Genomic DNA, 68,190 nt, shown 5'->3' with positions numbered 1-68,190 from the left:
ATATATATGTAACCCTAATACGCTACATATTTTTGGTGGAGAATATTTCGAGCACATTCTAAACTCTGTTTTGTGAGCAACTTTGTCAATTTTATGTGTATATTATTTGTGTTAACTGTTGTCTTGTATGCGCGCTTCAGTGAGACAAGTCGCAATCGCGAACTCACGTATCTGTAACTGAAAAGCCCAAAGCTCATTTCAGTTAGTCCTATGTTAACGGCGTCTATTTTGGTCAAACATTTTGGTCACTGTTAATTGTTAAAAAGAAACTGCAGTTCATAATATTAAAACTGTCTCTGTAAAGGGAAAGAAACTTCTTTTGCAGAACATTTTAATATTATTAGTGCTGTCAGTTAAACGCGTTATTAACGACGTTAACGCAAACCTATTTTAACGGCGTCAATTTTTTTATCGCGAGATTAACGTTCTTTTTGGTCTAACAAACTTTGTAGTTTTTTCACATGCTGTTGCAGCAACTAGTAACGTTAGAAAAACTACAACACCACTCCGGATGTAGCTAGACCGGAAACAAAACATCAGGCACGCTGCGGCTGCCCACACTTGTTTGGGCCATTAAAAGAGTAGACGTGGATGGCAAGCGTGAGACGCCGAAATGAGAAACGTATTATGCCATGGTTTAACTCAGGGGTCTTCAACTAAAAGTGCTTGTCTTGAGCGCTGCTTTCTGCTCTGATGGTGCATTCACACCGGACGCGAATGAAGCGTTTTGCGCGAGTGATTTAAGTCAACGCAAAGACGCAAATAGACATTCTGCGGCGCGAATTAAGCGGCGTGCATGTCGCGTCATTCGCGTCCGGTGTGCATGCTTGACCGCGCGTCTGGGTCTGAACGCAACAGTGAGCATTGCAACGTTAACTGTTTCATTAGCCTACGTCAAAAGGCTTCGCGGTCCGGATTTGGACCGGAGTCCGCTAGTTGGCGACCCCTGGTTTAACTGCACTATAGGCGGAGTCCTAGTTTACCTTGCATGTGCACTTTGTAATTTTATTTTGTATCACCCTGTTTTGATCCCTTAGAAAGGGCTGTTGAAGGGGCTGTTTGTGCAACAAAGTATTTTTTTTCACCCTTTTATTGATGGACAGTGTTACATTGTGTGAGCGATTATTTGCTCCAAGTGTGAATGACTGCTTCAAGTGAGAATGTTGGTGTGAAATCGAACACTACAGTATGCCAATGTTGTTTTCAATAAAACAAACATTTGAACAAAGCAAGCCGATCCACTTTTCTATGTTGATAAGAGCATTAAAATAAGAAAAAATAATGGGACAAAAAGAAATCAAGGGACATTTAGAATAAATAAAAATGTGCGATTAATTGTGATTAATTGTGAGTTAACTATGGCATTAATGCGATTAATCGCGATTAAATATTTTAATCGTTTGACAGCACTAAATATTATCAATGCCACCTGTTAGAACGAAGAAATCTTCTTTCAGCGTGATGCCACCTGTTAGAACGAAGAAGTCTTCTTTCAGCGTGATGCCACCTGTGCGTGATGCCACCTGTTAGAACGAAGAAATCTTCTTTCAGCGTGATGCCACCTGTTAGAACGAAGAAATCTTCTTTCAGCGTGATGCCACCTGTTAGAACGAAGAAGTCTTCTTTCAGCGTGATGCCACCTGTGCGTGATGCCACCTGTTAGAACGAAGAAATCTTCTTTCAGCGTGATGCCACCTGTTAGAACGAAGAAGTCTTCTTTCAGCGTGATGCCACCTGTGCGTGATGCCACCTGTTAGAACGAAGAAATCTTCTTTCAGCGTGATGATATAACGATTTGAGCGTATTCCTCTTTTTCGTTTTGTAAAAGGCCTTATCAATCGCTAGCGATCTCACCCCCTTAGGTGGAGTTTTGGCATAGCTAACCAGAACGCACACCTTGCACAAATCAACCAGAAAAAAACTGCTGGCCAGTATCTGCTTGATGTGTGAATGGGAGTATTTTATTTTAACCTTGATCACGTTAAAAATTTGTTGCAGAGAAAATGCTCTGTTCTACACTTGTGTGTATATGCGGTAAATAAGTCCGTCCACACACTCTGTGCTTCAAAATTGGCACAAAGGAAATTTGAAAACAAATTCTCTTCACACTTGTGATTGCAGTTAAATTGCTGCGTTAGGAAGCTGGACCCTCCCCATTGTCGGACGCTCAAGCTTCATAATCACCTAATTTTGGGTAGTGTAATACCTCCGAGTAACACAAGGGGGCAGCCCGCTAGGTGTGCTGCACCTCTCAAATTACCCACGCCTGACTCCACTACGCCATCTTGTGGACGTCTGCAGATGTTTGCCTTATTAAACTCTCTCAAGCGAACTCTCGTTATTTTATTTGTTTACTATTATAATTATTTTCATTTATTTCCTGTTATTGCTATTGTTTGGTATCATTCAATCTTTCGGGTTCAATGACACTTATTTAAATTTGGTTTAAACAAAGTTTGAATTTGAATTTAAATTAAGTTCTCCTTTCAGCCAGTGATGCTACCTAAGGGGAATAGGCCCCTTTTTGTGACATCTCCTGCTAAGTCAGTTTCCCTTTCTTTCTCATTGTTTCAATGTGAGTTATTTTTGCTTGTCTGTTCAGTTCTTTTCTTTCCTTTTTATTTTTTTTAATTTGTTTATCAATTGGTTTCTTCCATTTCATACCAGTCTGATACCCTGCACTTATTTAAATTTTGGTTTAAACAAGTTTGAACCTGAATTTAAATTAAGCCTTCTCTTTTCAGCCTGCGACAGCCACTTATCAGTAGCACGCCCCCTGCTGGGCACTCTCATAAGTTGGCTCTCCCCTCTCTCTTCTCCTTTGGCTCCATTTCCGAATAGATTAATTTAATTAATTCCATTTCTCCCTTTTTCAAGGTTGTTCTGATAATTACCAACATTATCATCATTTTATGTTTTAGTACTATTTATTGAATAGTCTTTTACCTCACTCACTTTACAGAATTATTTGAATTTGGTTAAAACAAGTTTAAGCTTAAGCTGATGTCACGTTTTCCTTGTTAGCCATTTATATATTCACAGGTAGTACCTCCCCTAGTGCTTGTGGTGAATTTCCGGTTGTCTTCTGGCTGGGTTCCGGTGAGTGGAGTCACCTGGCCTGCGTAACTGACACCGGTCGTGGGTGAATCGCAGACACCTCTGTCTCCGTACCATTGGCAGCGGCACGCAGCAGACTAAGCATTTCGGGCACTCCAGGGAGAAGTCAACGAGTCCAACTGAACCGCTCAAGGGCATTTTGGTTAATTACTCTGATCCTCCGTTTGGACTCCAAAGGGATTTCAGAGGAAACCCAACTTCAACCCTTCAGTCTGGCCGTTGACCAAACTTACCTGAGTGCTGTCCAGTTATGCTAAAAGTCACACGCTGTTTGAGTGGGCGCACCGTGGTACCAAGGGACGAGGATCTGGGAACACCGCGGTCGAGTGTCCAGGGACCGCTGGCGAGATTGACCTCACCATCGGTTCTCACCTGAAGCGACCCCGATTCACCCCAGGCATAGTAAGTAAAGTAAGCCCATTCACTTATTGCAAGCCCTAGAATATACATATTCCCGGTCATTTAAGTGTTTGGCCACACCTTTCTCCCTTTTTAAGCCATACCTTTCCCCTAGGCTTTATAGCTCAACAGCGCCCCCTCACTCGTTGGCCCTGTCATAAACCCTAGCATTGGTATTAAGCTTAGAGCCTTTCCATATCTATCTCTTCTCATGTTCTCATTTTGTTTTATTTCGTGCCGTCTTAGTATTCTTGGAAATTTCGCCCTTTTCTTTTCTACTCTACTGTTCTGTTGTTTAGTTTCTTCCAGTTCACCTAAAGACAGAACCCATGAAAGCAGAGATCCTGAGGATTCTGAAAGAACTTCTCGCAAGGGAGACAAGAAGGACAGGCCAGACACCTTACGACTGTGACCAAGACCGGCACCCAACGTCCTTCCTGACTGCTCTCCAACTGAACCAAGCACTGCACAAACCACAGTCCAAAGATCCAGAGACTTCATCACCAAGTGACAGCGTCGCTCAACCCCCTTAGCTGACAGCTGCACTTCCTGAACAATCGAACTCTGAAATCCAAAAATGTGAGTTAAATGTGCAGTCATACAGCCAAAATGAGATCCAACTTGAACAGATAGCTCCCATCCAGCTAACGATGGGCCTAATGAGTCTGGTACACCCAGTGTACATCCAACCAATGGACACGTACCCCTTTCTCTTTGGCAAAGATCTGCTAAATCGTTTTGAGCCCCTACTAGACTTCAAACAGCTAAAGATTTGGGCTCGAGTACGAGAACATCTGCCTCTCCAGCCACTCAGATCACCTGAGCCAGACTGTTAGGTCACAGAGGTCACGAGAAATCTTGCAACCAGCCGCAAGAACACTGTCTCAGCACCAGAGCAAAGTTCAAGCTCGCTACTCTGCACTTTTCAACTCACCAGAGACTCTGACTTTCACTGCCCCAAGGTCATGACCGACCTCCAGCTGCATGATGGAACAACTACAGACATCATACTCTCACTTTGGGCAGACAACTCAGCCATCAGTCTAGCACTGTTCAAAGCCCTCATGAAAGATACATCCAACCTTCCATCTGTAAGCAAGTGCACCCACTGCCCGTTGGACTCCTGCCTAACAACCATGGTAACTGTCAAGGGCACCTGCACTTTGAACTTGAAATGGGACGATCAGTGCCTCACACACTACATCCTGGTCCTTCCGGATCCACTGCATAACGTCTACATAGAAGCAGACCCCTTCATTCGCCTCAAGGCTCATGTGGACTTTACAAATGAGGTAATGTGAGCCCCACTGACATCACAGCCCCCTGTGGTTCCTGCCAAGCTTGAAAACCTCCTGCCAGGCCAGACCATTCCAAGAGTCTGTACTTTAATCAACGAACAGGATACTGCAGCACCAGCTGTCTTTCACCTTCTGCAACCGACAGCGTACTTTCACAAGGTGCCCAATCGGCTATGCCAACTCACCAGCCGAGTTTAACGTCTTCCGAAACGAAGCATGCCCAACACCTGTTCGACGCATGTGATGACATCACAAGAACACACGACATGACTGTACACCGGGAAAAGGTGACAGGACACTCAAGGCAACCCGGCCTTGACAAAGACTTGAATGACCAAACTGATTCCCTGGCCAAGACTGGCACATTTCACGGTAATCCATGGTCACCTCCCACCCACGCAACCACCCGTGATGGCGCTGCGATAACCCGCAGCAAACTGACTATTCCTGCGACGATTCCAACATCACAGCCGCTTACGCTGGCTCTACAATTTCCATAAATGACACAGCTGACATGCAAGCCTCTGACACTGCCATAAAAGCTATGAGTAACCACCTCTCAGACCCCTCCAACCACCCTGTCACAATGTCTGACTTCACCGCTACCACAGGCCTCAGACGACCGCATGACGGCAAACACATGCTGCGTGAGAAAACAAACATTCTGGGGTATGCCTCTGACGCCCTCACAGCGCTAAAGCTTGTGATGCCACAGTGTCAAAAGGGGGGTAATGCTAAATGTATGCCCACATCGCACCATGTGCCGGACACCACGGTACCAGAGCCACAAGACACAGAAGCAAGTGGAATATTGGCCTGGCATGCAGCAAGTCGTGTCAGAGTATGTCAGAGAAGTGTCTGGTTTGCTGACACTTCTAACCGGCAAACCCAAACCCCAGAGCCTCTGCAACGCAGAAGAGTCACAGTCCCGTGGTCATACCTCCAAATAGACTGGGCGGGATCCCTTCCCAGATCGACGAGGGACCACAAGTACTTCCTCACAGTTGTATGCCAGTTCTCCAAGTGTGTAGAATGTCTTTGAGCACCCAACGACACCAAGTTGAACGAACCAATTGAGCTGGGGCCAGCATGCTGAGAAAGTATGTGTCTGCCAACCAGAAAGACTGGGATGTGAAACGTCCATTGGTGCTCATGACCATCAGAGCCACCCCGCATGAATCAACTCATGTGTCTACTTTTGAACTTGTGACTGGGTGTCAGACGACCCTGCTGCATCAAACAAGAGACTCTAGTTTTGTCAGAACTTACACTGCTCACCAGCACATTGACAAACTACACCTGAAGTGGCTCAGACAGCTGTTGAACCATGAGAGCAGCTGGACAGATCAAACACATGCAGAACTGTCACTATAGCAAATGCCAAGTACCAGGCAAGCCACTGGGCGGAGCCACGGAAGACAGCGCGTCCACCCTGCGCACACCACAGGATGTCCCACAGCCGTCGACAAAAACGCCCTCTGCCAAACCCTTCACGCAGGTGTCAAGCAGAGGCGGCACAAGGACAGCTGGACACTACTATCTCAGGGTCACAGGAGCTGCTGACACCAGCAAAATAGCCCCTGAACAGGACTCACCAGATGAGGACTGCAAAGGACAAGCTTCCAACTCTTTGCCACACACAGCTCAGGCAAGCTCACAACAGCACTGCCACAAGAAGCAGAGCAGAACTCCGATCCTTCGGACTTCTCGTGACTGAGAGGCGAACAACTACCTGCTTCCCTCCTGTCACCAGCACTAGGTCAGTCTGAAACCCTCTTCAGGCCACACAGACCCCTTACCACTTCCTGAGACCACAAGCAGAAACCTGCGCCACACAGACGGACTTCAGGATGACAGGTGACGCACCGTCATGGCACCTGCTGCCTCGACACCTGTTGCACAAGGTCAGAGACCTGAACTTGGCTACTGCCTGCCTTATCTGCCGTGGAGTGACCATCACTCCAGGGGACACAAACGACCAGAGTGTGTGATTCACGTACCAAACGTCACTCGGACCTCGGACCTCATGTCACTCGGACCTCGTCACATGACAAAGGGGGACTGTAGTGTCTGGAGCGTCTCCCAGCTAGGATCAAAGTGATCAGAGATGCTTTCCTCCAAACAGCTCTGCATATAAATTACATTTCTGGCCCACTGGCTCCGGCGCGTCTGAGCCAAATTGCGCCTCCAACTGTTTAATGGCCAGCTAGAAGATGACCAGGAGAGACCTGATGGCCCTTTCTGAACTTCAATCAGATGTTAATCAGCCAGAACAATCAGTCTGGAGGGGCCATGGGTCGTGTGACTCTAATACACACACACACACACACACACACACACACACACACACACACACACACAAGCATTCCCCTCTATTTAGCCTTTAATTAAACTATCCCAGAAATTACATATATGATGAGTTCTTAAGTGTATGCATGCTCCCTATATTTCTTATGCTTGCGTGATGTAAGAGCCATCTTAAACGCTCCAAATTGCTCTGTATAGAAGATGCACTGCCTTCATGTCTGTAAACCAAGGCATGTCTGATGTCTAAATGTTCCTTTTTCTGTGTCTTAGTCAATGGTACAAAGTATATGATTATGAGATGTACCGCTAATATGTGAGTCCTTTTGGGAGTGAAACTTTTCTAGTTCTGGCTTCCAGCAACAACATTCCATTGAGTAATAAAGTCCGAACAAAGAAACTCTCTCCCGCCTGAAATTCACACCAACGATTGGTGGCCACAGGGAAAGTGGGCGTAGTTAATGGACGTTAAAGGACAGAAACACCTACACATTGGGGCTCAGTCATCTTGCAAGAACCCCGGACGAGACAAATTCCCTTTTCCTCCCATCTCATCAGAGCGGCTCGCGGGTTTTCGACCTGCGAGCCGGCGCGGTCCAGCCAAGCTGATGTTTCCTTGAAGATCGACGCGCTCCGCGACGGACTTAGCTGGACGAGATGAACTTTCCCTTCCAAGACGACACCTTTAAAAGTCCCGCGGACCAACAAAGCTCTGGAAGAACCAAACGGAGAGAACGCTTCAGCGCGCAAACTCTCTGAGAAACGCCAACGCACGCATCTTGCTTTACACAACACCAAGAAACCATGCAAGTATCAATTCTACCGAAATTTAGATGCGTTTTAAAGATTGTACCCCTGTTTAAGGTGACATTTCTTGCTGGCTCCAATGGTTTTGTCTGGGAAGGTGTCGGATCGGACACGATCTTACCCTCCTTCCTTTCCTTTCCCTTCCCCACATCCTCCTCTTTACTTTCCACTATTCTGTAAATACATGTATTCTTTATGTAGTCATATGTAATCGTAGTATTAATCTTTATTAAAACCATGATATTCACGTTTTGATTGTCATTGTTTGCTCACAGAACACGAGTCCCTTTAATGTCAGATCTAAGCTACAAGCTCTTATAAGCATCAATGAATGCTTTAATTAATACCATAACTCGGAAAGTTTGTCCTTTGTGGCCAGAGGGATAAACTTCCCGAAAATTGGGTAGGAAGAATAGACCTGGTGAGTGGATAAGGAATCTCCGCTCGTCCTTTAAACGGAACGGAGAGGAATTTTGAATCAACTCCCTTGAGGTTATTCTGTGATTATTTAATATAGATATATCTGTAGTTAATTACAATAAATTGTTGTTAACCATATATATATATATATTATATTGCATAAATACCGAGGTGAGGTATTCCCATTTTGGGTGATTTTGGAGATTGGTGATTAGATTATAACCCGTTATGATTAATCATAAATCCCTAAATATTAATACCCACAATTCCCTATTGAGCTAATTTTTAATTTAAATATATATAGCCGCGTTTCCACCGAAATTACCCGGAACTATTTGTACCAGGAACTTTTTTCCCAGGAACTTTTTCTCCCCCAGACCTGCTACAATCTGCGTTTCCACCGCGGTCTAAAGTACCGGGGAGATTAGGCAAATTAGTCCGGTGACGTGGGAATGCGCGCGACTGCTTCTCCCAGTTACCGACGGACAGTAATCACTTTTGCGCGATACTGTCTGCAACAATAACAAGTGTAGGAGATGCAAGCAGCGCTGCTTTTGCTGATTATGTACACACATTACCAACACTGTTTATTTAAACGTGCACTTTCACCTGGTTTGACCATTTTAATGCAAAATGGGATGATGGGCAATCCAAAATCTGAATGTGTTGTAATAGCTCAATTCCAAAACAAAACATTTTCTATAAAAGGATAAGGAGGTTTCAGTCATGACAGATGTGTGAAAAGTTAATTGAATGAAAACAATAGACTGAATTAAGCAGTTGAAAGATTAGGTACTAGACTGCAAGTATTTTATTTTTTATCACAATAACATCTCTTAACATTCACAAAAAAAAAAATTCACATGACTAGTATTACAATATGCTTCATTAAATGCATAATTTTAGAGACTTCTTCCTCAAATTTGAAATGAAGCAGGACCACACTTATGGCTTCACTTAAGTTGTGGTTATAAGTTATTATACTACATTCACATAGTTATACATTTAAAAATATAATATTTGGGTTTTCTAGATATGTTTATGTGCATATTCAGAAAGACTTGCGAGCAGCAGCCCTTTTATTTGCTTCCTACACTATATGAATACAATTAGAATGTGGTTATATAGTTAGAATGTGGAAATTAAAGACACAGTGACATTTTACACATTTTACTTTATTTTAGACAGATTAGTTCTTACAAAATTAAAATAAGTGTGCAAAGACAAATAAATTACTAGAACAATAAAATGAAAATATAAAATGTGAAAACAACAATATAAAAAAAGTGTATTTTTCAGTAACCTGTCCAAGAGCTGTGCCAACAACGTACAATATATAAAGTACAAATGTGGTAGAGCAAATGCTTCATTCAAGCGGCTGGTCATTGTGGCTACTTCTTGAACGACTGGACAAACTGTCCAAGAACAGACAGAAACCCGGTCTGAAAGTCCCTCTGCTGCCGTCAGCTTTCTTCCGCTTCTGACTGGTGGAATGCCAGCTCTTGCCTCCTCATCTCTCCTCGGCCTGGCTATCCAGTAACAGCTGAATATATTGGTCAGGCTGTTCTTGTCCATGCTGCAGGACGGCCCGGCCCATGTCCCTCAGTGCATCAAAAAAGTCACAGTCCTTTTTCCTTTTCCCTAAGTAGAAAACTTGCACAGAAACACATGGAAATTAATACACAAGGCAACCATGAAACAATAGAAACCATCAATTAATTATTTAAAGTGTTTTCACTACAAATAATGAACAATTGTTTGGCCAGCTTGAACAATGCCCAGTGTGCAAATTTTATCATGGGCAATTTAAGTTTACAATTAAAAACAACAAAACCATTAAGGATTACACATCAGTTTTTAAATATATACACATTTTTGTCAGCTTTATAACGTACTAGTGACCGCGGGGGGAAACACGCTGGTCTCCGTTGCCTGCGATTCATCAGGGCCACTCGTTACACATGGAAAAGCACGTTGAAAAAAGTTACTGCAACGTGTTTAAACACTGCAACGAGTTTAATAGATGATACCAAGATGATATATTTACCTTCAACCCACTCGGATTCATGGATGGTTTCCAACAACGCACTAGCCGAGTCTTTCGTTACCGCTGCCCTAGAAAAGGACGGTCTGTGTCCCAGCAACGCGTCCAGGCGGTCATACCACTTGTTGATACGCCGGTCGGAACCGCTCCGGTTGTTATGATCCTTTAATTTCTTGTAATCTTGTCTTAATTTCTTCAACTTCTCTCTGCACTGTTTTCCAGTGTGACTGGAACCGAGTCGATATCTTCAGGTATACCTTTTCATGACGGGTCGCCGTTTCCAGTTCGCGCTGGATGTCCTCCTCCGCATATATGCTCAATAAAGCCTGAACCTCGTCGTCGGTCCATCGGTCGAATTTATTGTTGAACTCCATTGTTGCAAAAAAAAAAATTTACTGAACGCAAAACCCACAGAACTCACCTCGCAAAAGACTCGTAAATATGGCGGTGGAAAAAAAAATAGCTGCGAGAGCTCAACCAATCAGCATGTTCAGCGCCCAAGTCCCACCCCCGAAAGTTCGGGAACTTTTCAAAAGTCCCACCTCGCAAGCAGGGCCGTTTGGAGGGGGAAATATTTACCCGGAACTTCATTTAGACCCTGGTTCCTGCGGTCGAAACACACCGAGTTCCCCCCCAAAGTTCCTGGTTCCGGGGTAAAGTTCCTGCGGTGGAAACGCGGCTTATGTAACCCTAATACGCTACAACACAGTTGCATCGCAACAGAACGTTCAACCTGGGGGACCCCAGTGTACCCTTTGGCCGCGGCCCCATCAAGGATGGAGAAGGCGGAGGAGACTGCAGACCGGTCACGGGAAGACAACGGGGACTTCCAGGACCGGGCAATCTCCTCATGCAGCTCGGGAAAGAAAGGTATTGAGGGCGGGGACTGACGTGAGTCAACGCGGGCCCCCAAAAACCAATCATCGAGCCGCGAGCGTTCGGGACAGGGCGGAGGGTTCCACTCCATCCCTAGACTCGCGGCTGCCCGAGACAGCATGGCTGTCAGCTCTGGGTCCGACTCGGGCAATGCTGGCGCCCCCGAAGGCGGTAGCACAGCCGAGTCATTATCCTCAGAGGACTCGAGCCCACCTTGTGATGCGGTGACCAACATCGCATCATCCTCTGGAGCGCCAAACGGAATGCGCGGGGGAGCCGGAGCTTGCCCCGCGATTTCAGCCTGAACGCTCACGGGTTGCGGAACGCTAGAGGGAGGTGTGGCCCGAGGCATGAGCGTCGGGGCTTTGTTCCACACCGTAACCCTCAGGTCACCCTGACCACCAGCCGAAGTACCGGCCACGGGGGGCACGGTAGATCGGGGTGTGTGATTGAGGGGACTCTCACTTCATTACGAAGATCCTTGAGTCTTGACCGCAGGACCGCGATGGTCATGTTCCCGCAGTGGGAACATGACTCATCCACGAACGCTGCTTGAGCATGCTGAACGCCCAAGCATACCAAGCAGAGATCGTGCCCATCAGAAGAAGATAGCGACCGGCCACACCCAGAAGTACACGGGCGAGACATCCTGAAAAGGACGAGCCACGTGTAAGCTCTTTTATGAGAGGAAAGCTTCGCAGAGACGCCGAAGCGCCCAGGGACCACACACCAGCTGTCAGACGGACCACTGCGCAGATCAGCAGGCAGGCAGTATGCGATCACTGGAACGCGCCGTTGATCCAACGCCTCTGGAAAGCTGCTCGTCTCGAAGGCTTGACAAAGACTCAGTTGTAGGCTTGAAGGAGTGAAGAGGTTCTCTTGGCTCCAAAGCAGAAACATAATGCGATGTTGTCAGCGTACTTCCTTATATACCCACGCGGTGGGGCGGAGTTACGCATGCAAATTCCGCATGCCCATGGCATTGGCACACCATTGGGCGCTGTTAAACACCTCGAAGGTAATTGGCTTCTAGGCGAAACCCCCATTCGTTAGTCACTAACGTACGTCGTAGTGACTGAACGAAAGGGAACACTTCATAACCGGATAGGATTTGTTTCCTGTTTATTTGTGTTCATGCGACGAACAACCGTATTAGTCCAAAAAAAACAAAAATTGAGATAACCATGTGACTTGAATGTATGTGTGCCACTTTGTATACAGAATCACTCTGGGGGGTGTTCGCGCGACCAAAACTCTGTATTTTAAAATTTAAAATAGTCTCACGCGGAAAAACCGTTTATGTCCACTAACGAAAAATGGAGACGCCGGCTGCTTTCATGTCCGCTGCGGACATTAATAGGCAAAACCTCGGCAAAAAAAGGAGAGCGAACGTGAATGAATGGAAGGACAGAGCAAGGAAGTATTTGAGGAATGCTGGGAAACCCTATGTGAACCGGAGAGGAGAGCAAAAACAAGGAAAAAGTCCACCAAAAGAGGTGAGTGAAAACCCGTATACAAAGTATCTAACGTTACCTAAAGTTAGCGGTTACAGGCAGAGGGGCGTGTAGGCTCTGTCTACTACAATTCATATAGCTCACTCTGTTTAAAGGATCATTTCATGAATGGGTCAAAATGAAAGCTGAGAAAATTAGGATTCAGGGGACGTTTTAAACATGTCTGTACTCCTTATAACCACGGAGAAATGAATCGAAACGCTTTTGGTGCGTCTCTAACACCAGCTCAGCTGCGTCATTCATAGATTGTGTTATACGTAACGTTACTGCTGGCAGAATTGTATACATAAACAAACATAATATGTAAATATTATTATGTAAATTCATCCCCAATCTTTAAGATGTTTAGAGTAGAATTTGATTGCTTTATGTCTTCACTGAAATTGAAAAAAAAAAAAAAAAAAAAGTCATTGACGTGTTTAAAATATTTTGATATAGGCTAATTTTTGTATCCCGTTAACGTTACCATTTAATGCAACACGTTGTTTTGTAATATTGTATGCTATGTTATGTTTGTTACTTGTTATTTAATAAATAATAAAAATAAATTAAAAAAAGGTAATAAAAAAAAAAAATGCATTGATTGTGTAAGCTGATATTCTAGCAAGTAACCTTAATAGCTGCTAATAGCTCTAGTTTTTATAGCTAAAAAAAAAAAAAAAAAAACGCTAATGTGACTTTGTTTCTGTTAAGGGCAAGGTGTGCAAGGAGACGTGTCCCAGGCAGTGTTCAAGCCTAACAGATGAACGAAAACTCCAGCTCTTCACAGAGTTTTATGCTGTCTCTTATGAGAGGCAGCAGGCTATCATTCTCTCTGGTTTGGAGCAGGTAGGCTAACTTAAGCAATTCATGACCATATCATGTCAACAGTATGCAATGCATTACAATGTAGGCCCATGAAATAACCAGTGAATTGAATACTACTGTATGCCTTCAATTCACTAAGACTGCACATGTGCTTGATCACTGTAAATGTTACATTTTGTGAGGATGGATGAAGGATGACCAGCATCAAGTAGGCCACCAAGTGCATTAAAGACCACAGCACTTTGATGCCCTAAAAGGCACACACATGGCTTATTCATTCTCCTAACCAAAGCCTACTCACATACTTAATGACCTTAACTTGACAGCATACGACGGCTAGCCTGCTACGCTATGGTAAATGTATTTTTTTTTCTTTTTACTTCTAGCACAAGGTGAGTCGCAGACGACCACGTGGGCCTGACACTGAGAATACTAAGAGGACGTACACCTTCAAGTACAATGTGCAACAAGGAGGCCAAAGACTTGCTGTTTGTAAGCTTACATTTATGTCCGTCTTTCAACTGACCAACAGTCGCCTACAGGCAAGTTTTCTATAGCCTAGCGTTTTCCGTTTAACTTTTCATTACATGCATGATTTTAATTAGATACATTGTCCATAACATATTTATTTAAAGTTACATATCTTTGAAAAGGTTATTCAAGAAAAGTTAGGCAGTCAGTCTGAGGGAACAGAGCAGGTAGCTAAAGTCAGGTCTCCATTAGAGGACTTCAGAGGAAAACATAAGAACAGGTAAGTAAAAAAAAACAAAAAAAACTTCACCTCAGGAAAGATTAATGTGTATTTAAAATGGGTCATTTATGTAGTAGAAATGTACAATTATTTTTTAATTTGGAGCCTTCTAGACTGAGAAAAGTCAGAAAATTAATTTTTGATTTATGGGGATGAAAGACAACAACTCCCAGAATGCACTGGGACACAGAGACGCACTGGTCTCGTAGGCTATCTCTCACGGAGGAGAATGCACATCAACTGATCACTTGGTTAGCGTTCATGTAAACACTACATTCAGATTCACAAATCGTAATAAATTCAGTTAGATTTGAACAAAAGATGTGCATGTAAACAATGACGATTTTTGCGTCATCGCAGGATTTTTTCCAGACAAAAAATACATAAATCTCTCGTCTCAGGGGGACATGAGGGAGGAAAGCACGGTAATTCGAAAATACTACAGGTTTTCTACTGATACAAAGCTTAATGCTAAATCCTGAAGTATCCCTTTAATGACTGTATGTGAAAAAAAATCCTATAATTTAATGTCAAAGAAACAATGCAATTTTGCAAAACAGACCAGCATAGTTTATTATATTTCCCGTGTTCATGAGTTGTGTTGTTTATTTTTTAGGCCTCATAGCATTCATCCTGCAGTGAGAGAGGGGATAAGAGAGCATATCCTGAGCTTCCCACGCCAACCGAACCACTACTCACGGTTGAAGGGAGATGTGGAGAGGGAGTACCTGAGCCCTGATTTAAACCTGCTCCGCATGTTCCGCCTGTACAAGGAAAACAATCCAGCATCCACTGCAAAGTTCTGGCTCTATAGGGACATCTTCAAGCAGCAGAACCTCAGTTTTGGGCAGCCAAGAAGTGACACTTGTGCGAAATGTGACGCCCTGTTCTCAAAATTAACAGCTGCTACAACAGATGGAGAAAGGTTGAAGATCGCAGCCGAGAGTGAGCTTCACCACCGGAAAGCTGAAAAAGCGTACACCCAGTTGCAGGTTGACACAGATTGGGCCAAAGCCAATGATGACTGCCATGTCATTTGTATCGACATGCAGGGGGTAGTGTTCACGCCAAACCTGACACACTCCAACGTGTACTATCAACGGCAGCTGGCCAACTACAACCTCTGTATCCAGGAGATGGGCACTGACGATCCTCCTACAATGTGCCTCTGGCATGAGGGCATCGCTCACAGAGGTTCCATCGAGGTGGCAAGCTGTCTTTTGAAGTGGGCAGAAACATCTTTCGCTCCCCTAGTCCAGGCAAAGGAACGGAAGCTCATCATCTATAGTGACCGATGCTGTGGGCAGAACAACAACTGGCGAGTCCTAAACCTCTTGGCCCTGCTCGTATCTAGAAGGTACTTCAGTCAGATAGAGCAGAAGTTCATGGTGTCTGGTCACTCCTTCCTTCCCTGTGACCGTTCATTTGCCACGCTGGACAAGAGGCGTAAGGTGTCCACACTCCACACCCCCAGCGATGTTGCCGAGATGATCCGTGGAGCCAGGCAGCAGCATCCATTTAAAGTAACTGAGATGAAATGTGCGGACTTCAGGCAGCTTCCTGATGCAACATTAAAGCGTCCACCTGGCCTCCTAATCACATCCATGATGTGGTTGAAAGTGACAGGTAAAAAACCGAAGAACTAAACTAAAACTAAACTGGTTTTCTGAGATTAACAGTGTTAGGGATATGTGCGTGAAGGAAGAATCTTTATTGAATTTCTTGTTGAGTCATGATTTCAGCTGCTGATCCATGGTGTGTCCACACAAAAGGGAGCCACAGCCTTTACGAGGGATGGAAGACCTGGCTGATCACCAAACAGAGGAAGAATCAACCACCTCCAGCTCCCTTGTTCTCCACCACGTATGCTCGTGCTTACGAGGACCCTCTGCCCGTCAAGAAGGAGAAGCACCGTGACCTTATGAAAATGCTAGCCTACATGCCAGCGGAGGCCCAAGCATTTTATGGGACATTAGAATGTGAAGAGTAGCCTGGTAGGTCATGTGCAGGGTAAGGTGGGGTATATTGTGTATATTGTGTAAAAGTAATCATAAATGTAGTTGTAGCTTATCTTGTATGCCTTATCTTATGTTGTATAATAGGAATATATAGGTATTTATTTATTTAGTAAATGAATGAATGGGGTGATTATTTATGAAATGTATTATAAAAGTTAAAGGAACAAAAAAGGAAGATGTATATGTAAACTAGCATATGGAACTATAGCATGGAATGATGATGATGTATGTATTGTAAATATGTATTGTTTACTGTTATTACTGTTGTTTATTGTTTGTATGTATTGTTTATTGTATGTACGGTTTATTGTTTGTACTGATGTTTATTTTTTGTACTATAAGTAGGCCTATGTATTGTTCATTGTTCGTACCGTATTGTCCGTGTTTTTGTTCTGTGATTTACGTTGGCAAAAAAATAAAAGAAATTGAAAGAAAGAAATGCTTAATATTTTCTTTAAGGTTCTGTTACTGTATTAAAACTAAGATAAAGCAATCAAATCTCCAGTGGCTTAAAATGATAGGATGAATTGGACTTATACTGTTATTCCACATTAACTGGACATATACTGTTCTTCCACACTCCAGAAATGTAAATTACTCTAACTTTTTATTTTTAATATTGATACTAAAAAATATTATCTCATTAGAATTGGGAAGCTTTTGTTGTCTATCTTCAAGTAAAAAAAAAAAAAAAAATACATATAATATTCAGAATCCAAATAAAAAAAATTTATTATTCAAAATTTGCAAATATGGACTTATATGGTTCTTCGTCTCAAGCCCTCATTTAAAGTATGCTTTATGTCAGCTGGTCAGAGAATCAGTCAATGTTTTTTGAGCGCATTTCACACCCAGCGGTAATTAAAGGAAGACGTCTGATAGCGCCACGTCTGATAGCGCAACGTGCAACATGGATTCGGTCTTCCGACCTTTTGATTTTGATTAACGTAAAATGTGAAACATTAGAAAGCTAAGAATGCTTCTTTGTTAATTCCATTACATTTCTTTGTTTATTTCATTACATATTCAGATTTTTTGGTGAACGTATATGTTCAGACAGGGTTTTTATTTTGTACTGTTTTTATAAAAAAATATTTGATTAAGAGACTCTTTTCATGCAGTGGTTTTAAGGCCCTGACACACCATTCTGATGGTTTGGCCCAGACCCAGGCAACATGAACCAACCCCACAGTCGGCTTTAGTCATTGCTAGTTCAGTTTAGTGTTTCAGGGCCTTAAAGGGTAACTAAACCCTAAACCAACTTTTTTTAGTTAATGATCTGTAATACTGGGGCTTTATTAATGCTGTTCATTGATTCGAGTAAATGTTTTGACATTTGAGTATAAAGTGTTTTAATTCTATAAAATATGGTGTAAAACCGCCAAAGTGCTGCCCTCCTAAGGTTGAACGGTGGCTACTGCAGTTGAATTTTCCTATTGGACGTTGTGGTACATCGTGACGTAGGATGGTACCTCCAACGGCTCACTATCCGCGCCCCTGGCACGAGCTCACCACGCCCTCAGAAATGTTTCCCCCAATCACATGATGAGAACGGCTTCACTCCAGTATGAACTGTCATATTACATGAAGTGGAAACATTATGAATGAAACTCACTTGACACATGCTTTAACATTGTATTGAAGAAAATACGGTTAAATAATGAAGTTGTAAGTACACGTCAGGCTTTTCTTGCGATTTTATTGCCGCCCGTCATGTGTACAGATCATTTTCATACATGAGACGCGCTTTCAAACCCTGACACGCAAGTGGTTGCCGCGGACGCAGATAGATTAGGTCGGTTCTCTTGCGCGGCTGCTTCACTAGCATCGTCGGCATCGGGAGTTAACGCAGTTTGAGCAGCGGCTCGCATTGATAAGGCTCCGGGTTTATGTCTACAGACAATCCACCCTCCTCCACTTCAGGTGAAGGTGGGAGAAATGACCGCTCTGTTGCAAAGCTGGCGTCACTCCAGTCATTCTCCATCTTTGCGACTCGCGAGTCTGACAGCTGTCAATCAATCCGTCCCTGCGGGTCTCAGGTGCACGCCCTCCGCTCAGCCCCGCCCTCGGTTCGTCCCCTCTGTGTCCGCCGGGCTCTGCCCACTTTTCCAGCATTTTTTGAAAATTGCCAGTGGGTGGAGTTAAGCTCTGAGCAGGGGTTTAGTTACCCTTTAAGAATTCTTTTTTCTGTTCAAAAAGCTTGTTTGCTTTAGCCTACAGTAGACCAGAGATAATTCTCAATCCTGAAGTGCTCCCCTGCCCCCCCTCCTTCTGAGAACAGCCAGCACAAGTGTCAGTCATTAACATATGAAAGGTCTTCTTCACACCTAACAGTCTTCAGTCCTAGCTCACCCAGCAGTGTTTCAGCTGTATATGTCCGTAAAATTTCACGGATTCCTGTATACGTCCGCATACGTGAGGTTTCCGGGTTTTTCTGGAAATATACTGTTCCGTGTTACTCTGATCCGCTTTTTCCCACATACATCCGGTAAACATCAAATTACACAGGAGTATACTATGCCCGGATAGTGCCGGATTTCAGTGTTTTCATGCAGTGGCTGCTTTTGCTGATTATGTATACACATTACCAACACTGCTTATTTAAACGTGCACTTTCACCTGGTTTGACCATTTTAATGCAAAATGGGATGATGGGCAATCCAAAATCTGAATGTGCTCAATTCCAAAACAAAAGATTTTCTATAAAAGGATAATGAGGTTAAAGTCATTCATGACAGATGTGTGAAAAGTTAATTGAATGAAAACAATAGACTGAATTAAGCGGTTGAAAGATTAGGTACTAGACTGCAAGTATTTATTATTTATCACAATAACATCTCTTAGCCTTCACAAAAAAAACAAAAAAAAATTCACATGACTAGTATTACAATACGCTTCATTAAATGCATAATTTAGAGATTTCTTCCTCAAATTTGAAATGAAGCAGGACCACACTTATGGCTTCACTTAAGTTGTGGTTATAAGTTATTATACTACATTCACATAGTTATACATTTAAAAATATAATATTTGGGTTTTCTAGATATGTTTATGTGCATATTCAGAAAGACTTGCGAGCAGCAGCCCTTTTATTTGCTTCCAACACTATATGAATACAATTAGAAAGTGGTTATATAGTTAGAATGTGGAAATTAAAAAAGACATTTTACACATTTGACTTCATTTTAGACAGATTAGTTCTTACAAAATTAAAATAAAAGTGTGCAAAGACAAATAAATTACTAGAACAATAAAATGAAAATATAAAATGTGGAAACAACAATATTAAAAAAAAGTGTATTTTTCAGTAACCTGTCCAAGAGCTGTGCCAACACGTACAATATATAAAGTACAAATGTGGTAGTGCAAATGCTTCATTCAAGCAGCTGGTCATTGTGGCTACTTCTTGAACGACTGGACAAACTGTCCAAGAACAGACAGAAACCCGGTCTGAAAGTCCCTCTGCTGCCGTCAGCTTTCTTCCGCTTCTGACTGGTGGAATGCCAACTCTTGCCTCCTCATCTCTCCCCGGCCTGGCTCTCAAGTAACAGCTGCATATATTGGTCACGCTGTTCTTGTCCATGCTGCAGGACGGCCTGGTTAGCGTCCGATCCATGTCCCTCAGTGCATCAAGAAAAGTCACAGTCCCTTTTCCTTTTCTCTGAGTAAAAAAATTGCACAGAAACACATGGAAATTAATACACAAGGCAACCATGAAACAATAGAAACCATCAATTAATTATTTAGTGTTTTCACTACAAATAATTAACAATTGTTTGCCCAGCTTGAACAATGCCCAGTGTGCAATTTTTATCATGGGCAATTTAAGTTTACAATTAAAAACAACAAAACTACTCAAAACCATTAAGGATTACACATCAGTTTTTAAATATATACACATTTTTGTCAGCTTTATACCTCGGCGTGTGTGCGGTTCGGCAGGAGACACGGGACGTGGGCCACGTTACGTCTGGAAAAGCACGTTGAAAAAAGTTAATGCAACGTGTTTAAACACTGCAACGAGTTTAATAGATGATACCAAGATGAGATATTTACCTTCAACCCACTCGGATTCCTGGATGGTTTCCAACAACGCACTAGCCGAGTCTTTTGTTACCGCTGCCCCAGAAAAGGACGGTCTGTGTTCCAACAACGCGTCCAGGCGGTCATACCACTTGTTGATACGCCGGTCGGAACCGCTCCGGTTGTTATCCTTTAATTTCTTGTAATCTTGTCTTAATTTCTTTAACTTCTCTCTGCACTGTTTTCCAGTGTGACTGGAACCGAGTCGATATATTCAGGTAACGTTATACCTTTTCATTGCGGGTCGCCGTTTCCAGTTCACGCTGGGTGTCCTCCTCCGCATATATGCTCAAAGCCTGAACCTCGTCGTCGGTCCATCGGTCGAATTTTTTGTTGAACTCCATTGTTGCAAAGAAAATATTTACTGAACGCAGAACCCACCTCGCAAAAGACTTGTAAAAATGGCGGTGGAAAAAAAAATGCTGCAAGAGCTCAACCAATCAGCATGTTCAGCGCCCAAGTCCCACCCCCGAAAGTTCCCGAACTTTTGAAAAGTACTACCTCGCAAGCAGGGCCGTTTGGAGGGGGAAATATTTACCCGGAACTTCATTTAGACCCTGGTTCCTGCGGTCGAAACACACCGAGTTCCCCCCCAAAGTTCCTAGTTCCGGGGGAAAGTTCCTGCGGTGGAAACACCGCTTATGAGTATCTCGTCATGCCGTATGGATTGGTAAACGCCCCCTCCGTATTCCAGGATTTCATCCATGAGGTGCTCCGGGAGTTTCTCCATCGATTCGTCCTAGTCTGCATCGACGACATTCTCATATACTCCCGGAGCCAGGCCAAACATCGCCAACACGTTGCGGAGGTCCTCAAGCGTCTACGTCAATTCCACCTGTTCCTCAAGGCAGAAAAGTGTTCATTCCACCAAACATCAGTTTCCTTCCTGGGTTATCACAAAGACCACTGTGGCATCCGGATGGACGAGAGGAAGGTGGAATCCATTACAAACTGGCCAGAACCCACAACCATCAAAGAACTCCAAAGCTTCCTCGGATTCTCCAACTTCTACAGACGTTTCATTAAAGGTTACAGTTCGATCACTCATCCACTCACCAGTATGCTACGCAATAAGCCCAAGTCTCTGTCCTGGAGCCCGGCAGCCACCAACGCCTTTGAACAACTTAAGAAAGCCTTCACCACCGCTCCCTTACTCGTCCATCCAGATCCAGAAAAGCCTTTCATCGTGGAAGTGGATGCCTCCACAACTGGAGTGGGAGCGGTGTTGTCCCAGCAGCAGGGGACGCCTAATAGACTCCATCCATGCGCCTTCTTCTCCCGCAAGCTCAGCCCGGCGGAAGTCAACTACTCCATCGGTGACAGGGAACTCCTTGCTGTTAAGCTTGCCTTGGAAGAGTGGAGGCATTGGCTGGAGGGAGCCAAACATGCGTTCCTGGTGCTAACGGATCACAAGAACTTAGAATATCTTCGATCAGCCAAAAGACTAAACCCAAGACAAGCCTGTTGGGCTATGTTTTTCTCCCGCTTCAATTATACCATCTCTTATCGCCCAGGTACAAAAAATATTAAAGGGTAACTAAACCCTAAACCAACTTTTTTTAGTTAATGATCTGTCATACTGGGGCTTTATTAATGCTGTTCATTGATTCGAGTAAATGTTTTGACATTTGAGTATAAAGTGTTTTAATTCTATAAAATATGGTGTAAAACCGCCAAAGTGCTGCCCTCTTAAGGTTGAACAGTGGCTACTGCAGTTGAATTTTCCTATTGGACGTTGTGGTACATCGTGACGTAGGATGGTACCTCCAACGGCTCACTATCCGCGCCCCTGGCACGAGCTCACCACGCCCTCAGAAATGTTTCCCCCAATCACACGATGAGAACGGCTTCACTCCAGTATGAACTGTCATGTTACATGAAGTAAACATTATGAATGAAACTCACTTGACACTTGCTTTAACACTGTATTGAAGAAAATACGGTTAAATAATGCAGTTGTCAGTACACGTCAGGTTTTTCTTGCGATATTATTGCCGCCCGTCATGTGTACAGATAATTTTCATACATGAGACGCGCTTTCAAACCCTGACACGCAAGTGGTTGCCATGGACGCAGATAGATTAGGTCAGTTCTCTTGCGCGGCTGCTTCACTAGCATCGTCGGCATCGGGAGTTAACGCAGTTTGAGCAGTGGCTCGCATTGATAAGGCTCCGGGTTTGTGTCTGTTACAGACAATTCAGCCTACTCCACTTCAGGTGAAGGTAGGAGAAATGACCGCTCTGTTTCAAAGCTGGCGTCACTCCAGTCATTCTCCATCTTTGCGACTCGCGAGTCAGACAGCTGTCAATCAATCCGTCACTGCGGGTCTCAGGTGCACGCCCTCCGCTCAGCCCCGCCTTCGGTTCGTCCCCTCTGTGTCCGCCGGGCTCTGCCCACTTTTCCAGCATTTTTTGAAAATTGCCAGTGGGTGGAGTTAAGCTCTGAGCAGGGGTTTAGTTACCCTTTAAGGCTGATGCTCTCTCCCGTCTTCATGCTCCTGATGAACAAACCGAAGAACCAGAACCCATTATTCCAAGTTCCCTCATCATAAGTCCTATTACCTGGTCTGAAGAAACTATCCCCTCCTCCAATGCCTCCACGAACCCTCCGCCGGGCTGTCCACCAGGCTTGTTGTACATCCCACAGACACGACGCACTCCCACTATTCACTCGGCTCACACGTCACTTGGTACTGGTCACCCGGGGGTCAATGAAACCCTCTCGTTGCTGAAAGAACGCTTCTGGTGGCCAGGGATGGCTTCGGATGTCAGAAGGTACGTGCAGGGCTGTAGGGAGTGTGCCATTTCCAAATCTCCTCGTCATCTGCCAGCTGGGAAACTCCTTCCTCTGCCCGTTCCAGAACGCCCATGGTCACACCTAGGAGTGGACTTCATCACTGACCTTCCGGCCTCAGACGGTAATACCACCATCCTAGTAGTTGTTGATCGTTTTTCTAAATCCTGCCGTCTGATCCCACTTTCAGGATTGCCTACTGCCATGGAGACAGCCGAAACATTCTTCAACCAAGTTTTCAGATACTTCGGAGTACCAGAAGACATTGTCTCAGACCGAGGTCCCCAGTTCATATCCAGAGTATGGAAATCGTTCTTCTCCCTCCTAGGTGTGGCTGTTAGCCTGACGTCGGGATATCATCCACAATCGAACGGGCAGCCGGAAAGGAAGGTACAGGAAATTGGCCGCTTCCTACGTACCTTCTGTCATGACCACCAGGACTCTTGGAACCAGTTCCTGGGTTGGGCCGAGTACGCCCAAAACTCGCTGAAACAGTCAACCACAGGACTCACCCCGTTCCAGTGCGTACTCTGCTTCCAACCTCCACTGTTCTCCTGGGATGGGGAACCCTCCAACGTTCCAGCAGTGGACTACTGGTTCCGAGAGAGCGAGAGGGTCTGGGACTCAGCCCACCATCAATTGCAACGGGCCCTGCGCAGACGCAGGATGGTAGCCGACCTCCGACGGTCTGACACTCCTGTCTTCCAGCCTGGGCAGATGGTTTGGCTATCAACCAGAGACATCAGAATGCGTCTGCCTTGCAAAAAGCTGAGTCCCAGGTTCATTGGCCCATTCCCCATCATCAAGCAGGTCAATCCAGTCACCTACCACCTCCGTCTTCCACAAGGGTATCGTATACACCCCACTTTCCATGTGTCACTTCTTAAAGTCCTCCTAAATTACCATATATTCTTAAGGACTCACATAAATTATCCAATAAGGCTGAGATGCTTGGCTGTTTTAGTGAGCATTTTATTGCCTCTGGTTCATTATTTGATTCCCTCAACACTTCACATCAGAATCATCCTAAAGGTAATTCTCATGGTCATTCTGGAGTCAGTAATTCTTTTAGTTTTAAGCCATTTTCAGTTTCAGAAGTGCATAAAGCCCGCACACTTTTAGACATTAGAAAATCGGCTGGTCCTGATAACTTGGAGCCTTATTTTCTACAGTTAGCATCTGATTTTAATTGTACCGCCTTTGACTTATCTTTTTAATCTTTATCTGGACACGAATGAAATTCCACTTATATGGAAATCCGCATTTGTTCTTCCTCTGTTAAAAGGAGGCGACCCGACTGATTAAAAAAATTACAGACCCATCTCGAAACTGTCTGTCCTGGCCAAAGTTATGGAAACTCTGGTGAACGAACAATTGAAAGAGTTTCTAACTATCAACAATATTTTGTCTAATTTTCAATCAGGTTTTCGTCAAAAACACAGCACAACTACAGCAGCCCTAAAAGTAGTAAATGATTTTATTGACTGTTTAGATAAAAAACAACATTGTGCAGCTCTCTTCATTGACCTATCGAAGGCTTTTGATACTGTGGATCATGCAATATTAAAAGAAAGACTCCTCAGTGTTGGGTTGTCAGAACAAACAGTTTGCTGGTTTGAAAACTATCTATCAGGTAGATCCCAGTGTGTACAGGTAGATGGTCTAACCTCTAGCCCTCTTAGTATATCCAAGGGTGTGCCCCAGGGGTCAGTGCTGGGACCACTTCTATTTATTTTATGTATCAACAATCTTGATCAAAATGTCTCCAACGCAAATTTTCATGCCGATGATACTGTGATATACTGCTCTGCATCAACTCCAAACCAACTCTTTGTCAGCTTCAACTTGCTTTTGATACTGTACAACGTACCTTGTTCGATTTAAAACTTGTTTTGAATGACGATAAAACAAAACTTATGTTGTTCTCAAATGCAAAATCAAAGTCACGGAACCTTCTACCCATCACTACTTCTCAGGGCTCCGAGATTGAGTCTGTCTCTAAATTCAAGTATCTTGGTATTCTAATTGATGATTCACTCTCTTTTAAACCTCACATTCAACAGTTGGTAAAAAAAACTAAAGCTGAAATTGGGTTTTTATTTTAGAAACAAGTCATGTTTTTCCTTTGAGGCAAAAAGGAGGCTTGTTGCTGCGACTTTCTTGTCAGTGCTGGACTATGGCGATGTTATATACATGAATGCTTCCATCACAAGCTTAAAACTGTTGGATACTGTTTATCATGGAGCTCTTAGGTTTAACCTAGGTTAATTTAATCCAACCTCAACTCCACATGAATAAATGCTGATTTACACTATTACAGTTGCATTTATTCATGTGGAGTTGAGGTTGGATTAAATTGGCATGTCGCTAATTTGTCCTTGCTCTTTTGTATGTTGCAGTTTCACCTTTTCTCTGTAACGCCAATAAACCTGTAGAACTAAGAATTAATCTTCAGAGTCTTGGTGTGGGGAAAAAGTTTAGCTGGCCGTCAAGATATTAAGTAGACATATCGAGGATGGCATAGTGAAACGACGATGCTAAGCCAGACACAAGGAGTCGACAGATACGATGAAATGCAATGGATTAACAGCCTTTAACAAACCGCTGAAAACGCGCATGAAGTGCGTGAGTGTTTACTTCCCCAAACTACGGGTCGCATAATAGGACATTTAGAACCATGCGCTCTTAAAGTGAACATGACCTAAATAGACACACATAGGAATGCATACTACTGGAACACATTAACACAATGCTGACTAAATGTAAATCATGTTTATCTTCTCCAACTTTAAACTTAATGCTCATTTACATTTTCTTACTCATAACAAAACCTACATGATAAAGTGAGAAGTAATAGTAAATAGTGTATAGTCATTTAAATAAACAAACAGTATACAGCAAATAAAATAAAGAAAAGTATAATTATATAATATCAAAAATACAATAATATAATATATTGATAATAGCAAAGTTTGTATAATACTATAATAATAGCAATAGCATATGAAATATCAATGACAGAATAGAGACAATAATAAAACAGTTAAATAGTGACTAGTGAATAGTACAATAATTTACCAGCATAACTATAATAGATTGATAATCGCAAGTGGTATAATATAATAACGATAATAATAATAATAATAATAATAGCAAATACAATATAATATCAATTGCAGAATAATATAGACAACTAGAATGTACATTTCCTGAAGAAAATGTAAGTGGTGCTTGCCGTGGCAAAACTCGCCACCCGGATAATGCAAAAAACGCAAGAAACATGTCTGTAGGATGTTCTGGGGCTGAGATATGGCTTATTCATGTGTTTGTACGGTTGCTAGGGTACTGTAAATGGTTGCTAGGGTGTGGCTATACAGTTTGAATATCACTATTATTAGCTGCTTGATATATCAACCCCCATATATCAACCCCCATATATCAACCCCCATATCTCTAAGATGTTCTGCGGCAGAGATATAGGTCTTGCTAAACGGTTGCTAGGGTACTCTGTTTGGTTGCTATGGAGTGGTGTGGCAGCATCCAATGATGATACTGCAAAGGCTGCTTTTCAGTGTGAATGATATAAACCAACCCCCATTTCTCTATGATGTTCTGATGCAGAGATATAGGTATTGGTAAACGGTTGCTAGGGTACTCTGTTTGGTTGCTATGGAGTGGCTTGGCAGCATCCAATGATGATACTGCTTGTCAGTATGAATGATATAAACCCACCCCCATGTCTCTATGATGTTCTGATGCAGAGATATAGGTCTTGGTAAACGGTTGCTAGGGTACTCTGTTTGGTTGCTATGGAGTGGCTTGGCAGCATCCAATGATGATACCGCTTGTCAGTATGAATGATATAAACCAAACCCCATGTCTCTATGATGTTCTGAGGCAGAGATATAGGTCTTGGTAAACGGTTGCTAAGGTATTCTGGGTGGTTGCTAGGGTGTTGCTAGGCGGTTGCTAGGGTGTTCTGGGTGGTTGCTAGGTGGTTGCTCTTGTGTTCTGGGTGATTGCTAGGTGGTTGCTAAGGTATTCTTGGTGGTTGCTAGGGCGTTGCTAGGCGTTTTTTAAGGTATTCGGAGTGGTTGCTAGGGTGTTGCTAGGTGGTTGCTAAGGTATTCTGGGTGGTTGCAAGGGTGTTCTGGGTGGTTGCTAGGGTGTTGCTAGGTGGTTGCTAGGGTGTTCTGGGTGGTTGTCAGGGTGTTGCTAGGCAGTTGCTAAGGTATTCAGAGTGGTTGCTAGGGTGTTGCTAGGTGGTTGCTAAGGTATTCTGGGTGGTTTCTAGGATGTTGCTAGGCGGTTGCTAGGGTGTTCTGGGTGGTTGCTAGGGTGTTGCTAGGCGGTTGCTAAGGTATTCATAGTGGATGCTAGGGTGTTGCTAGGTGGTTGCTAAGGTTTTCTGGGTGGTTGCTATGCGGTTGCTAAGGTAATCTGAGTGGTTGCTAGGGTTTTGCTAGGCAGTTGCTAAGGTATTTTTGGTGGTTGCTAGGCGGTTGCTATGGTGTTCTGGGCGGTTGCAAGGGTGTTGCTATGTGGTTGGTAAGGTATTTTGGGCGGTTGCTAGGGCATTGCTAAGCATTGCTATGGTATTGTGGGTGGTTGCTATGTTGTTGCTAGGCAGTTGGCAATTGCAACAGATGGTTACTATGGAGTTTTTATAGAGTTGTTAGCATGTTCTCAGCCTGATTTATCTGTTAGCTAATCACTAATCACTATTAGCATGTAGCTATTCACTGCTAGCTTGTGTAGCATGTTGAAAGTCAAGTTTGCTAGCATGAGCCAAAAGACCCAACCGCTGTGTCTCTATGATGTTCTGATGCAGAGATATAGGTCTTACTAAACGGTTGCTAGGGTACTCTGTTTGGTTGCTATGGAGTGACTTGGCAGCATGCAATGGTGATACTGCTTGTCAGTATGAATGATATAAACCAACCCCCATGTCTCTATAATGTTCTGATGCAGATATATAGGTCTTGGTAAACGGTTGCTAGGGTACTCTGTTTGGTTGCTATGGAGTGGCTTGGCAGCATCCAATGATGATACTGCTTGTCAGTATGAATGATATAAACCAACCCCCATGTCTATATGATGTTCTGAGGCAGAGATATAGGTCTTGGTAAACGGTTGCTAAGGTATTCTGGGTGGTTGCTAGGGTGTTGCTAGGCGGTTGCTAAGGTATTCTTGGTGATTGCTAGGGCGTTGCTAGGCGTTTGCTAAGGTGTTCTGGATGGTTGTTAGGGTGTTACTAGGCAGTTGCTAAGGTATTCGGAGTTGTTGCTAGGGTTTTGGTAGGTGGTTGCTAAGGTATTCTGGGTGGTTGCTATGGTGTTGCTAGGCAGTTGCTAGGGTGTTCTGGGTGGTTGCTAGGGTGTTGCTAGGCGGTTGCTAGGGTGTTTTGGCTGGTTGTTAGGGTGTTGCTAGGCAGTTGCTAAGGTATTCGGTGTGGTTGCTAGCGTGTTGCAATGTGGTTGCTAAGGTATTCTGGGTGGTTGCTATGGTGTTGCTAGGAGGTTGCTAGGGTATTCTGGGTGGTTGCTAGGGTGTTGCTAGGCGGTTGCTAAGTTATTCGGAGTGGTTGTTAGGGTGTTGCTAGGTGGTTGCTAAGGTATTCTGGGTGGTTGCTATGGTGTTGCTAGGCGGTTTCTAGGGTGTTCTGGGTGGTTGCTAGGGCGTTGCTAGGCGGTTGCTAAGGTATTCGGAGTGGTTGCTAGGGTGTTGCTAGGTGGTTGCTAAGGTATTCTGGGTGGTTGCTAGGGCGTTGCTAGGCGGTTGCTAAGGTGTTCTGGGTGGTTGCTAGGCGGTTGCTATGGTATTCTGGGTGGTTGCTAGGGCGTTGCTAGGTGGTTGCTAAGGTATTCTGGGTGGTTGCTAGGCGGTTGCTAGGCGGTTGCTAGGGTGTTCTGGGTGGTTGCCACGGTGTTGCTAGATGGTTGCTAAGGTATTCGGAGTGGTTGCTAGGGTGTTGCTAGGTGGTTGCTAAGGTATTCTGGGTGATTGCTATGGTGTTGCTTGGCGGTTGCTAAGGTATTCTGGGTGGTTGCTAGGGCGTTGCTAGGTGGTTGCTAAGGTGTTCTGGGAGGTTGCAAGGGCGTTGCTAGGCGGTTGCTAAGGTGTTCTGGGCAGTTGCTAGGCGGTTGCTAAGGTATTCTGGGTGGTTGCTAGGGCATTGCTAGGCGGTTGCTAAGATGTTCTGGGTGGTTTCTAGGCATTGCTAAGGTATTGTGGGTGGTTGCTATGTTTTTGTTAGGCAGTTGGCAATTGTCACATATGGTTACTATTGAGTTTTTATAGAGTTGTTAGCATGTTTTCAACGTGATTTAGCTGTTAGCTAATCATTATTAGCATGTAGCTATTTACTGCTAGCATTTGTAGCATGTTGAAAGTCCAGTTTGCAAGCATTAGCCAAAAGACCCAACCCCCATGTCTTTATGATGTTCTGATGCAGAGATATAGGTTTTGCTAAACGGTTGCTAGGGTACTCTTTTTGGTTGCTATGGAGTGGCTTGGCAGCATCCAATGATGATACTGCTTGTCAGTATGAATGATATAAACCAACCCCCATGTCTCTATGATGTTCTGAGGCAGAGATATAGGTTTTGCTAAACGGTTGCTAGGGTACTCTGTTTGGTTGCTATGGAGGGGCTTGGCAGCATCCAATGACAATACTCCAAAGGCTGCTTGTCAGTATGAACGATATAAACCAACCCCCATGCCTCTATGATGTTCTGAGACAGAGATATAGGTCTTGGTAAACGGTTGCTAGGCTGCTTGATAATGGTTGCTATGGCATGGCTAGGAACTGTTGAAGGTGATTTGTGATTGGCTGTTGATGCCCCGAGTCAAACAAACCACCCTCGTGTTTCTATGAAACTTCTATCCAAAGATATCCCTTTGATCTCTTTCAATGGAAGTCTATGGGATCAGTTGCTAGGAAGCTCTAAAGGGTTGCTAGGGCGTGGCTTCATAGGTTGACAATCATCCTGAGATAGTGATTGGCTGTCTGAGTAAATTGAGCCCACCCCCTTGTCTCTGAGACACTGTGAGCCAGAGCTGTGGTCAATACAAAATCCCTATGCAATTTCCCATAGTAAGAGAAACACATGCGTTTAATGGGACGTCCCTCCCCATTATAAGTCAATGGGAAAATTTGAGGAAATTTGGGGAAATTTTGGGGAAATTTTTTTCTAGCACCCCAGGGGTACAACTCACACCCCATTGCGATGTGTCATCTTACAGGGCCTGTCAGCCTCTTCAAATGTGGAGACACACGAGTTTCTACGAAATCCTCGCTCTGAGCTATGACTTGTCAAAGTTTGTCGCAATGTTAAGCGCATGGGATTTTTTGGGCTACTTTTTGGCCCCTGGGGTGAACACCGTACCCCCGATCCCTTATAAAAGTCATAGTACACCATTCCCGAATAAGCCGGTCGATTTGACGCCTCATTCATGGGTCTGTGACAAACGGTGTGGGAGGAGTAGCGTGCCGAAATTTCTACGGAAGAATAAGATACTATATAAATATAACTAGAATGTACATTTCCTGAAGAAAATGTGAGTGGTGCTTGCCGTGGCAAAACTCGCCACCCGGATGCTATTGGGATGCAAAAAAGCCAAGCAACATGTCTGTAGGATGTTCTGGGGCTGAGATGTGGCTTATTCATGTGTTTTTACGGTTGCTAGGGTACTGTAAATGGTTGCTAGGGTGTGGCTATACAGTTTGAAGTTCACTACTTATTAGCTGCTTGATATAAACCAACCCCCATATCTCTAAGATGTTCTGAGGCAGAGATGTAGGTCTTGCTAAACGGTTGCTAGGGTACTCTGTTTGGTTGCTATGGAGTGGCGTGGCAGCATCCAATGATGATACTGCAAAGGCTGCTTGTCAGTATGAATGATATAAACCAACCCCCATTTCTCTATGATATTCTGATGCAGAGATATAGGTCTTGGTAAACGGTTGCTAGGGTACTCTGTTTGGTTGCTATGGAGTGGCTTGGAAGCATCCAATGATGATACTGCTTGTCAGTATGAATGATATAAACCAACCCCCATGTCTCTCTGGTGTTCTGAGGCAGAGATACAGGTCTTGGTAAACGGTTGCTAGGGTACTCTGTTTGGTTGCTATGGAGTGGCTTGGCAGCATCCAATGATGATACTGCTTATGAGTATGAATGATATAAACCAACCCCCATGTTTCTATGATGTTCTGAGGCAGAGATATATGTCTTGGTAAACGGTTGCTACGGTATTTTGTGTGGTTGCTAGGGTGTTGCTATGCGGTTGCTAGGGTGTTCCGGGTGGTTGCTAGGGTGTTGCTAGGTGGTTGCTATTGTTTTCTGGGTGATTGCTAGGTGGTTGCTAGGGCGTTGTTAGGCGGTTGCTAAGGTGTTCTGGGTGGTTGTTAGGGTGTTGCTAGGCAGTTGCTAAGGTATTCGGAGTGGTTGCTAGGGTGTTGCTTGGCGGTTGCAAAGGTATTCTGGGTGGTTGCTAGGATGTTGCTAGGCGGTTGCTAGGGTGTTCTGGGTGGTTACTAGGGCGTTGCTAGGCGGTTGCTATGGTGTTCTGGGTGATTGCTCGACTAACGCCTCATCTCTCCATAACGAGACTTCTTGGAGCTTGGACCCACACTTCAGTCTGAGGTCCAGGATGGGAACCTGAGCCCGAGTCATCCTGGCCACTTGCACCTGGAAAATTAATTTGAATTTGAATTCCCATTCAAGATTCTATGGAGCCCCGCACATGACATGCAGTAAAAAATTAGTAGGCTAAATCATGCGCACAATTTACTATTTTGTTCCTTCGATTTATAAATCGTGCTCATGTTTTACTAATTCATTCCCTTGATTTGCTAAATCATGTGCACGATTTATAAAGTCGATATTCAATTATGCTTTTAAATTCACTCACTTTCTCAATGTTTCCCCGCAGACTCAGGTACCCAGGGCTTGTGACGATTTGCTCTTCTTCCCCAGTGACACATAGGGAAGGAGGACAGAGGACCTCCTTTGCAGCTCTCTCTGCCTCGTCAGTTATGGCCAATGGTGAGGTCTTGAATTTCCGGCTTAAATGGTTTACAGAAATACACTGCCGGCCATATCTCTTCGAGAGGGTGAAATTTTTTACAACATACGACCCACCCTCTTCAAATTCTGGGTCACTTCCATTTTTTACTGCTGTGTAACTTGTCTGTCCATCTGATAGGACTGATAGGGTTGTAATCTTATATGCTCCAACATCAATTATATTGTTGTTGGAGACAAACGTTAAAGCCTTTTGGCTCCTGCGGTTACCGACACACTTCAATTTGAGTGGTGTTTGCTGACTGTAGGGGGTTGCCATCCTAAGAATAATAAATAATAAAAAAGGTATGGTTATAACTTTCATAATGTTTTCAATGACTTTTTAAAACATGAAAATATCATGACAAATGACTTGTGTGTGTATATATACTTATAACATTATTAATATTGATATATTTTTCTTTCTATGTACTGTATGATATTATATTTTGTTTTCTTTATAATGTTATTTTTCATTTCTATGTATGCCTGCACTTTCTGTCTGTACTTTTCCTTCTGCACTGGAAGATCCTTGTCAGGAAAGCCAAATAAGAATGATTCTGAAAAGCTATTGTATACTAATTGGCATGACAATTTCTGACAGGATAGTGCTTTTGTTAAAGACTTGTGACTACATTGTTTCCACATAATGGGAGTTCATAAATGGACACTGATTTATATACATCAGTGACTTGACATCAAATTGTACTAATAACTGTTAAAAGGTTATGAAGATGGCATGGCAGTAATAACCGTTTAAGTTACTCCATGACAGGATAGCACTGCTTTGAGGCACTTTTCAACTCCACAAGAAATGAATGAATGACCATCATAAAATTTGATGTCAACCTTTTCAAAATCACTGATATAATTCCTTCTTAGTTAAACTAAAGTGTCTAATAAGACACTATGTTGTCAGAAAAAAATATCCTGTCAGGGAGTAATTCTGTTAACTTTTCAAATCCTGACAGAATTTTTTAGGAAATTTTAATCAACAACTTTCAATTTATAAATCAATTACATGAAATACATTTCTTGTGTAGTAAAATTTTACCTCAGAAAACGAACTTTCCTGTCAGGAAGTGGAAAACCTCTGACTTTTTCTTGGATTGTCTTAATATTTCAAATTAATTTAATATAATGTAAAACGTTTCTACACAGTGTTTCAAATACATCAATAATACATGTATATCTTATGTCTCACCTTTAAAATACAGCAGGGGAACAATAGCGCCTTCTCTGGCTGTCTGGGAGCGGTGGAAGATTGCTGCGCACTGACGTGGACTGGCTGTGCGCGGTCTTTTAAAGACTCCTGCAGTGCGCGGGTTTTTAACTGACAATGAATTTAACTGAATTTTATTTGTGCATGTTATAATATGGTGATTTTAACTTATAATTAATTGTGTTATGATGTATTTTTTTAAACTTGTAATTAATGTTATAAGTATTGACAATGAAATTGTGCTGTCATACTTATGTAGTGTTTTGTATTAAATTTCGTATTTTTTTCTGGTGAATAAATTAATTGTGATTATTTACTCTTTGTTATTATTTTATTATGGGGTATTATGTGTTAGTATATCAACAAAACAAAAAAATATATTTATATCTGCTGGCCAATGAGAAGTTAAAATTCGGCATAATTAATGAGCTGCCATTCTAGTCTTCCGGTCCGCGATTGTTTGCTTCAGGTGGGTAAGTGAATAATTCTGAGGTAATTATTCGATTAAATGTGATCAAAATGTGTGTGGGTTAATAAGATGGATGCAGTTAAACGTAATTATTTGATAAAAATGTCTGAAACGTGATTTGTTTCCCTACGATATCCATTAAGCGTTACAATAACTCGAGGGAACTGCAGGAGATTGTGTAACGGTCTTCCGTCAATTCTTTTAGGTAAAATCTTTCCCCAATGTTCGTTATTTTGACAGAGGGGGGAGCCCAATTTGATATACAATGTTAGTCTCACTGTTCGGTTGTGACTAACGTTAAACAATAATGTCACTTTCATTAACGTTACTCGATGCCGGAGGGCGCCATATATTTATAATGCAATAGATATACATGGAACATGAACATTGTACTTATTTTCTGTCTCTTTCTGTGATCAGACCGAAAACGTAAAGTATTTAAAAAACACTGAATGGCGTTTTTAAGTGATTTTTGAGCAAAAACATTATTATCGTCTGTACGTATGCTGCGCAAAGTGCGCGCTTATCTCACGCTATCAGCACGTGATCAGCTCCGCGTCACAGTTCACTGAATATGGGTTGGAATTAATGTTGAACTCTCAAAGTGCAGCAGATAGATGAATTTAACTTTGAAATGTACAAATATCATGACAAAACACTACCTTCACTAGATTGTATAACAGGATGATTAGCAGATAACAGAGATGAAGAATATGGCCATAAATTTACATGTTTTTTCTTACATTCACTTTGTGGCCACCTAATTTTGTGGGAAATAAATATAACACCAATTTGTACATCAATTTCAGATGTACATTTTCATATGATTCAGATTAGTCAATAATATTTTTTTAAGACTTTACAGTTCTTTTGCACATGTCCATCCATACAGACCTGTGTAATATTTGACTACTATTTGATATATGGGCCAGTGCTGGGCCGGGGCAGCAGGGAGCAGGGCACTTTCTTTCTTTGAGAGTATCTCTGTACGTATCGTGGGTGGTGTATCTCAGTTTTTTGGTTTGGTTTAAATATTGTTACAACCTTAATTCTCAGTGTTTGCATTTACAATATATTTGAATCTATCAGCATATTTTACAACATTTAAAAATCTCTTTTGTAAAGCACTTAATATTTGAATAACATTTTTGGGTATTAGATCAAGATTACTTATCTAATTTACCTCTTAGATTCTTTGTCTTCTCCACTGCCAACTGCCATCATCGCCTTCATTTCAAGGTAATTCATTTATTCAGATTCAACTCCTTAATACTTCGATACAAATATGCAGTATCTCTACTTATTAATGATAACTATTAATGATAACACTTGTGTATTACATTGAGTATATCATTTTTATGTAATGTCTGTAGGTAAATGGTACTGATAGATGTGTAACATGAACATATTGTTATTGTAGCACATTGTCCAACAAATTGTTTTTCTTTCCATAATTTGTTATAGTCATGTTCATTTTAACATAGTGGTGTAATCTGGTGTTTCTATTGACTGTATAAAATTCATGTTTATCCATGCAGACCTATGTAATATTTATTTTGTTTATTTTTTCCCCTTTTTCTTGTCAAATCAGATCATTGCTTCTGCTCTGTAAAGTATTCTATTTGCTGCACTATATGACAAACATATGATCATAGCATATTGAAAAGCCAGTGATAATTTCTCTTTATATTGTATATAATTAATGCACATTGCACACTGATATGCATTGATGTTTTTTCTTCCTTTTACACTTCTGAAAACAGGTCTTTGCTTCTACTATGTTAGTATTCTTTTTGATTCACTTTTTCCAAATTCTCAACCGCCTATGTATATAGTGTAGATGGTTTTTGGTGATTTGGTGTGTTTTTTCTCTTAACATCCAGCGAACCCAAAGGCTCTTTTAAGAGCCATCCACCCCGCATCACAGGTGTGTACATATTTGTGGCTGTCACAGAAGTTAGTAAACATCCATACCTGTGTATTACCTGACCTGTTTCTCCCTTTTGCTTGAGTGTAAACAGATCCTTGTTGCTGCTGCATAAGTATTTGAATGACAGCCTGACAGATTCTCAGTATTTGCTATCAGTTATCATGGAAAAAACCCACCTTCACTAGATCAGTCCTGAATTGTATAAAAGCTGAATGATCGGCCGGCCGATTACAGCGATGAAGAACTTAGACATGCATTATAATGTGCTTTTTTTCTCACATTCACCTTACTCTGTGGCCATGTAACTTTTGTGGTTAATAAATATAACACCAATTTGTACATCAATTTCAGATTTACATTTTGATATGATTCAGATTAGTTAATAATAATTGTTTAAGACATTATAGTTCTTCTACACATGTCCATCCATACAGACCTGTGTAATATTTGACTAATATTTGATATATGAATCATATGTGATTTCTTATTTTTCTCCCAATTTCTTTTATGTGTACCCATGTCTGTAAAATCTGGCCAGTTCACTGCAGCCATTGCGGTAAGTAATCTTTCTAACAGACTGTCGGTCACATTCTCAGTAGGGGAGACCGGGGTTAGAAAAGAGCTGTGGTAACGTCATCAATATCATACCATCCCGTCGTCTTTTTCAGGTAAGAAAACAACCACTGAGTGCTCAAACAAAAACCATCCCCGGTCTCCCCTATTTGCATATACAATAGATATGGAATAGCAATCTACATCAGCATATTTCTCTACATGTAATAATCTCTTTTGTTAAGCACTTAACATTTGAATAACATTTTTGGGAGCAAGATTACTTAGTCCATTTACCTATTCAGATTCACTTCCTTAATACTCCGATACAAATAAGCAGTATCGTGTGCATGGTTTCTTTTTTGTTTTTAAGAATTGTATTCACTATCACTAGCTGTTTATTTCTTTTCATTTATCCATAGGGTTGAGGCTGATTTGGCTGTCAATGTAAGTAACACACACAACATGTTAATCAGACACATTAGTTATATCTTTATATTGATTTATGCACATGTCCTGTAGGGTCCACATACACATTGCTGTCTTAGTCTTTAATGTATATAACATTGCAATATTTTAATTTACACGTTTTGCCATTAGTAGAAATTAGAGTGAAGGTTAATTTAATTTATCTATCTATTTTTTTTTTGAGCATGTGCAGTTAATGTAATGTGTTGAGTAAAAACAAGGTTTTGTAGCTTAAATGAACAGATTGATTTGTGTGAAAAGTGTCCTCCCCCCCCCTTCTCTCTCTCAGTAGATTGGACATCCTTATTTCCATCTATGTAAGAACTATTTTTAAATTTAATGGGGTAGCATCATCACCCAAAAATGCAGTTGATTTCATACAAATGTTATTTTGTCATATACTGAAAATATGTTGATTACTGCATTTTGTATTTGTCAGAAACCAATCAGCAGACTCTGCATCACGATCCACACAACGTTCAATCTCCCCAGAATTCTAATCACCCACACCTGTTCACAATCAGTAACCTCATCAACCAGCTCCATAAAACACTCACACTCACTGCAGTCTAGCGTCAAGCCTCCAACAGGAACTGACCATATTTCCTCTGTCTCTGTCTGTTAGAGAAAACCTTTGAGTACTCTGTTCACTGAAAATACTCACCTGTGTATCACTAACCTCTGACTCTGTCTGTAATCCTCAGAAGAGCTGCTGTTGATCACCGATGTCCTAGCCACCAGCACTCATCCAAGGCTCATTGAAACCTCGGTTTCTCCCGCTGAACCCTCACCTTATCCTGTAAGAATTAAGGCCAGTGTTATCATTCTGGGATTGTATTCATGGAATATATGGTTTCAAGAGTGTGCACCAACCTGTTGTGGATCCAGCATCTTATGTTCACTTAAATCCTCTCGTCTGGAAAAGACAATTCACATTCACAGATCTGAAGAGGAATACTCACCCATGGTGGATCCTGATATCCTTTATTGAACAATTCTGAAAGTTAATTTGAGTTCCTAACCCGTTGAGTGAATATTACCCGCTGTGGATCCCGAATTCCTATGTTTTGTTGCTCCGGGTTTTCCCCCCGAATCCCTTGCACCTGCTATCCTAACATTCAATAAAGTTGTGTTATTTAACATCACCTCGATCTCTGAGTCCATCGTATCCTGACAGTATTTATTTGTTATTGCATTGTTGCTCCACTGCACAGTAAGTAATAATTTTAGAATTTATTGTAGTAGAATTGTTTTAGTATTATTAGTAATATTAATATTGTTAAATTAGCACAATTAACTGTTTAATGAAATTTGAATTAAGTGCAATTTTGTATTTCCTGATTTCTGTAAAGAATGCAATTAATTGTTTTTTTTTCTCTCTCTCTCTCTCTCTGTGTGTGTGTGTGTGTGTGTGTGTGTGACCTTTACTGTCCTTTACCGTCCTGTCCTATCTATGCCTTTTATATCCATTTTTCACTCAAACTTTTCTCGCTTGAATCTCTACCTCTCGCCCATTCTATTCTTTGTCTTCCAAAAACATGCTGGCTGCTATCCAAAACCGCTGCTGCACTGCTTGCTGCTTTGCTTGCTTGCACACCAAACGCAATCTTACCCAAAATGCAAAAACCAAAACGCATAAACCCAAAACGCACATGCAAGCTTGCTAACGCATCTTTAAAATTAAAGAGCCAGACCCATACACTTGATTCATTTGAATCCCAAAAACTCTTTGAAAACCAAAAACTTGACTGAAAAACTTGAACATCGAACCCAGGTGAGAGCTGTGAACTACAGATTTAGAAAGTGAAAGAGAAATTTCCAGATTTCACTACGTTGGAATATCAACTCTTTTAAAGTACAAAGTCATTCTTTGATTAACCTAGCTTCACATCAATTAATTTACTGTTGTTGTATATCAACTGTTGTATTACTGTTGCTCTATATATTCTCTTGATTTATATCAAATATTTAACTTTTCTGTATATCTAATTGCATAAAAGGCATTATCTTTGTATTCTATTTCAAGTAAAAGAAAATATCAATATTTGTATCAATTACTCAGACATATTTGCTTGATTGCAAGTGCTGAAACATCACCATGCCAAGAAAAGGAAAGAGGAGTGAATCTCAGAAACAGCGCAGAATCCTAGAAGTTTCATGCGGCACCAGTAGCGGTACCAACTCTGTATCAGGTATGAACGACACAAACCCGTATGTTCTGTCTGTTGCAGCATCCCACTGTCAAAGCGATTCTAGGTACAACATTTACTCCAGAGGCCGCCAGTGTACGTGCAATTCCTTAATGTTTCTAGCAGTCCACAATGAACGCAATGAGCTACTCAGTTTTGATTTAGATGGCATTTTACAGAAAGGTGATGCAGTTTACACTAGTGTCAAACAAACATTGCAGAGCAGAGGACAATTTCTGCGTAATTTTTTTAACTTTGATGAGCTACCGAGCACAATTAAGACAAACTCAAACTGCTACAACATCCTGAAACATCCTCAAAGTTTTGGATTTCTGAGAGATTCACCTGCTCTAGGCGAGTATGGAAATCTTGAGAACATTTTGCAATGTCTCAGAGCTGATGTGAGTGATGCTTTAATGTTGTGTGGTGGCTCGTGTATCGCAGTATTCAGAGATTGCGCAGGGAGGTTTGGTTATTTTGACTCTCACTGCAGAACAATAGATGGAATGCCTGATGAATCTGATGACAGCAAAGGTACAGCCGTGATGTTGACCTTTTTCCGTTTAGAAGACATGATAGAGAGGCTGCTACTATTGTTTCAAGGACTTTTAGAGTTGAGAGACCAGGAACAGTTCTATCTGCTGCCTGTATCATTCATTAACAGAATATCTGAAAGCTGTGAACATAATGTGCAATCATCCACCTCTTTTAAGAATGAAGCTCTGTCAAACAATGAACAATGCAGGTCTGCTGATGTCCCTCAACAGTATGTTCAAGTACTAGATCCAGTTCAACAACTATCTGAGGCTACTGTTAATGGAGCTACATCAGCTAATGATCAAGCCCACTTGACTTGTCAAGATACAATGGAAGTTCTAACTACAGTCGCTCAGAATCAAAACCGATATAAAAATGTGTTATTCAGAGAACTTTCTCAAGGCATGCTGTCACAGGATCAATTGGAATTGTCAGCCTCAAATCCCCAATATTTACAATCGACAATCAAGCAGGCACAAAAACTGAACAAGGCTCAAAAGCAAAAGGCTTACTGTAAAAAATGGCCTCCTCAGGGAACGGAGACGTAACGTTAGTGACTAACGAATGGGGGTTTCGCTTAGAAGCCTATCAACTTCGAGTTTTGAGAAAACGCCCAATGGCGTGCCAATGCCATGGGCATGCGGAATTTGCATACGTAACTCCGCCTCACTGCGTGAGTATATAAGGAAGTACGAGGCAATATCGCATTATGTTACCTGCTTGAGGAGCCAAGACTGAACTCCTGCGTTCCAGGTAGCACAGCTGATGTGGCAAGGGGACGTTACATCTCCGTTCCCTCCTCAGGGAACGAGGGTTACATCCGTAACCGAGACGTTCCCTTTCGTTCAGTCACTACGACGTAACGTTAGTGACTAACGAATGGGGGTCCCAATATAATCCCGCCACTCAGCTGTCTTCCAGCGCCCTGCGTAAGTGTGAGTACCCTGTCGTAAGACTAGTACGGACGAAGGACTCCCACTTAACACAGGAATACCAAGGTACACTGGGAAGCATATCCCAGTGAGGGAATGCCAAAAATGCCTACCCGTGGGGAGGACTTAAGAGACACATATGACCCGCTGAGGGTTGCATATGGAAGATCTCTAGGGTACCAGCCGAAGGTGGATTTTTAACCCTAGGGGTGGCGGGGACACGCCAAGGGAAGAAACCCGCTCACTGCGGAGACTTACGGTGAAATACACATGTGGGGGTCGCCGGAGGGAACCATGCACATGGGGCACCTGGCCGGACATGAGGGTCTGGGCTCGAAAGGGCAGACTGAACTGATGTCGGCGTCGACAGTGCTGGAGGAGCTCAGGGGTCTCGGGGAGCTCACCTGAGGAAATATCGCACGTATCCAGTCCGTGGAGTGGAGTGGCGAGCAAGCGAAGACACCTGAGCCTGGCCCATCACCGGCCCCTCGGGGGGGCGAGTACATAGTCGGACACTGGCTCCACTCGGAGATTGTAGAATCTGGCGAATGTGTTGGGTGTCGCCCAGCCTGCAGCTCTGCAGATGTCTGCTAGCGAGGCGCCATGCGCTAGAGCCCAAGAGGAGGCCACACTCCGGGTGGAGTGTGCCTTCACACCAAGGGGACATGGTCGGCCTTGCTGCTGGTAAGCCAAAGCAATGGTGTCCACTATCCAGTGAGACAGCCTTTGCTTTGAGAGAGCACTTCCCTTCCGCTCTCCACCATAACAGACAAAGAGCTGGTCTGAGGTCCTGAAACACTGCGTCATGTCTACGTAGGCGCGGAGGGCGCGTACTGGACAGAGCAATGCCAAGGCTGGGTCTGCCTCCTCCAAAGGCAGCGCTAGCAGGTTCACCACCTGGTCCTTAAACGGAGTGGTGGGAACCTTGGGCACATATCCAAGCCGGGGTCTCAGGATCACGTGAGAGTTAGCCGGCCCGAATTCCAGGCACGCTTCGTCAACCGAAAATGCCTGCAGGTCCCCGACCCTCTTGACTGAGGCCAATGCGGTCAGCAGAGCCGTCTTCATAGACAGAAATTTAATATCAACCGACCGCAAAGGCTCAAAGGGAGGTCTCTGCAGAGCAGTTAACACTACTGCGAGGTCCCAAGAGGGTACGAGAGGAGAGCGAGGAGGATTCAGTCTCCTGGCTCCCCTCAGAAACCTGATGACCAGGTCGTGCTGACTTACCTTCTTGTTCTCCAAGAGATCGTGGTGGGCAGATATTGTGGCCACATATACTTTGAGGGTGGAGGGAGACAGCCTTCGCTCCAGCCCCTCTTGGAGAAACTCAAGCACGGACCCGATCGGGCATTTCCAGGGGTCTTCTTGGCGGGAAGAGCACCAGGTGACGAAGAGGTTCCACTTCAACGCATAGGCATGCCGAGTGGACTCTGCCCTAGCGGAAGTGATGGTGGCGACCACCGTAGGTGGTAGGCCACTCAAACCTGCCGCGTCCCGTCTAGGAGCCACACGTGGAGGCTCCAGAGGTCGGGACGCGGGTGCCAAAGGGTGCCCCGTCTCTGAGTACGGAGGTCCGGTCTCAGAGGAATAGGCCAGGGAGGGGCTGTCGCAAGGAGTATGAGTTCGGGGAACCAGGTCCGGCCGTGCCAGTACGGGGCGACCAAAAGGACCTGCTCCTTGTCCTCCCTGATCTTGCACAGGAGCTGTGCGAGTAGGCTCACTGGGGGGAACGCATATTTGCGTAGGCCCCGCGGCAAGCTGTGCGCCAGTGCATCCGTGCCGAGCGTGCCCTCGGTCAGGGAATAATACAGGCTGCAGTGGGAAGAGTCGTGGGAGGCAAACAGATCTACCTGTGCGTCGCCAAACTGTTCCCAAATCAGCTGAACCGTCCGGGGATGGAGTCTCCATTCTCCCGGGAGAGGCTGAAACCGCGAGAGCTCGTCGGCTGCGTGGTTCAGGACTCCCGGAATATGGACAGCACGAAGGGACCTCAGGCGCTTCTGACTCCATAGGATGAGATGGCGGGCGAGTTGAGACATACGGCGGGAGCGTAGACCGCCCTGGTGGTTGATGTACGCTACTACGGCCGTGTTGTCTGTCCGGACAAGCACATGTTGACCCTTCAGCAGCGCTCGGAAGCGGAGCAGGGCGAACCGTACTGCCAGCAACTCGAGGCAATTGACATGCAGGAGGCGCTGGGGTCCTGTCCAGGAGCCCGCGGCTGCTTGTCCATTGCACATGGCACCCCAGCCCGTGGCAGAGGCATCCGTCGATACGACAACATGCCTGGAAACTCGTTCTTAGGGCACACCGGCCCGTAGAAAACTGAGGTTCGACCACGGGGTGAGTGTCTGTAAGCAGGCCCGAGTCACTTGGACCCGGAGCGTGTCAGACTGCCATGCCCATCTCGGGACTCGATCGCGAAGCCAGTGCTGAAGCGGTCTCATATGAAGCAATCCGAGCGGCGTTACCGCGGCTGCAGATGCCATATGCCCCAGGAGCCTCTGAAATAGTTTCAGTGGAACCGCACTCTTGCTCTCGATTTGTCGGAGGCAAGTCAGCAGAGACTGCGCGCGCTCGCTCGAAAGCTGCGCGTACATGGCGACCGAGTCGATCTCCATACCGAGAAAAGAGATCCTCTGCACGGGGCAAAGTTTGCTCTTCTCCCAGTTGACCCGAAGGCCCAGACGGGCTAAGTGGTGGAGAACCAGATTTCTGTGTCCGCAAACCTGCTCTCGAGAGTGGCCTAGTATGAGCCAGTCGTCGAGGTAGTTCAGGATGCGGACCCCGTGCTGCCGAAGGGGCGCAAGGGCTGCCTCGGCGATCTTCGTGAAGACGCGAGGGGACAGAGATAACCCGAATGGGAGAACCGCGTACTGGTATGCCCGCCCCTCGAAAGCAAACCGTAGGAACGGTCTGTGTCGAGGAAGGATGGAGACATGGAAGTAGGCATCCTTCAGGTCGATCGCTGCAAACCAATCGTACGGACGAACGCATTCGAAAAGGCGTTTCGCAGTCAACATCTTGAACGGAAGCCGGTGAAGGGATCGGTTCAAGATGCGAAGGTCCAGGATTGGTCGTAACCCACCGGTTTTCTTGGGTACAATGAAGTAGGGGCTGTAGAACCCCGACCTCATTTCGGCTGGAGGGACAGGCTCGATCGCACCATTCGCCAGTAGAGTGGCAATCTCCGCACGCATGACGGGGGCATGGGCCCCGGTCACGGTATAGCGGACTCCCATGTAACGGGGAGGAGCCTGCGCGAACTGAATCGCGTAGCCGAGCCTGACGGTCCGGGCAACCCAGCGGGACAGCCCCGGAAGCTGAAGCCAGGCTTCCAGAGACTGCACCAACGGGGTCATACGGACGACAGACGTACCCTGGGTGGGGCAGCGAGGCAGCGTTACCGGCGCGGACAAGGGAGGCTATTGGGCGTCCCGGGGTCGGAGCACGGTTAACGGCTGCGCCCTGACAGAGGAGACCAGGGAAGGACTCGCGTTCCACTGGGGTCTGCTCTGCCAGGGGGCTGGCGACAGAGAGGGACGACAGTGGCGAGACCCGAGGGTGGCGCGCACTGCCATCACCGATCTCTGAGGGCTCAGGGATGGGGTTGTCAGTTCTTTCTTTAACCACATTAGGGTGCTGCTGACCCGGGGGCCAGCAGCTGAACAAAAGATTCTCCCCCGGCCCTCCACCGGGGGAAGGAGCGGCCCTGCCGCCGTCTCCTGGAAAGAACTGCCCATCCCTGAGCCGTCCGCATCAGTGGCGCAGAGGTAGAGGGGGCCGCAGGAGGGCGTCCTCGGCGGCGAGCAGGCTGAGGCACCTTGCGCGGGCGGTGGGGTGGAGGCAGCAGCTGACCGCCGGGGCAGGATGTGTTTTATCGCCTCAGTCTGCTTCTGAGCGGCCGAGAACTGTTGGGCGAAGCTCTCGACCGCTCCGCCGAATAGCCCATCCTGTGATATGGGGGCGTTGAGGAAACGGGTTCGCTCAAATGATGACACTATATGTTAAATTGCCAATATTGCCTGTAAATTGACTTTTCCATCTGTTATTTCAGTGTTTAAAATCTTGCTAAATGAAACGTAATGTCTTTTGATGCTTGTGTGCTTAAAGGCCTTAAAGGCTTGAACCCCGCTAAATGCTGCTTGCAGCTTTAATTAGGGGTTCAAGCACGAAGTGCTGAAACCCTATTGTAATTGTATTGATTTTTAGGGGTTCAAGCACGAAGTGCTGAAACCCTATTGTAATTGTACTGATTTTTAGGGGTTCAAGCACGAAGTGCTGAAACCCTATTGTAATTGTACTGATTTTTATTAGGGGTTCAAGCACGAAGTGCTGAAACCCTATTGTAATTGTAAGGGTTTTTATTAGGGGTTCAAGCACGAAGTGCTGAACACCTATTGTATTTGTGCTGATTTTTATTATTAGGGGTTCAAGCACGAAGTGCTGAAACCCTATTGTAATTGTACTGATTTTTATTATTATTATTATTCTCCGCTAAAACGCATCGTGCAGCCCAAACCGTAGAAGCTGGAGCTTTGAAACTTTGTCAGATGGTAGTACAAAAATCGAGGAGAGGTTATCAAATTATGAGCCAGATTGGCCTATAGGTGGCGCTATAGCAATCAATTGTGCGAAACTGCTCATAACTCCTAAACCGTATGTCGTAGACTCAAGTGTCTTATATCATTGGAAAGCTGAATACCTGACGTGAAAAATGTATATCTCCGATTTCATTTCCGCCATTATAGATTTTCCGCCATTTTGAATTATGTCAAAAAACTACTTTTGCGAACTAGTCCCTGGATTTTAGCTCGATCGGAACCAAACCAGTGCAGAAATGTTCTCTGGAGTATGAATATCAATAATTATTGAAAAAATGTAGAAATTTCTATTCACTGTTGCTAAGGGGCGGAAAACGAACGTTGTGGGAGGAGCCTATTTTACTAAAATGGTTATAGCTCAAGAACAAAATGAGATATCTTTACCAAACTTTGTACACATGTGTATGGACTGAGTCTTGGGTCACGATAAAAGAATAGCGACGATTGAACACTTGGTGGCGCTATAACACGAAAAAAACATGAAAATGGCTATAACGACCCGACCGCTAGTCCGATTGACTTGAAAATTGGTATGCAGTGTCTTGGTCCAAGGTACCATACATGTCTATGAGGACATTGGCGTATCTCAAAAAACATGGCTGCTATTGGCCAATGAAGTTTGAGCACCTCTAAGACAAGGTTAACGGAGGCTGATCGGAATGAAACTCGGTGGGCATGTTTGACTCATGGACTTAGAGGTCTGTAAGAATTTTGAAAGAAATCGGCCACTAGTTGGCGCTAACGAGTTTTTTGGCTCTGTAATCACGTGGTGTTGCACACATCAACCAAATATACACATCATATGATAGGGCTCCTCATACTGAACAGCTTTTCCTCTAAAAGCATTGCTGTCAATCAAATCGTTCATTAAATATTTGCGATTATGTTTAAAACCTACTTTTGCAAACTAGTCTCTGGATTTTTGCCTGATCGGAAACAAACCAGTCTAGGACAATTCTCTGGACTCTCTAGATCAATAATTATCAAAAAAAAGTTGAACTTTTGCATTTGAATGCCTATAACAGGGTCATTTAGAAGAGGGGCGTAGCAAAATACACTCAAAAGCATATAAATCCTAAAGGAAAACTCAAAACTTCACGAAAATTATTATGTATATGTAACATAACATGCTGAAAAAGCATGCAAAGTTTCATGGAGATCGGACCATAGGTGGCGCTATAACTGTTAAAAAGCTTTGAAAACCATGTATTCCTATGGTGAAATGCCTGTATTGGCTGTAAATGGTATTCTCCATCTCTGTAATCAGGTGGGGTTAAAAACATCCACATAATATGCATAAATTATGATAGATCTCCTCATACTGAACAACTTTGCCTCAAGAACCAATACTGTCAATCAAATCGTTATTTAAACATTCACAATTATGTTAATAACCTACTTTTGCAAACTAGTCATAGATTTTTCAACCTGATCAGAACCAACCCAGGGCAGTACAATTCTCTGGACTCTTTAGAGCAATAATTATTTTTTAAAAAAGTTAAACTTTTGCATCTGAATGGCTATAACTGGGTTATTTCAAGATGTGGCCTTGACCAAGTGTCCCCAAATGCCTATATCTATTCAATGAATGCTCAGATATTCTTAAAAACAAGTCAGAACATGTGTACTATGCCTCTAAACAAGCATGAAAATTTTCAGACAGATAGGACCATATTTGCCTCTATAACAGTTAAAAAGCTGAAAATTATGAAAATAATGGTATATTAAGCCAATAAGTGGTCGTTTGCTGCCCCCCGCTGTTCATTTTATTGTACTACACTCTAATATTGATATACAAGTCATTTTCAGCTTTAAATAAATCACTATTTTAACATTTGCTATCACATTTAGTTAAAATTAATCTATTAAGTATTACTATTGACAATTGTCACATTGAGAAATGTGAATCTTGAAGGAGACTTGCAGGAAACATTTTGTTTACTGCAACATCATAAAGTTCAAATGTCTGTAACTACAACAAAATGTGTGTGTGTAGTCCTATGTTTCTGAATACATTTTTAAAAATCTGATTAATAGTTACAAAGAGCTATGTGAAATGATTATAGACCATAGCATTAAAAAAGTGTGTGTGTGTCTGGCCTTGACCAAGTGTCCCCAAATGCCTATATCTATTCAATGAATGCTCAGATATTCTTAAAAACAAGTCAGAACATGTGTAATATGCCTCCAAACAAGCATGACAATTTTCAGACAGATAGGACAATATTTGCCTCTATAACAGTTAAAAAGGTGAAAATGACAGAGTTCATATGAAAATAATGACCAATATGTGGTCTTTTGCTGCCCCCCGCTGTTCATTTTATTGTACTACACTCTAATATTGATCTATGGTTATAGATACATGGTTAATCATAGTAAATAATACTAGAACGTGGTGCATTTCACAAAAAAATGTGACATGCTCATAGACCATTAAAAGATATTTTCACAATAACATATCTCAAAAATATTGTGTGTGTGTGTGTGTGTGTGTGTGTGTGTGTAACCATGCATAATGGAACAACTGGTTTGAAGCCTGTTTCAGAGCCTATTTTACTAAAAGGGCTATAACTCAGGAACAAAATGAGATATCTTCACCAAACTTGGTACACTTGTGTATGGGATGAGTCTTTGGTCAAGGTAAAAAGAATTGTGAGGATTGAACACTTGGTGACGCTATAACATAAAAAACATGAAAAGGGCTATAACCACCCGACTGCCAGTCCGATTGACTTGAAAGTTGGTATGCAGTGTCTTGGTCCAAGGTACCACGCATGTCTATAAAGGAAATTGGCGTAGCTCAAAAAACATGGCCGCCATTGGCCAATGAAATGTGAGCACTTATTAGACAAGGTTAACAGAGGCCGATCGGAACAAAAGTTGGCGAGCATGTTTGACTCAGGGTCCTAGAGGTCTGTAATAATTTTTTAAGAATTTGGCCACTAGTAGGCGCCAATTAGTTTTATGGCTCTGTAATCACGTGATGTTTCACATATTCTCACAATATTGATATAATTTGATAGATCTCCTCATACTGAACAACTTTGTCTCTAGAAACATTGCTGTCAATCAAATCGTTCATTAAATATTTGTGATTATGTTAAAAACCTACTTTTGCAAATAAGTCCCTGTTTTTTTGCCCGATCGGAACCAAACCAGTCTAGGACAATTCTCTGGACTCTCTAGATCAATAATTATCAAAAAAAGTTTAACTTTTGCATTTGGATGGCTATAACAGGGTCATTTCGAAAAGAGGCGTGGCAAAAAACCCTCAAAAGCCTATAAATTCTAAGGGAAAGCTCAAAACTTCACGAAAATTGGTGGCCATGTGTGAGATTAGATCCTTAACAAGCATTAAACGTTTTATAGAGATCGGACCATAGATGGCGCTATAACTGTTAAAAACCTTTTAAAACCATGTTTCCTATGGTGAATTGCCTGTAAATTGAATTTTCCATCTATTATTTCAGCGTTTAAAATCTTGCTAAATAAAACTTAATGTCTTTTGATGCTTGTGTGCTTAAAGGCCTTAAAGGCTTGAACCCCGCTAAATGCTGCTTGCAGCTTTAATTAGGGGTTCAAGCACGAAGTGCTGAAACCCTATTGTATTTGTGCTGATTTTTATTATTATTATTATTATTCAGACCTAAAACGCATCGTGCAGCCCAAACCGTAAGTGCTAGAGACTTGAAACTTGGCCACAAGGTAGTACAAAAATCGAGGAGAGGTTATCAAAATATGAGCCCGATTGGCCAATAGGTGGCGCTATAGCGCAAAAAACAAAAAAAATTCACTATTTTGCTTAAATCTCAACAACCCTTTGTCCCAGATGCAAGTGTCTTATATCATTGGAATCTTTGGCTCAAGACCAACAAAACGTGCCTCATCGATTTCATTTCCGGTATGCAAATTTTCCCGCCATTTTGGATTTTGTCGAAAACCTACTTTTGCGAACTAGTCCTAGGTTTTTTGGCCGATCGGAACCAAACCAGTGTCAAAATGTTCACTGGAGTCTGATTATCAATAATTATCGAAAAAAAGTAGACATTTGTATTCACGGTCGTTAAGGAGCGTAAAAATATTTGTTCAAGGCGGAGCCTATTTACTAAAAAAGCTATAACTCAAGAACAAAATGAGATATCTTTACCAAACTTGGTACACATGTGTAAAGGCTAAGTTTTTGGTCACGATAAAAAAATCGCGACGATTGAACACTTGGTGGCGCTATAACACGAAAAAAACATGAAAATGGCTATAACCACCCGACCGCTAGTCCGATTGACTTGAAAATTGGTATGCAGTGTCTTGGTCCAAGGTACCATGTATGTCTATGAGGATATTGGCGTATCTCAAAAAACATGGCCGCCACAGCCAATGAAATTTAAGCACCCATTAGACAAGGTTAACGGAGGCCGATCGGAATGAAACTCAATGGGCATGTTTGACTCATGGCCCTAGAGGTCTGTAAGAATTTTGAAAGAAATCGGCCACTAGTTGGCGCTAACGAGTTTTATGGCTCTGTAATCACGTGGTGTTGCACACATCCACGAAATATGCATATCATTTGATAGATCTCCTTATACTGAACAACTTTGCCTTTAGAACCCTTGCTGTCAATCAAATCGTTCATTAAATATTCGCAATTATGTTAAAAACCTACTTTTGCGAACTCGTCCCTGGTTTTTTGCCTGATCGGAACCAAACCAGTCTAGGACAATTCTCTGGACACTCTAGATCAATAATCATTGAAAAAAAGTTGAACTTTTGCATTTGGATGGCTATAACAGGGTCATTTAGAAAAGAGGCGGGACAAAATACACTCAAAAGCCTATAAATCCTAAAGGAAAACTCAAAACTTCACAAACATTTTTATGTATATGTGACATAACATGCTGAAGAAGCGTGCAAAGTTTCATGGAGATTGGATCATATGTGGCGCTATAACTGTTAAAAAGCTTTGAAAACCATGTATTCCCTATGGTGAATTGCCTGTATTGGCTGTAAATGGTATTTTCCATCTCTGTAATCAGGTGGGGTTATAAACATCCACATAATATGCATATATTATGATAGATATTCTCATACTGAACAACTTTGCCTCAAGAACCAATACTGTCAATAAAATCTTTATTTAAATATTCACAATTCTGTTAAAAAACTATTTTTGCAAACTAGTCCTAGGTTTTTTGCCCACTTGGAACCAAACCACTGCATTACAATTCTCTGGACTCTTTTGAGCAATAATTATATAAAAAAAGTTAAACTTTTGCATCTGAATGCTTATAACAGGGTAATTTCAAGATGTGGCCTTGACCAAGTGTCCCCGAATGCCTATATCTATTCAATGAATGTTCAGATCTACTTAAAAACAAGTCAGAACATGTATCCTATGAATTTCCAGACAGATCGGACAATATTTGCCTCTATAACAGTTAATAGGGGGAAATTACAGAGTTCATTTGATAATAATGGTATATTAAGCCAATAAGTGGTCGTTTGCTGCCCCCCGCTGTTCATTTTATTGTACTACACACTAGTATTGATCTATAAGTCATATTTAGACTTTTAAAAAAAATCACTATTTTAACATTTACAATCACATTTAGTCAAAATTAATCTATTAAGTATTACTATAGAATATTGTCTCACATTGAGAAATATGAATTTTGAAGGAGACTTACAGGAAACATTTTGTTTACTGCAACATCATATAGTTCAAATGTCTGTATCTACAACAAAATGTGTGTGTGTGTGTGTGTGTGTGTGTGTAGTGCAATGTTTCTGAATACATTTTTAATAATCTGATTAATAGTTACAAAGAGCTATGTCAAATGATAATAGACCATAGCATTAAAAAAGTGTGTGTATGTGTGTGTGTGTGTGTGTGTGTGTGTGTGTGTGTGTGTGTGTGTGTGTGTGTGTGTGTGTGTGTGTGTGTGTGTGTGTGTGTGTGTGTGTGTGTGTGTGTATAAGCATGCATAATGGAATTAACATGAAAGAACAATTTGATATATAATTGATTTTATTTTGTCTATTGCAAAGCACCTGTGAAAAGACTTTATTAATAAGTAGGATGTCCAGCAGAGGGCAGCAGAAGACCACTTATTGGCTCACTTCCCTTTAAAAGTTAATTATTTTTAAAAGTATTCTGCACTAAAGCAATTACTATTATAACACAATCATATTTTGTCAGAGGTTATCTCTTCATTTGTACTGACACTTCACATAATTACTAGCAATGTGGTAAATCATAGTAAATAATACTAGAACGTGGTGTATTTAAAAAAAATGTAACATGCTCATAGACCATTGAAAGATATTTTCACCATAACATAACTCAAAAACATTGTGTGTGTGTGTGTGTGTGTGTGTGTGTGTGTGTGTGTGTGTGTGTGTGTGTGTGTGTGTGTGTGTGTGTGTGTGTGTGTGTGTGTGTGTGTGTGTGTGTGTGTGTGTGTGTGTGTGTGTGTGTGTGTGTGTGTGTGTAACGGAGGTATTTTTCTCTATGGGACTTTTATTTTGACGGGTTTTCTCTGTCTCTGCCGTGTCCGCGGGAGATCCAAGCAGATCGGAGTGAGAGGTGTTGGGAGACAGACACGCCATGATCGCTGTACAGGAAGCCAACATTTTTCTCCTTGGATCTGTAATATAGGACAGTAGTGCACGGGCAGCTTATGTTTTGCGGGTTTAGTGCATTTACATTATCTCGTGAAACATGAGAAGTAGTTAAGGCAGAAGATCGGTCGATTGCGTCATTGGACGGTGAACAGTGTTGGAGAGAGAGAGAGAGAGAGACAGAGAGACAGAGAGAGAGAGTTGCTGAAGCCGTGAGTTTCATTCATAACACTTGTTTGTGTTGCTATCCTGACAGTACGCTTTTTCTTGAGAGTTCTGCTGCTTTCTGAGTCTTGAACGGTGTCAGGGCGAGAGACATTGATTTTTTTCCTGCAAATCCATTAAGTGCACTTATTGAGAATGAGGAGATGTCGTCACGACACAGCGCCCCGCCCCCCTTCCGCCATTTTGGGGGTCTGCCCGCCAGGTAATGAATTCGGACAGAGACTGGAGAAGAGATATTCTGATGATTACTATGTACATAGTTTTCCAAACTCAACTGAACATTAAGTTTTAATCCACCCAAGCCGATCTGAGAAAGCAGCGGCTGGTAAACGTACGCCATTATTTCACCACAGGGTGTCAGTCATGGTCTTAACGAGTGAGCGCGATGCTGAAGTGTGAGACACTTGATCAATACGAACCTTTATTTATTTGTATTAAACATGTTGATCACTATTCTGTCATTTTTCATTGTCGGTCATTTTACTGTATGCTATAAACATGTTTATGCCCAAAACGCTTAATTAATATTCAAGGTAGGCCTAGTTGACTGTCATTTTCCTCTACTGTGCATCACTGTTTAAGATTAATTCAATATTTAACATGGTTAACATCACATCCATTTAAAGCACGTACCGAGCATTCATTCTACTCAAGAAGGCTGGAATAAAAGCACCAGCGCACACAAACGATCATTTAAATTTTTAGTCAAATTAATTTAAAAATATAAACTCAACAGGTACAAAATATGATCAGTAAGAGAAAAACACTGCTAAGGATGACGAGCACTGGACTGCTGCAGGATAGTGGGGAGATATATTTATTATTCAGAATGCACAGGAAATATATTTATAGAAACATTTCAGTGCAAGGTGGTAAAGAGTTCTGCCGTGGCAGCTCGTATGGGTCAACGTTTTTGATATCAGCTTCTCTAAATACCTCAGCTTGGCGCTGGTAGTAAGTTTCTCCCTGTACGAGACCTCTTCTTCTCCATTTCAAGTTTTCTCGTAATTTCTCCGCTTAAACGCCGCGATGATAATTCCTCGAGCCGTCTTTCCTGCTCTGATCTCTGTTTCGCTCTTACAATGTTACCCCTGGCAACCGATAGCGTCGGATCCCGGAATGGTGTACGGGCCAGACTCCGCCCACGACCATGACGTATCTCCTCATTCTCAATAAGTGCGCGAGAATGCGTCTGTGAACTGAATGATATTTTTTTGAAGGAGTGATTTATTTCTTTTGGAGTGTTTTTGCATTTTTAAAGAGACGGATTTGTTTTTGAAAGACATTTTTGTGTGATTCAGACATTCAGTCCAGGCCGCGTGCGAGCTGAACCGGGCTGCGCCATTTTGTTCCAGAAAGTTCCTGAGTTTTTCTGGGCCACCTCTCTTGTTTCTGTTGATTACCCTGACATTCTTACATCTCATTGCCCTGTCCCAGCTGTTCATCTTGTCATCGCAAGTCATCACATCAAAGTTGTCGTTGCCACAGACTGGTACAACAGTTCAACACACACACACACACACACACACACACACACACACACACACACACACACACACACACACACACACACACGAACATTTTACTGATACGTAGTGAACAGAACTGAGTGTTTGAGTGAACTTGTGGGTCTCAATTGTCAATTTGAACTTTGTGTGAGAACTGAGTAGGGTTGCCACCCGTCCAGTAAAATACAGAATCGTCCTGTATTTGCAAGCAAAATGGCTCGTCCCCTTGTCAAACCAATACGGGACACGATTTGTTCCGTATTTTACATCTAGGTCCACACATAGTGGAGTGTGGAGAATAGCCTTCTGGTAGCAAATATAAAGAAATCAATTTCACAATAAGTAGCCTAGTACAGGAGCTCATTTGTGCGTGATTGCGTTTTAGCGGCTTTGTTGTCATAGCGGCGGAGTCTCGAGAACATGAGCTGTGCCTCTGAACTTGCGCGGTTTTTTAAAAACATGTCGAGCTCGCGTCGCGTCCACCGTTTGAACGCAAGAGGATCTCCAGATATAGAGCTGAATATCAAAAAGGTATCAATGGGTCTGACCAGTAACTCATGATGAAGTTCAGGCCAACTGCACACTTTATGAGAAGCATTTCAGTGTCTCAGACTGTCTGACTTAAAGCAGTAGCGCTGACAGACCGGTCTATGTGACAGACACATCCGTGCTTCTAAGGTTATAGGCCTATAGTTTTTTTAAATGGATAATATATTAATATAATATTCCATACATTATCAGAGCTTGGGAGACATAATTATTATTTTTTAGACAGGTTAATTAATAGATTATATCCTAATAAATGTTATTATTAATTTATAATTTAGCTAGGCTATGTTAATCATACATAAATAATCCTGTCATATAAATTGTATGACATTTAAAAAAAATTTAGATAAAAATGGGACAAATAATTGCATGTAAATATAGTCATAATTTAAGAAAATTTATTGAAAAAAATGTACATTTTTGAAATTCAAAAAAAGTGATTACTGGTTCAGAGTGACTGCTTAAAGGGACAGTTCACCAAAAATGAAAATTCTGTCATCATTTACTCACCCTCAAGTTGTTCCAAACATGTATAAATTTCTTTATGTTGAACACATAGGAAGATTGCTATGGAAGTCAATGGTGCCCCCAAAGCAGCCTGGTTACAAACTTTCTTCAAAATATCTTCTTTTGTGTTCAGCAGAACAAAGAAAATGACATAATTTTCATTTTGGGTGAACTATCCCTTTAAAGTGCACTAAATAGTCAAGTGTCTAAACACTCAAGTGTCTTATATCATTGGAAAGGTGAGTCCATGAGGAACAAAATGTGTATCTCCGATTTCATTTGCGCCATGACAAATTTTCCGCCATTTTGAATTTTGTTAAAAAACTACTTTTGCAAACTAGTCCTAGGTTTCTTGCTTGATCGGAACCAAACCAGTGCAGAAATGTTCTCTGGAGTCTGAATATCAATAATAATCGAAAAAAAGTTTAAATTTCTATTCACGGTCGCTAAGGGGCGGAAAACGACTGTTGTGGGAGGAGCCTATTTTACTAAAATGGCTATAACTCAAGTAAGAAATGAGATCTCTACACCAAACTTGGTACACATGTGTATTGTCTGAGTCTTTGGTTACGATAAAAAAATGGCGACGATTGAACACTTGGTGGCGCTATAACACAAAAAAAACATGAAAATGGCTAAAACTACCCGACCTCTAGTCCGATTGACTTGAAAATTGGTATGCAGTGTCTTGGTCCAAGGTCCCATGTATGTCTATGAGGACATTTGCCTATCTCAAAAAACATTGCCGCCACAGCCAATTAAATTATTTCAGTGTTTAAAATCTTGCTAAATAAAACTTAATGTATTTTGATGCTTGTGTGCTTAAAGGCCTTAAAGGCTTGAACCCCGCTAAATGCTGCTTGCAGCTTTAATTAGGGGTTCAAGCACGAAGTGCTGAAACCCTATTGTAATTGTATTGATTTTTATTATTATTAGGGGTTCAAGCACGAAGTGCTGAAACCCTATTGTAATTGTATTGATTTTTATTATTATTATTATTATTATTATTATTATTATTATTATTATTATTCTCCGCTAAAACGCATCGTGCAGCCCAAACCGTAAGGGCTGGAACTTTGAAACTTTGTCAGATGGTAGTACACAAATCGAGGAGAGGTTATCAAATTATGAGCCAGATTGGCCTATAGGTGGCGCTATAGCAATCAATTGCGCAAAACTGCTCATAACTCCTAAACCGTATGTCATAGACTCAAGTGTCTTATATCATTGGAAAGCTGAATACCTGACGTAAAAAATGTATATCTCCGATTTCATTTCCGCCATTATAGATTTTCCGCCATTTTGAATTTTGTCAAAAAACTACTTTTGCGAACTAGTCCCTGGATTTTTGCCCGATCGGAACCAAACCAGTGCAGAAATGTTCTCTGGAGTATGAATATCAATAATTATCGAAAAAAAGTTGAAATTTCTATTCACGATCGCTAAGGGGCGGAAAACGAACGTTGTGGGAGGAGCCTATTTTACTAAAATGGCTATAACTCAAGAACAAAATGAGATACCTTTACCAAACTTTGTACACATGTGTATGGACTGAGTCTTGGGTCACGATAAAAGAATCGCGACGATTGAACACTTGGTGGCGCTATAACACGAAAAAAACATGAAAATGGCTATAACGACCCGACCGCTAGTCCGATTGACTTGAAAATTGGTATGCAGTGTCTTGGTCCAAGGTACCATATATGTCTATGAGGACATTGGCGTATCTCAAAAAACATGGCTGCTATTGGCCAATGAAATTTGAGCACCTCTAAGACAAGGTTAACGGAGGCTGATCGGAATGAAACTCGGTGGGCATGTTTGACTCATGGACTTAGAGGTCTGTAAGAATTTTGAAAGAAATCGGCCACTAGTTGGCACTAACGAGTTTTTTGGCTCTGTAATCACGTGGTGTTGCACACATCAACCAAATATACACATCATATGATAGGGCTCCTCATACTGAACAACTTTTCCTCTAAAAGCATTGCTGTCAATCAAATCGTTCATTAAATATTTGCGATTATGTTTAAAACCTACTTTTGCGAACTAGTCTCTGGATTTTTGCCTGATCGGAAACAAACCAGTCTAGGACAATTCTCTGGACTCTCTAGATCAATAATTATCAAAAAAAAAGTTGAACTTTTGCATTTGAATGCCTATAACAGGGTCATTTAGAAGAGGGGCGTAGCAAAATACACTATACAGCTTATAAATCCTAAAGGAAAACTCAAAACTTCACGAAAATTGTTATGTATATGTGACATAACATGCTGAAGAAGCATGCAAAGTTTTATGGAGATCGGACCATAGGTTGCGCTATAGCTGTTAAAAAGCTTTGAAAACCATGTATTCCCTATGGTGAATTGCCTGTATTGGCTGTAAATGGTATTTTCTATCTCTGTAATCAGGTGGGGTAAAAAACATCCACATAATGTGCAGAAATTATGATAGATCTCTTCATACTGAACAACTTTGCCTCAAGAACCAATACTGTCAATCAAATTGTTATTTATTTATTCACAATTATGTTAAAAACGTATTACCTAAAATTGCCACCAGATGGCAGCAGAAGACCACTCATTGGTTCATTCTGCTTACTAAGCATATTTAAACTTTATAAAATCATTATAATAAATGTTGCAAATGACATTTTGTCAATGTTTATCAATTAATTTGTTCATTTGATTAATGTTTTTACAATAATTATTAAATTACAATTAAAATAATGCCTGAAAATATGTTTTAAAGGGGAAAACCTGGAATAAGCTATTTGTTACCCATCATTTATTTCAAATATCTATATCTCCAACAAAATGTGCATGTGAGTTAAGCACGTCTGAAGACATTAACTTGGAAAATGTGCCAATTAAATGAAAAACAGACATTTAAAATGAAAATGAGCCAATGAGTGGTTCTCTGCTGCCACCTGCTGGGCTTAAATGGTCATTTTGTCATTCTATTTACTTATCATGTTCTATAATTCCTATTTAGACATTATAAAGTCACTATTACAATATTTACAATTACATTTTGTCAAATTAATTTATTTCAAATATATTATGGCGTATTACCTAAAATTGCCACCAGATGGCAGCAGAAGACCACTCATTGGCTTATCCTCTAAACTAATATTGTTCAATCATATTTAAACTGTGATCGTGCAGACCAAAGCGTAAATGCTAGAGACTTGAAACTTTATCAGATGGTAGTACAAAAATCGAGGCTAATGTTGTCAGAGTATGAACTTGATTGGCCAATAGGTGGCGCTACAGCAATCAAAAGGGCGAAATGGCTCATAACTCCTAAACCGTATGTCGTAGACTCAAGTGTCTTATATCATTGGAAAGGTGAGTCCATGACGAATAAAACGTATATCTCCGATTTCATTTCCGCCATGATAGATTTTCCGCCATTTTGCATTTTGTCAAACAACTACTTTTGCAAACTAGTCCTAGGTTTTTTGCCGGATCGGAACCAAACCAGTGTCAAAATGTTCTCTGGAGTCAGATTATCAATAATTATCAAAAAAAGTCGAAATTTATATTCACGGTTGTTAAGGAGCGTAAAAATAATCGTTCAGGGGGGAGCCTATTTACTAAAAGGGCTATAACTCAGGAACAAAATGAGATATCTTCACCAAACTTGGTACACATGTGTATAGGCTGAGTCTTTGGTCACGATAAAAAAATCGCGACGATTTAACACTTGGTGGCACAATAACGTGAAAAAACATCAAAATGGCTTTAACCACCTGACCGCTGGTCCGATTGACTTGAAAATTGGTATGCAGTGTCTTGGTCCAAGGTACCAAGTATGTCTATGAGGACATTGGCGTATCTTAAAAAACATGGCTGCCACAGCCAATTAAATTTGAGCACCTATTAGACAAGTCTCATGGCCCTAGAGGTCTGTAAGAATTTTGAAAGAAATCGGCCACTAGTTGGCGCTAACAAGTTTTACGGCTCTGTAATCACGTGGTGTTGCACACATCCACGAAATATGCATATCATTTGATAGATCTCCTCATACCAAACAACTTTTTCTCTAGAACTGTTGCTGTCAATTAATATGTTCATTAAATATTCCTGAGTATGTTCAAAACCTACTTTTGCAAACTAGTCCCTGGTTTTTTGCCCGATTGGAACCAAACTAGTCTAGGATAATTCTCTGGACTCTCTAGATCAATAATTATTGAAAAAAAGTTGAACTTTTGCATTTGAATGGCTATTACAGGGTCATTTAGAAAAGAGGTGTGGCAACATACACTCAAAAGCCTATAAATTCTAAGGGAAAACTCAAAACTTCACGAAAATTGTTTTTGCATATGTAAGATAACATCTTTAACAAGCATGCAAAGTTTTATGGAAATCGGACCATAGGTGACGCTATAACTGTTAAAAGCCTTTTAAAACCACGTATTTCCTATTGTAAATTGCCTGTATTGACTGTAAATGGTATTTTCCATCTATTATTTCAGTGTTTAAAATCTTGCTAAATAAAAATTAATGTCTTTTGATGTTTGTGTGCTTAAAGGCCTTAAAGGCTTGAACCCCGCTAAATGCTGCTTGCAGCTTTAATTAGGGGTTCAAGCACGAAGTGCTGAAACCCTATTGTAATTGTATTGATTTTTATTATTATTATTATTATTATTATTATTCTCCGCTAAAACGCATCGTGCAGCCCAAACCGTAAGGGCTGGAGCGTTGAAACTTTGTCAGATGGTAGTACAAAAATCGAGGAGAGGTTATCAAATTATGAGCCAGATTGGCCTATAGGTGGCGCTATAGCAATCAATTGCGCAAAACTGCTCATAACTCCTAAACCGTATGTCGTAGACTCAAGTGTCTTATATCATTGGAAAGCTGAATACCTGACGTAAAAAATGTATATCTCCGATTTCATTTCCGCCATTATAGATTTTCCGCCATTTTGAATTTTGTCAAAAAACTACTTTTGCGAACTAGTCCCTGGATTTTTGCCCGATCGGAACCAAACCAGTGCAGAAATGTTCTCTGGAGTATGAATATCAATAATTATCGAAAAAAAATTGAAATTTCTATTCACGATCGCTAAGGGGCGGAAAACGAACGTTGTGGGAGGAGCCTATTTTACTAAAATGGCTATAACTCAAGAACAAAATGAGATATCTTTACCAAACTTTGTACACATGTGTATGGACTGAGTCTTGGGTCACGATAAAATAATCGCGACGATTGAACACTTGGTGGCGCTATAACACGAAAAAAACATGAAAATGGCTATAACGACCCGACCGCTAGTCCGATTGACTTGAAAATTGGTATGCAGTGTCTTGGTCCAAGGTACCATATATGTCTATGAGGACATTGGCGTATCTCAAAAAACATGGCTGCTATTGGCCAATGAAGTTTGAGCACCTCTAAGACAAGGTTAACGGAGGCTGATCGGAATGAAACTCGGTGGGCATGTTTGACTCATGGACTTAGAGGTCTGTAAGAATTTTGAAAGAAATCGGCCACTAGTTGGCGCTAACGAGTTTTTTGGCTCTGTAATCACGTGGTGTTGCACACATCAACCAAATATACACATCATATGATAGGGCTCCTCATACTGAACAACTTTTCCTCTAAAAGCATTGCTGTCAATCAAATCGTTCATTAAATATTTGCGATTATGGTTAAAACCTACTTTTGCGAACTAGTCTCTGGATTTTTGCCTGATCGGAAACAAACCAGTCTAGGACAATTCTCTGGACTCTCTAGATCAATAATTATAAAAAAAAAGTTGAACTTTTGCATTTGAATGCCTATAACAGGGTCATTTAGAAGAGGGGCGTAGCAAAATACACTCAAAAGCATATAAATCCTAAAGGAAAACTCAAAACTTCACGAAAATTATTATGTATATGTAACATAACATGCTGAAAAAGCATGCAAAGTTTCATGGAGATCGGACCATAGGTGGCGCTATAACTGTTAAAAAGCTTTGAAAACCATGTATTCCTATGGTGAAATGCCTGTATTGGCTGTAAATGGTATTCTCCATCTCTGTAATCAGGTGGGGTTAAAAACATCCACATAATATGCATAAATTATGATAGATCTCCTCATACTGAACAACTTTGCCTCAAGAACCAATACTGTCAATCAAATCGTTATTTAAACATTCACAATTATGTTAATAACCTACTTTTGCAAACTAGTCATAGATTTTTCAACCTGATCAGAACCAACCCAGGGCAGTACAATTCTCTGGACTCTTTAGAGCAATAATTATTTTTAAAAAAAGTTAAACTTTTGCATCTGAATGGCTATAACTGGGTTATTTCAAGATGTGGCCTTGACCAAGTGTCCCCAAATGCCTATATCTATTCAATGAATGCTCAGATATTCTTAAAAACAAGTCAGAACATGTGTACTATGCCTCTAAACAAGCATGAAAATTTTCAGACAGATAGGACCATATTTGCCTCTATAACAGTTAAAAAGCTGAAAATTATGAAAATAATGGTATATTAAGCCAATAAGTGGTCGTTTGCTGCCCCCCGCTGTTCATTTTATTGTACTACACTCTAATATTGATATACAAGTCATTTTCAGCTTTAAATAAATCACTATTTTAACATTTGCTATCACATTTAGTTAAAATTAATCTATTAAGTATTACTATTGACAGTTGTCACATTGAGAAATGTGAATCTTGAAGGAGACTTGCAGGAAACATTTTGTTTACTGCAACATCATAAAGTTCAAATGTCTGTAACTACAACAAAATGTGTGTGTGTAGTCCTATGTTTCTGAATACATTTTTAAAAATCTGATTAATAGTTACAAAGAGCTATGTGAAATGATTATAGACCATAGCATTAAAAAAGTGTGTGTGTGTCTGGCCTTGACCAAGTGTCCCCAAATGCCTATATCTATTCAATGAATGCTCAGATATTCTTAAAAACAAGTCAGAACATGTGTAATATGCCTCCAAACAAGCATGACAATTTTCAGACAGATAGGACAATATTTGCCTCTATAACAGTTAAAAAGGTGAAAATGACAGAGTTCATATGAAAATAATGACCAATATGTGGTCTTTTGCTGCCCCCCGCTGTTCATTTTATTGTACTACACTCTAATATTGATCTATGGTTATAGATACATGGTTAATCATAGTAAATAATACTAGAACGTGGTGCATTTCACAAAAAAATGTGACATGCTCATAGACCATTAAAAGATATTTTCACAATAACATATCTCAAAAATATTGTGTGTGTGTGTGTGTGTGTGTGTGTGTGTGTGTGTGTGTGTGTGTGTGTGTGTGTGTGTGTGTGTGTGTGTGTAACCATGCATAATGGAACAACTGGTTTGAAGCCTGTTTCAGAGCCTATTTTACTAAAAGGGCTATAACTCAGGAACGAAATGAGATATCTTCACCAAACTTGGTACACTTGTGTATGGGATGAGTCTTTGGTCAAGGTAAAAAGAATTGTGAGGATTGAACACCTGGTGGCGCTATAACATAAAAAAACATGAAAAGGGCTATAACCACCCGACTGTCAGTCCGATTGACTTGAAAGTTGGTATGCAGTGTCTTGGTCCAAGGTACCACGCATGTCTATAAAGGAAATTGGCGTAGCTCAAAAAACATGGCCGCCATTGGCCAATGAAATGTGAGCACTTATTAGACAAGGTTAACAGAGGCCGATCGGAACAAAAGTTGGCGAGCATGTTTGACTCAGGGTCCTAGAGGTCTGTAATAATTTTTTAAGAATTTGGCCACTAGTAGGCGCCAATTAGTTTTATGGCTCTGTAATCACGTGATGTTTCACATATTCTCACAATATTGATATAATTTGATAGATCTCCTCATACTGAACAACTTTGTCTCTAGAAACATTGCTGTCAATCAAATCGTTCATTAAATATTTGTGATTATGTTAAAAACCTACTTTTGCAAATAAGTCCCTGTTTTTTTGCCCGATCGGAACCAAACCAGTCTAGGACAATTCTCTGGACTTTAATTATTATTATTATTATTATTATTCTCCGCTAAAACGCATCGTGCAGCCCAAACCGTAAGGGCTGGAGCGTTGAAACTTTGTCAGATGGTAGCCCAAAAATCGAGGAGAGGGTATCAAAGTATGACCCCGATTGGCCAATAGGTGGCGCTATAGCAATTAACCATATATCTTAACCAACTTGGTACACATGTGTATGGGCTCAGTCTTGGTTATAATAAGCCAATAAGTGGTCGTTTGCTGCCCCCCGCTGTTCATTTTATTGTACTACACACACAAAAATTGATCTATAAGTCATATTTAGACTTTAAAAAAATCACTATTTAAACATTTACATCACGTGTAGTCAAAATTAATCTATTAAGTATTACTACTTACAATTGTGTCACATTGAGAAATGTGAATCTTGAAGGAGACTTGCAGGAATTTTGTTATGTTTACTGCAACATCATATAGTTATAATGTCTGTATCTACAACATAATTTGTGTGTAGTCCAATGTTTCTGAATACACTTTTAATAATCTGATTAATAGTTACAAAGATCTATGTGAAATGATTATAGACCATAGCATTAAAAAAAATGTGTGTGTGTGTGTGTGTGTGTGTGTGTGTAAGCATGCATAATGGAACAACTGGTTTGAAGCCTGTTTCAGAGCCTATTTTACTAAAAGGGCTATAACTCAAGAACGAAATGAGATATCTTCACCAAACGTTGTACACATGTGCATGGGCTCCGTCTTTGGTCGCAGTAAAAATAATTGTGAGGATTGAACACTTGGTGGCTCTATAACATGAAGGAAACATGAAAAGGACTATAACCACCCGACTGCTAGTCCGATTGACTTGAACGTTGGTATGCAGTGTCTTGGTCCAAGGTACCATGCATGTCTATGAGGAATATGGTGTAACTCAAAAAACATGGCCGCTATTGGCCAATGAAATTTGAGAACCTATTAGACAAGGTTAACGGAGGCCGATCGGAACAAAACTTGATGGGCATGTTTGACTCATGGTCCTAGAGGTCTGTAATAATTTTTTAAGAAATTGGCCACTAGTAGGCGCCAACGAATTTTACGGCTCTGTAATCACGTGATGTTTCACATATTCCCACAATATTGATATAATTTGATAGATCTCCTCATACTGAACAACTGTGCCTCTAGAAACATTGCTGTCAATCAAATCGTTCATTAAATATTCGTAATTATGTTAAAAACCTACTTTTGCAAACTAGTCCCGTTTTTTTTGCCCGATCGGAGCCAAACAAGTCTAGGACAATTCTCTGCACTCTCTAGATCAATAATTATCAAAAAAGTTGAACTTTTGCATCTGGATGGCTATAACAGGGTCATTTAGAAAAGAGGCGTGGCAAAATACACTCAAAAGCCTATAAATTCTAAGGGAAAGCTCAAAACTTCACGAAAATTGGTGGGCTTATGTGACATTAGATCCTTAACAAGCATTAAACGTTTTATAGAGATCGGACCATAGGTGGCGCTATAACTGTTAAAAACCTTTTAAAACCATGTTTCCTATGGTAAATTGCCTGTAAATTGACTTTTCCATCTATTATTTCAGTGTTTAAAATCTTGCTAAATAAAACTTAACGTCTTTTGATGCTTGTGTGCTTAAAGGCCTTAAAGGCTTGAACCCCGCTAAATGCTGCTTGCAGCTTTAATTATTATTATTATTATTATTCTCCGCTAAAACGCATCGTGCAGCCCAAACCGTAGAAGCTGGAGCTTTGAAACTTTGTCAGATGGTAGTACAAAAATCGAGGAGAGGTTATCAAATTATGAGCCAGATTGGCCTATAGGTGGCGCTATAGCAATCAATTGCGCAAAACTGCTCATAACTCCTAAACCGTATGTCGTAGACTCAAGTGTCTTATATCATTGGAAAGCTGAATACCTGACGTAAAAAATGTATATCTCCGATTTCATTTCCGCCATTATAGATTTTCCGCCATTTTGAATTTTGTCAAAAAACTACTTTTGCGAACTAGTCCCTGGATTTTTGCCCGATCGGAACCAAACCAGTGCAGAAATGTTCTCTGGAGTATGAATATCAATAATTATCGAAAAAAAGTTGAAATTTCTATTCACGATCGCTAAGGGGCGGAAAACGAACGTTGTGGGAGGAGCCTATTTTACTAAAATGGCTATAACTCAAGAACAAAATGAGATATCTTTACCAAACTTTGTACACATGTGTATGGACTGAGTCTTGGGTCACGATAAAAGAATCGCGACGATTGAACACTTGGTGGCGCTATAACACGAAAAAAACATGAAAATGGCTATAACGACCCGACCGCTAGTCCGATTGACTTGAAAATTGGTATGCAGTGTCTTGGTCCAAGGTACCATATATGTATATGAGGACATTGGCGTATCTCAAAAAAAAATGGCTGCTATTGGCCAATGAAGTTTGAGCACCTCTAAGACAAGGTTAACGGAGGCTGATCGGAATGAAACTCGGTGGGCATGTTTGACTCATGGACTTAGAGGTCTGTAAGAATTTTGAAAGAAATCGGCCACTAGTTGGCGCTAACGAGTTTTTTGGCTCTGTAATCACGTGGTGTTGCACACATCAACCAAATATACACATCATATGATAGGGCTCCTCATACTGAACAACTTTTCCTCTAAAAGCATTGCTGTCAATCAAATCGTTCATTAAATATTTGCGATTATGTTTAAAACCTACTTTTGCGAACTAGTCCCTGGATTTTTGCCCGATGGAAACCAAACCAGTCTAGAACAATTCTCTGGACTCTCTAGATCAATAATTATTGAAAAAAAGTTGAACTTTTGCATTTGGATGGCTATAACAGGGTCATTTAGAAGAGGAGCTTAGCAAAATACACTCAAAAGGCTATAAATCCTAAAGGAAAACTCAAAACTTCACCAAAAATGTTATGTACATGTATCATAACATGCTGAAGAATCCTGCAAAGTTTCATGGAGATCGGACCATAGGTGGCGCTATAACTGTTAAAACGCTTTGAAAACCATGTATTCCCTATGGTGAAATGCCTGTTTTGGCTGCAAATGGTATTTTCCATCTCTGTAATCAGGTGGGGTTAAAAACATCCACATAATATGCATAAATTATGATAGATCTCCTCATACTGAACAACTTTGCTTCAAGAACCAATACTGTCAATCAAATCGTTATTTAAACATTCACAATTATGTTAATAACCTCATTTTGCAATCTAGTCCTAGATTTTTTTGCCCGATCGGAACCAAACCACTGTAGTACGATTCTCTGGACTCTTTAGAGCAATAATTATTTAAAATAAAGTTAAACTATTGCATCTGAATGGCTATAACATTATTTCAAGGTGTGGCCTTGGCCAAGTGTCCCCAAATGCCTATATCTATTCAATGAATGCTCAGATATTCTTAAAAACAAGTCAGAACATGTGTACTATGCCTCTAAACAAGCATGAAACATTTCAGACAGATAGGACAATATTTGCCTCTATAACAGTTAAAAAGCTGAAAATTATGAAAATAATGGTAGATTAAGCCAATAAGTGGTCGTTTGCTGCCCCCCGCTGTTCATTTTATTGTACTACACTCTAATATTGATCTACAAGTCATATTCAGCTTAAAATAAATCACTATTTTAACATTTGCAATCACATTTAGTTAAAATTAATCTATTAAGTATTACTATTGACAATTGTCACATTGAGAAATGTGAATCTTGAAGGAGACTTGCAGGAAACATTTTGTTTACTGCAACATCATATAGTTAAAATGTCTGTATCTACAACAAAATGTGTGTGTGTAGTCCTATGTTTCTGAATACATTTTTAAAAATCTGATTAATAGTTACAAAGAGCTATGTTAAATGATTATAGACCATAGCATTAAAAAAGTGTGTGTGTGTGTGTGTGTGTGTGTGTGTGTGTGTGTGTGTGTGTGTGTGTGTGTGTGTGTGTGTGTGTCTGGCCTTGACCAAGTGTCCCCAAATGCCTATATCTATTCAATGAATGCTCAGATATTCTTAAAAACAAGTCAGAACATGTGTACTATGCCTGTAAACAAGCATGAACATTTTCAGAAAGATCGGACATTATTTGCCTCTATAACAGTTAAAAAGGTGAAAATTACAGGGTTCATATGACAATAATGGTATATTAAGCCAAAAAGTGGTCGTTTGCTGCCCCAGGAAACATTTTGTTTACTGCAACATAAAGTTCAAATGTCTGTATCTACAACAAAATGTGTGTGGGTGGTCCTATGTTTCTGAATAAATTTTTAATAATCTGATTAATAGTTACAAAGAGTTATGTAAAATGATTATAGACCATAGAATTAAAAAAGTGTTTGTGTGTGTGTGTGTGTATAAGCATGCAGAATGGAATTAACATGGAAGACCAATTTGATATATAAGTGATTTTATAATGTCTATTGCAAAGCAAATGTGAAAAGACTTTATTAATAAGTAGAATGTCCAGCAGAGGGCAGCAGAAGACCACTTATTGACTCACTTTCCTTTTAAAGTTAATAATTTTCAACAGTGACAAAAGCAATTACTATTATAACATACTCATATTTTGTCAGATTTTATCTCTTCATTTGTACTGTCACTTCACATAATTACTAGCAATGTGGTAAATCATGGTAAATCACATTAGAATCATGGTTAATCATAGTAAATAATACTAGAACGTGGTGTATTTCACAAAAAAATGTGACATGCTCATAGACCATTAAAATATATTTTCACAATAACATATTACAAAAACATTGTGTGTGTGTGTGTGTGTGTGTGTGTGTGTGTGTGTGTGTGTGTGTGTGTGTGTGTGTGTGTGTGTGTGTGTGTGTGTGTGTGTGTGTGTGTGTGAAAGCATGCATAATGTAACAACTGGTTTGAAGCCTGTTTCAGAGCCTATTTTACTAAAAGGGCTATAACTCAGGAACGAAATGAGATATCTTCACCAAACTTGGTACACATGTGTATGGGCTGAGTCTTTGGTCACGGTACAAAGAATTGTGAGGATTGAACACTTGGTGGCGCTATAACATGAAAAAAACATGAAAAGGGCTATAACCACCTGACTGCTAGTCCGATTGACTTGAAAGTTGGTATGCAGTGTCTTGGTCCAAGGTACCATGCATGTCTGTGAGGAAATTGGCGAAGCTCAAAAAACATGGCCGCCATTGGCCAATGAAATTTGAGCACCTATTAGACAAGGTTAACAGGATCGGAACAAAACTTGGTGAGCATGTTTGACTCATGGTCCTAGAGGTCTGTAATAATTTTTTAAGAAATTGGCCACTAGTAGGCGCCAACGAATTTTATGGCTCTGTAATCACGTGATGTTTCACATATTCCCACAATATTGATATAATTTGATAGATCTTCTCATACTGAACAACTTTGCCTCTAGAAACATTGCTGTCAATCAAATCGTTCATTTAATATTCGAAATTATGTTAAAAACCTACTTTTGTAAACTAGTCCCGTTTTTTTTGCCCGATCGGAACCAAACCAGTCTAGGACAATTCTCTGGACTCTCTAGATTAATAATTATCAAAAAAGTTGAACTTTTGCATTTGGATGG

General features: G+C 41.5%; 1 protein-coding gene across 1 annotated transcript; it reads left to right on the top strand.

The window, feature by feature from the left end:
• Positions 1-13,437: 13,437 nt before the first annotated feature.
• On the top strand, positions 13,438-37,931 carry LOC307128529 (uncharacterized protein; the record flags this gene model as incomplete). Its single annotated transcript, XM_079820443.1, has 3 exons — positions 13,438-15,963; positions 16,080-16,250; positions 37,645-37,931. Exons 1-3 carry the CDS (start codon positions 14,832-14,834, stop codon positions 37,929-37,931), a joined length of 1,590 nt encoding a protein of 529 aa, XP_079676569.1. The 5' UTR covers positions 13,438-14,831.
• Positions 37,932-68,190: the final 30,259 nt, after the last annotated feature.

The sequence above is a fragment of the Gobio gobio genome (assembly GCF_949357685.1).
Source record: "Gobio gobio genome assembly, chromosome: 6".
NCBI classification, from domain to species: Eukaryota; Metazoa; Chordata; class Actinopteri; order Cypriniformes; family Gobionidae; genus Gobio; species Gobio gobio.
The sequence above is the reverse complement of the archived record's forward strand: the minus strand, read 5'-3'. Positions and strand labels throughout refer to the sequence as shown.